Genomic DNA, 72089 nt, shown 5'->3' on the forward strand with positions numbered 1-72089 from the left:
CTCAAACATCTGTGGGTCTGTGAGTTACCACTTCTTCAAATGCTCAGTACCAGTTAAAATGTGCCTTTTTTGGCAGTGATAAATTTAAGATAGGTGAGCAAAAGCTGCGTATGTTCGGTTTGAGGAAACCAAACGAAGAACACGTTTGGCGACACTGTCTCTGGCAGGCTGCTTGAATTTGCACGCACAGCGAGCTGATTGGCTATCTTCAGTATTAATTACGGTAAGCCTGCGAGAGTTGGACCAATGGGTGAGAGAGATCAGTGGCGTATTTCATAAATGTGCCGCTAGAGCAGCTTCCGTTACTTGCGAGGAAGCTTTTTTGCGAACAATGATGATGCAAAAGTGTTGGTGTAATTTTCGTATTAGTTCTAGTAAAAAATCACATCCTCTGTTCTGGCAAGCCGAAAAGTTTTATCGCGCAGTTACATAACTTTAGCATTAATGCTTAGTTTGCGTAATATTGACGCAATTTTTTTTACTGCAAGCTTGACAAATACTTAGGCATGAACCTAACCTAAACTAAATCACCACCGAGTTCGCTACCTGCAGACAGAAGTCGGGATGGTCCATCTTTCCCAGAAAATCGGGAGAGATGGACCACATGTATTAATGTGGGCGATGGACCACAATTCAATTTAGCTTCAAGGCATGTAAAATAATCCCACTGAATATGGTCGCAGTCCCAGGCTATGGTTGTTTGTCACAAGATACGTCTGTGCCAAGAAATGGAAGAGCAGAATTTCACACACAGGCAAACTAACAACTTCAAAGCTTATCAAAAGACGTAGTGACACCAAGCACATCAAAAGAACATTTACCTGCACAAGTGAAATTCCTTCACTGATACAAATTCGGATTCCAGTCATACTAAACCTGAAATTTCCAGAATTACCACTTCAGAGCTCACTACTCCTAAGCCAACATAGACCAAACTTTTGGATACAACTATGAATTATAAGAGAAAGGCAGCAACTATATCCAAAGTGCTAAAATCTGCTGAAAATATTGAAATTTTAAAGGGAAAGAGGGATAACAAAAGAAACGAAACAGAAAAAAAGCACAAAAAGATCACCAAATGAAAGTACTAGTGAAAAGAAAAACAGACCGAAAATGCTAAAAAGGAAAAATACTGCACATAGCTCACTGTGTTCATCAGATACAGAATGCTAGAGCATTGAAGACATTGTATAAGACTACGCAAGTAACTTAGATGAATGGGTTGAAGATTAATGTGTTGGCTGTGGTGAAATCTATTACGAAACTAATAAAGCAGACTATTGGACTTACAAGGGGAGGCCGCCAATTGTGAAATTCAGATTCGATTCATACTGCGCATAATAAAAGCTCATGGCCAGAGGTGTAATGTGACAAAGCACCAAGATGCACTTCTCAGCCGTTGTCGAGAAAAATCGACTGTTAAAAGAAACCGTTGCGGTGAAATACTCTCTACGATTAATGGTTTTCTACAGCGTCACAGAGCAGCGGTAAGCGCTGGGGTTCGTAATCCGAAGGTCGCCGGATCGAATCTCGCGCCATGCAATATTTTTTTATTATTAGTTTTTTGCAATTCAAATATAGGACAGATGTTGAATGGGCCGAAACGAGCCGCCCCATAACAGCGTAGTTGCCTGCTAACTTCGAAAGAAGGTAGATGCGGTCCCTAGCGCTACTTATAACATCGTCGAAAATCAGTGCGGACGGGACAGCTTTGGTACACCCTGTTAAACAAACGGAAAAATGGAGGCGGTACAATTGGAGAGCGATCCGCCTTCACCAACATGCATAAGCAATTCATTAATAGTTTATATATATATAATTAATGAATTGCTTATGCATGTTGGTGAAGGCGGATCGCTCTTCAATTGTACCGCCTCCATTTTTCCGTTTGTTTAACAGGGTGTACCAAAGCTGTCCCGTCCGCACTGATTTTCGACGATGTTATAAGTTGCGCTAGGGACCACATCTACCTTCTTTCGAAGTTAGCAGGCAACTACTATTAATGAATTGCTTATGCATGTTGGTGAAGGCGGATCGCTCTCCAATTGTACCGCCTCCATTTTTCCGTTTGTTTAACAGGGTGTACCAAAGCTGTCCCGTCCGCACTGATTTTCGACGATGTTATAAGTTGCGCTAGGGACCACATCTACCTTCTTTCGAAGTTAGCAGGCAACTACGCTGTTATGGGGCGGCTCGTTTCGGCCCATTCAACATCTGTCCTTCAAGTGTAACGAGCGAGTAACGGAGTTTATATTTCATACCTGCCACAGCAAGTTTGTGTTCGTGGGGTCTCTATTCTAATTCGAACGTTTGACTTACGCTATACGTATTCGTTTCTACGTCTTCCGTTAGCTATACGTGGCGTGATTAACATTATGAAGACAATTAATAACATTTGTGAAATACAACTTCGTTTGCGGAAAACATGATGATGTTCGAAGTCGCCAGTTTTTCCACGACAAACGACTTTCAACAACTTATTATATGCATAATTGTTGCAACTGATTGCCGGGAATTATATATATATATATATATATTTGAATTACAAAAAACAAATATTAAAAAAAAAAGTTGCATGGAGCGAGATTCGATCCGGCGACCTTCGGATTACGAACCCGAGCGCTTACCGCTGCACCACCACGCTGTAGAAAAATTACTCCTCGTAGAGAGTATTTCACCGCAACGGTTTCTTTTAACTGTCGATTTTCTCGAGAACGGCTGAGAAGTGCATCTTGGTGCTTTGCCACATTACACCTCTGGCCATGAGCTTTTATTATGCGCAGTATGAATCGGATCTGAATTTCACAATTGGCGGCCTCCCCTTGTTAGTGTGTTTCCCGTTCACGATGATCACATGAATGTTGTTCAACATTTGGTAGTAAGTGTAATTGCTCTGATGAGAGAGAGATAAGCTAATGCTTGAATAAAAGCAACAACCCATTAAAGAAGCCAATGTTGAATCAAAATTTATAATAAATCGATAAAACTGTTTTGGACTAAAATATTTAATACTATAATTCTGTATTATTTACAACATTTTCCAAATAAAAATATGGAATTTTTTATATTGTCCATCTCTTCCATCTCACTCATACACCTATGAGTGCGCTGGACCACTCTTGTACATGTTGATTTAAACGTAATTCTTGGACTAAGTGGCAGTGCCTCAGTGACATATTGTACTTAAGTTGATATGACCCTCTATGCGAACATGCTGCCAGAAGTTCAGAAAAGTTGAAAAACACATGACGTTTATGCTGAAGAAAAAAAGTGGTCCAACTCTGCCGGACTTAGCCTAAATCGGAAACGCTGCAGCCTATCGAATCTTTTTCTTCACAATTGTTTCTTAGCACAATCTACCCTGCAGCATCCTTACAAGCTTTTCAGGCTGTTTCTGACCATCCTGTAGATGGACGTACGGCTTAACGTGAACTTCTGACGACGGCGCAAGTTGGCGTTTTCAGTTTAACCAATCGTTATCCAACGTGAAAGAAACGATAAGTGACAAAAAAAATTGTAGGACCGACTGTGGATCGAACTCCCGATATTTGACTTCAGCCATCTGTTCACACTAACGAGTATTATAGTATTCTTAAACTCACATTTTTACCATTTGTTGATACCCTTTTAAGGTAATGTAAATATATTTATGGAATTTAAGTGACAACAGTGGTAGTATTTGGAAGAAAGCTTTTTCTTTTTCATCAGGACGGTGAACAAATATTCACCCAGAAGCTAAGCTATGCATTCTTATAAGCATAGTTATTGTAAGCCATCAGTTTTTTGTAATTGGTACTTGCGTACATCATTTGCAGAATGACAAACCATTACGAATTACAGTGTCTCTTTATTATTCTTTAAGAAACCGTTGCGACATCTGATACCGACAAGGGTTTCTGTTATTTCTGTCAGAAAGACAACCTTATTGCCGTTTCGTACAGTCGTCTCAACAGTTCTCCGTCAGACTTGCAAGAGAATTTCCAGGACAAAATACGATGTGATTTTCTTCATAGCCTCTCTGTATCATTTCTGGCGAAAATGGTGAGAGCTCTCGTGGCTATCGGTCCTCAAGGCACAGGCGAGACCTTTGAACACTGTAGCATACTGAAGGTTTATCTGTGAAATTCTGAAAACTCCGCTGTCAATTTTCGTATTCCTACAACGTCCTGGATCGATATGACGTTTCTGCAGATACAAGCCACTTCTATCACTGCTCTGTGACGTTCGTGCTGATGCTGATGAGAACTCGCTCGTGTTTCTAAGATACGTGGCACCGCTTATGCGAGATAGAAATTTCGCTCCTATATAACCACCCTGTTTATGATGGTGGAACTTTTCTTGCTCACTAACATGTCTGCTGATAAAAGAAGGAAGCTTGCAGCTCTGTTTCTTATACCAAACGATGCCAGCCTGTGGAACTGTATCGCTGCCTATCGTCAGCTATAGCCTATTGTTCCCAGTCCGTGTGATAAGCCCCTCAATAAAGGCTGAGAGTAAAAACTTTACGAGGTCGTCGGGCTAGCGCATTCTATACACCTTGAAGAACTAGGCGTTTTTTCTTCTTGTGAACTTCCACTGAGATATTGGATGATTACGTGCTTACATATTCCACTGGCTGTGTGTGCAATAACTTACAACTTCGTAACGTATGCATCATGATAGCTGTTACAAATAGCAGAAACGTTTTGCAGTGATAGCGCAGTTACCGTTTATGTAGCCATACACTCCAATCAGCACACCAGATCAAAAAATTCACCATGTGGCAAGTTGAGGCTATATTTGGATTTCGAGATACTTTTATTGCGCTCCTGCTCTGTGACTCTGCATTTATAGCCCACAGCAAAGCAAGTGGGCAGCTGCCATCATAAACTGACGCAAGAAGCATTAGGGAGGCGTTCTTTCGCAAGAAGCACCAGGCAGGCTGTGCTGACGCAACAATAATCACCAGCGGTGCCTCACAGTGGACCAAGTTACCACATACTGTACAGAACCTCGTTGGTGCTGCCAGGGCTGCAACACCACTGTGACAGAGATAATACGGAGGCCAGGCTGTAGCAATGATGACCTGGATTACCAAACGTTCAAGCTTGGCACCAGGGCACTGCCTTGGTCTACATCGTGAAGAGTGATGGTCTGCCAAAACAATAGTGGATCAAGCCACCATACATACGACCTGTTTCAACTATGCAGTCTCTATAACTGCATGAAGCCAGCTTCGTGAGGTACTGAAGTCGTCGACCCAAAGCGTGTCGTCTAACTGCCGTCACTAGGCGCCACTTCCACTTGCTGCGGATCTATGGTTCGAATGGCTCTGAGCACTATGGCACTTAACTGCTGCGGTCATCAGTCCCATAGAACATAGAACTACTTAAACCTAACTAAGGACATCACACATATCCATGCCCGAGGCAGGATTCGAACCTGCGACCGTAGCGGTCGCGCGGTTCCAGACTGTAGCGCCTATGAGTATCTATGGGCTGCACTTGAGCCATGCTGTCACCAGGTGCTGAATAGGTGGCTTCTAGCTGGGTGTCATCTGCTCGAGCAGACTTCTGCCGACTTCAGGTTGACATCTCAGGGATTAATGGTTCACACATGGGTCTGACCACTCGCTGAACCGCCTCCTGCTCTGTGTGGGCACAATCTACTACTGCAGGCTAAAGTCGCTGTATCCTGCACTGGAATCTTTGGTTCATCACTGACTGCTCAGGTGTTTCCTACAGTGAGCCGCACGTCTACTCCATCCAACGTGACCGACTTCTGTGGGGACTGTGTTACTTGTAACTGTGTGCCAGTCGCCACCATCCTGGAGCCTGACGCTGGACTTTTCAGCTCGCCAGAGTGCTGGCATTGTGTCTCCGCTCCATTGTCACCACTTGCTTTGTGGGGTAAAGTTCTGAGCCAGCTGTGTCGTCCAAGGCCATGTGCTGAGTTCAGAACCCTCTCCTCACTCCAGGGTATCGTCCATCCCTGTCTGCTGACCTCCGCAAGACAACCATACAAGTGCAGCACCCTACACATGGCCTTGATTGTACTGCTTCTATGATTTGTCAGCAGACGTCCACCTGGCTCCAAGAACCTGCTGCCTTGCTAATCAACTCGCCTTGCCATCATGCAGTACCTCTTTGCAGCCACTATCCTGATCCCCAATAGAACTGACGTCAGAAGTATCCACAACAGTTAAGCTACAACAGGAGACAAAAGTTACTTCTGATACCAGTCAGAAGCGGCCATGAGGATTTGGGATGAAGTCGGCAGCCAAAACATACAGCATGAAAAATTCAGTGGGGGAGTACAGTAAATACCCGAAGCAGATACGGTTCATCTTGTAATTAATATTGGAGTGGGCTACGAAGGTGAGAATGCCATAAGGGATACAAGTAATACGATATGTACGTTATGTGCCAGCATAGTTTTAGGGACGGTTTTCTTGGGAAAAAATTATGCGAACCTTAGCTGCAAACAAAAAGTACCAAGCTGAGTATCAAAATAGCGAATGAATAAACCAGCAGATAACCGGAAAGAAAAAGTTTTCCAATATTATTTTGTTAATTTGTTCTCTACCTATTTATGTAATTATTCAATATAGAAATATTTATGAGTGAAAAAAGAGGGAAGTTCGGTGTGTTAAAAGCAACACAGAAAGCATGTATCAGTGCAAAAAATGAAATGAGCGTATGGCATCGTTGGGCAGGAGGCCACCAAGTGCAAGTCTTATTTTAGTCGACGCCACAGTGGGCGACTTGGGCGCCGGTGATGAGGATGAAATGATGATGAGGACAACAGAACACCCATACCCCGAGCGCCCGAGCGGAGAAAATCTCCAACCCGGCTGGGGATCGAACACAGGCCCGCTTGCAAGGGAGGCGAGCACGTTACTACCCAGCTAAGCAGGCGGACTGTATAAGTGCGGAGCAAATCCTTCAGCACGTGGAGCAGTATCATAGTACTCACCACCATAGAGCTGTTGCAATAAGTATTTCAACCTCAGCTACAATCATGGTTCTGATTTTTGTCTGTGAAGCCTATATCTATTAAAGGCAGAGAATTGCCTGCCCACCTGAATGCTCTGCACATCAAATACCGACCGAGTAGTTCACTGTAGTAAATAGTCAGTAATTAAGTACACAGCCAATGAAAGTTGCTGTTCAAGCTGAATTAATATAAGTGAAACTTGAATAGAATTTACATATACGCAAAATTATAATATGTATTATTAAGCTATTTTTAGAGATTTTGTCAGGCTGTGATCCAGTGGACTGGATCGTACAAAGAGAGGAACAGTGTTGCACCAAGCAAGTGGACAGTTGCCACCAAGAACTTACGCAAGAAGCCTTAGGGAGGAAAAGCAGATGGACTCCTGCAAGGCATTCTTCTGGAAGAAGCATCAAGTGGGCTCTGTTAACACAGCAAGAATCACCAGGTGGAACCCACAGCAGAACAAGTTACCACGTGTTCAGCCTTGATACCACTGTCAGGGGTGTAACTCACAGCACAGGTACTGAAGACAGACTACAGCAGTACTGACCTTAATTACTACATGACCTGGCCTGACACTGGGGCACTGGCTTGTTATAAGTGACGTACAGTGATAGCCTGACACAAGAGTGCTGGGTCGAAACATCATAGATACCACCCATTTCAGCTGTGCAGTTTCTGTCACCATCTATAGCCAGCTTCGACAGGTACTCCATAACAGTCGTCGACTGAAATGGATCATCTTCTGCTGTTGCTAGGCGCCACCTCCACTAGCTGCGGAGCTATGGGCTGCACCTTGGCCTGCTGCCGCTGGGGGCTCAATTAGTGCCTTCCAGCCAGGGTACCATCTGCTGGCCGACTCCTGCTGACTTCTGGTTGCCTACTCGAGGGTACATGATTCACACCAGAGTCTGACCACCGACTAAACAGCCACCTATCCTGTGCAGGCATGTTCTAGTATTGCAGACATGCCTCTGCAGGTAGCTGTCCCTGTATTGCACACTGAGGTCTCTGGTAGACTGTTGCATGCTCAGATGCTTCCTGTACTTAGCCTCACGTCTGTCCTAGTCAACGCGACTGACTTCTGTGGAAACTATCATAGCTGTTAGCCTGTTACCTGTCTGGGTCCTGACACTGCACTTCTCTCAGTGCCAGAGCGCTGACACCACGAGTCTGCTCTGTTGCCACCTGCTTGGTTGGGTGATGCTGCAAGCTAGTCTTGTCTTCGAAGGGCATATGCTGAATTCAGCAACCTCTCCTCACTCCATGGCCTGCATCCGCTCCTGGACAATGACTGCAGCAGGACAACAATGCAACCCCTATACTGTACAGACTGGATAAATGGCCTACATTGTACTGCCTCTGTGATTTATCATTTGGCATCCATCTGGCTGTAGGAACGTGCTGCTCTCCAAATAAACTCACCGCACCATCACAAACTGTAGCAGGATGTCTAATTTTACCCACCATCCTAGGAACCGCAACATCAACATGTTGTAAACAATGCTTATGAAGATTAATTTACTGCGAAACATTCAAGTGTCCTCTTTTCGTGCTATCTGTGGCAGACGACTTTTGTTTTCTCATTGCTCTGTACCCCATTCTTCTTAACTCCCTACATACAGTTATTGTACTAGCTGGAAAACTAATAGCGCTTTGTGCCTCATGAGTAATTCCTTCTACTGATTTCATGCAATTTTTAAAACAACCCTCTGCAATGCTCGACGGTCCCTATCTGTCAGTACACGATGTCTGCCTGGTCTTGATTTAGCTGTGGTTGTTCCTTCATATTTCCGCTTCATGAAATCACTATACTAACGGTCGACTTCGGCAGCTACAAAAGGATTGAAATTACCTAGACTGATTTACTACTCAGATGATATCCAATGAACAGTCCACGTTCCAAGTTACAGAGCTGTCCTGACCGACCCATTCTTCAAATGGTTCAAATGTCTCTGAGCACTATGGGACTTAACGTCTGAGGTCATCAGTCCCCTAGAACTTAGAACTACTTACACCTAACTAACCTAAGGACATGACACACACCCATGCCCGAGGCAGGATTCGAACCTGCGACCATAGCGCCGAGAACCACTCGCCACCGCGGCTGGCCGACCCATTCTGCTGTCACTGACCACACAATATTCCCCGCCTCCTTTTGTGCTGGTAGGTGACTTCTAGTGGTCAATATAGCATTACCTGGGGATGCCCGGATACTTTCCATCAGATAGTCTATTCTTGGCTTGAAGACTTCAGTTCCAGTCCTAGCAGATTGTTTCAGGGGAGGAACCGACTGACCTCCCCGACGTTGGGAGTGAGTTGTAGCAATAACGCAATTCCTTTGAATTAAAGCAGGTTTATCACAGACTGTAAACAGCTAAATACAACAAATAACGTACAGGCACAAGCTTTAACGTAGGAACGTCAGATCTTTTACTTTGTTCGTTTTGAAATTGACCCAAAAGCAAAAAAAAAAAAAAAAAAAAACGACACAAGAGCACTTGTCGTCGGCTCGCCCCGCCGACTGATTGCTGATGTTGGCAGCTAGTCGAGGAGAACGCCTCGCTGCCTGAGGATCTCCCCAAGACCTTTGAAGCCGCGGATGCCGACCTTGGCGCCTGCGACCTGGCAGGCGAACCGCAGGCTCTGCTCCAGTGGCCGACCCTTAGCCAGAGCCAGCATAATACCCGCGCAGAACGTGTCCCCCGCCCCCAGCGTGTCCACCACCTTCTCTGGAGGGAAGGCGGGCGAGAAGAACACGCCGCCGGGACTTCGGGCAGCAGCTCCTTCCTCCCCCCACGGTACGACCAGTCTCGCCCTGCAACATACGCCACCGACGATATGAACATTTCCATTTCGAGTTGACAGGAAATTTCTTCTACATGAGGATGGGAATGAAGATAATATATGTGGGTCAGCCCAAAAGAAATGCACGACATTTTTTTCAATCAAACTTTTCTTCTATATCTTTGCTATTCCAGCTTTCGCTTTACATCTTTGCTATTCGCAGAGGTCAGAGAAATATTCCTGCTGGTTGTATTCAAATTTAAGTCACCCTGTTTCCGCAAGTTGCGCTGTTGTAGCATTCAGTCACTAAAGCAGCGATCGTCGAAAGTAGCGTGCTGTTAGAGAGTTACTGTGTTGTGAGAACGAGATGGGGACAAATATAATAATAATAACAGTAATAATAACAACAATAACCATAATAATAATAAGAAGAATAAGAATAATGTGTTTCTCATCATATTTCCAATATTTCAACTTAGTTTTAATCAAATACTGCTATAACTTTATGAAAAGATGAGAAAGATTGTACCGTCGAATGTTCAGAATCAATAATCATCATCGTTTGTCTACATACTGAAGAGTGGCAGGCGAGTCCCCACTCTGTCTGCCCAGTTGCATCACAAGAAGGTGTGAGAGCATTTTTTTCTGGTGAGTATCTAACAGTGCAATTATAAGTAGGGGGACAAGGGCACTGCCAGTGCATTTTGTTTGTGTGGGTTGCCTACATCAGAGGAAGGTGTGCTCTCTGGGGCAAACCTATTGTTCTCCTTTGATTGACAGGTACTTAACCTATTGTTCTATTAAGTGGTTTTCCATGTAACCCCCATTTCCTTTTCATTGACAGGCACATATCCTATTGTCCCTCCGCCCCCTCCACCTCCCCCAACCCCACTCCCCCTCTCGTGCTACCGGTACACATTCAGGTCTGAGTTATTGGAATAGCTCCTCTCACTCTTATCAATTTGATTGACTTCTTAATTAAATTGATCAATTAATTAACTTCTCACCCACTGGTAAAACACCTCCCCTCCCCCCCTCCCCCATAAAATGGCGGGAAGTTCAGGTTCCATCAGGACAATGCAACATACAACAGCTACCTCCACTAACCTAAAAAAATTGCGGGAGAAAGGGCACTTGGGCTACCTCCACTAACCTAAGTCATGCGACTGCCACCTCTTCCCAGGAACTGGCTGGAAAAGGACTCAGACTGTGCTGGATAGGATGGACATAAGTCTTACTTAACCTATTGTTCTGTTAAGTCCCATTTCCTTAAACTATTGTACCACCTTTGATGTCAAATTAAGTAATTAGTTAAGTCCTCCCACCACTTTATGGTACACTTTTCGAATTTCACAGGCTTTTGAATGCCATTTCTGGCGCATTCTTCGTCACCCACCCCTTAAACTATTGTACTGCATTTTACATAAAAATTATGCAAATTAACCAAGTGTTATGCATTTAACCTGCTGTTCTGCTCCATGTCACCCACTCACCCCCCCTCCCCCATAACTATTGTTCATATATGGGGTAGTTTTTTTTAAATTCACAGCATTCTATTGGTCAGTGAAATCGGTGGAATACAGTGTAAGCTACCGTCAGCTGCCGAATGACGCATAGGTGTCAGTTCAGGTCCTGTAAGGATGAGGTGCCGACATCTCTATCATACATGACACCTGTGAAATTCCTGTCGAAACACATATTCACCTAGGTACCATTGCTGGCACAATGATGCATAGTTGCTGGCCGGAGTGGCCATGCAGTTCTAGGCGCTACAGTCTGGAACCGGGCGACTGCTATGGTCGCAGGTTCGAATCCTGCCTCGGGCATGGATGTGTGTGATGTCCTTAGGTTAGTTAGGTTTAATTATTTCTAAGTTTTAGGCGAGTGATGACCTCAGAAGTTAAGTCGCATAGTGCTCAGAGCCATTTGAATCATTTGATGCATAGTTGTGATGCAGGTCTAGCAACGAGATAGATGCCCCAGTGCTTTCCAGAATAGCACAGGATGCATTCTTTCTAGCGATCGTCACTGAATTTACCCGTCAAACTGATGCTGCTGCCAGTGTGGGAGCACCGTATCAAATGACATCAGTGTTTGCTGAAGAGGAGTGCTATTAAGGAGGTGAAGTTTAAGATGGAAGATAACAAAATATATATAATGGTTGTATGGAATTACGCCTATCATGCAGCACGAATTGGATTATGGGAGCAGGAGGCACGTGACCATATCCACTTCCAAAGATATATAGTAGACATGTCTAAAATTATATCTCCTGTAATTGAAGAACACTGTCAGAGCCAGAGCAGGGTTGAGTAAAAACAGAGGTTGTGAGGTAAAAATTCATTTATTTCTGATCCAACATGAAAGTCATTTTACATTTTCTTAAGACTGAAACTCAACGTCTGCAAGGAGGGTTGGAATGCTTAGACAAGTGAATACAGAACTTTCAGAGGTCTAGAAATGGGCAGTAAATAAGTTGAGAGATCCGTGGATAGCTTGTGCAATAAGTGTGATAGTGGGTGTAGTAGCTGACATGAGAAAATAGTTCAGCATAGTGATGCGACACTGCCGGCCGGAGTGGCCGAGCGGTTCTAGGCACTACATTCTGGAACCGCACGACCACTACAGTCGCAGGTTCGAATCCTGCCTCGGGCATGGATGTGTGTGATGTCCTTAGGTTAGTTAGGTTTAAGTAGTTCTAAGTTCTAGGGGACTGATGACCTCAGAAGTTAAGTCCCATAGTGCTCAGAGCCATTTGAACCATTTTTTTTTTTTTGATGAGACACCAACTCCTTATAGTGGTCAGAAAGATGAGAATTTCTTACATTTGAGGGTTGGACAGCTAGGATTCACTACTGTAAATGGTGTGAGACTTTTCGAGAAAGACAGGAAAAGATCAATTTTAGAAATGGTACTCCTTCTCAAGCAGAATGAAGTATCAGTGGGAATCAGTTTTGAGCAAAATTTAGATCTGAGATGAGCAGAGGTGTAAACAGAAATTACTGACCTTTGATCCAGAGGGAAAAAGCCAACCAGTTATCTTTCTGAAGTAACATTCTCAGTAGTTTGGGACTGCAGAAGAATTTTTTTTGTGTGTGTGTTAAGTCATTCTGATGAAAGTACTTTGCTGTGAGGTCTGTTGAATACAGACAGATTTGAGTCTTGTAAGAGACATGAACTAGAATTCTAGTCGAAATTTTGGCCAATAGGCTCACAGAAAAGACTAAGGTTGCAATTGCTGGGATCATGTGTGTACAGAGAGATGTGTGGTAGTTACTGAATTTCGTGGAGTGGTATATCAGTCACGTGAAATACTTAGATGAAGGTACTTATGAACCTCATCTGATTGAAGCGCTTATCAGTACACCGCCAACAGTCGCTATGAAAAATTGCTGGGACAGTGTCCAGAAATTATTAGAATTTCTTGACCAACTTGATTATTTTAAGTTCATCTAGAGACAATTGTAGTAATAAGATTGAACAGAGTAGACAAGAAGAGAGAATAGCAAGGAGGGCTGTACCTGTCAAGGGGGTTATGGATGGATGGTACACAACCAACAGAGTACTAACAAGTATAGGTAATGAAACAATAGGTAATACCCTTATAGAAATAAGGAATATCAAAACAATAGTAAGAACAATAATGGGAAGAGCTATGGAAGAGTCAATGCAACTCCAGGGAGTCAATGAATGTGGCAAGCGCCAAGAGAAAGTAAAATATCTTGGAAAGAGCTAGTTTCTGCAGAATTTATGAGAAATAGTGAGTGGCTGGACCTGAACCAGAAACCAACTCAGCTGCCAATGTCAGACCCAATGAAGTAGTATATGAGACAATTTTCTCAGATTTCACGAAGGAGTAGAGTTAAAAGAAGTATTATTAGTGGAAAAATGGAGACATCAGACTGGTCAAAATCATTCCCAAATGGATTTACACACAGGTACCATATTATTAATGTTGGAAGCAATATATGCTTAGTTTACAGAACATGTTCGAATGTGATTAAGAGGCATGAGGAGGCAGTTACATCACCCATCAAAGGTATAATTTTGTTTGGGGTGACTATAATTCGCCGTAAGACTGTGAAGGAAAAGGTTAACATATAATTTTGTATTGCAGGAATGAATTTCCAGGAGTGGGGTTTCCAGTAGTGGGATTAAGAGTAAAAATTTCGTTGGGAGTGGACTGGCTTAGGAAATACCAAACCAACAGGTTCATTGGGAATTGAAAATGGGAATGTGTTTTGAGGGAAAGAGAAGGTAAGTAAAATTTTTAGGTGGACAAGTGGCACTGAAGGAGAAGGTTTCATAGAAATATGCATATAAGTGGCCAGCATAATGATTTAGTAAACAGGAATGAGAAATTGTGTGTAGATGTGGTAACCCAAGAGAAGAGTTATTACCCACACCACTTGATGAATGTGAAAACCTGGAACCAGTACAGATACAGCAACTAGTAAAAGGTAAGTTTTTTCGATTTTTCGAAAAGGCTTGGAAATGTCCTAGGTATAGATTCTACAGATCTTAAAATCCTATATCTTTGAGTGTTAGAGAGCATGTAAAAGTAGAGATCAATAAAATATTAGTGTGGGATGTTACTGGATGACAAGACAGCTACTTTAATTACCATATTATTCCAGTAAAGAAGGTTAATGATGAGATTAGGTTAGAATTAGAAGTGTGAACACTAAATAGACATACAGAAGTAGAGAAATATTGACTACTAAATATTATGAAGTTACTAGCAAAATTTCCAGGAGTGAGGTGCTTCAGTGCTATAGACCTTACTGGAGGTTATGGGCAACTGTTATTAGTGGTTGAGTCAAGAAAACATACTGCCTTTTTATCAACTAGAAAACAGTTATCAGTTTGAGGTGCCTTTTCACTTAAACATGTTGGCACTGGACCAGGCACTCGAAAGTAGGTTCTAGAAAAATCATGTTATATGTAGATAGTAGTTGCTAGCAAGGTATGGGAAAACATATCAGTATTCCAGATTTAGTGCTTAAGCAATTAGAGGGGAAGAACATCACTATTAAGTTGGAAAAGTCTAATTCTATCTGTGTAAGATTAATGTTTTTCGAACATGTGCTACATAGTACAGGAGTTCAACCAAAACCTAAAAGGATGGAGGCAATTTTCAAGTGCCACCTCGAAAAATGAGAAAAAATTGAAAGCATTTCCAGGACAAGTAAATTTTTAGAGCTCTTTTCCCCAGAGCAGATAATGAATTACGAATGCACAATGTAATTTTTGAAGAAAGATGGACCTTGGGTACAACAAAATGTATCAAAAAATAAAAGAAACATTGTGGAGCTAAAAAATATTAAATTATCCTGACTTGGTGAAAGAATTTCATGTTACAGCCGCTGAGAATTCTTCCAGGTTGTCCATGGAACTCTTCTATCCCTGATGTTTCGTCCAAAGCTACGTTGGACATCTTCAGAGGTGCTCCTTGTTGTGCTGAGTCTTGCTGACTGATGTGTCGGACATCGAAGAATGGCCTAAATGCTGTGGAATGTGGGCTGGTCTGGATTTCACGTGATAGGAGAGATAAACCTTGTCAAGGATAAAATATAACTATCGATCATAGCATGTCAACGATTAAGACTTCTCATCGATTCTGTAGCCCAACTGTCCATATATCGCTGAGTTTCATAGCTTCTTCTTTTCTGTTAAAATTATCCCCATGTTTATATATTTCGATGGCTTCTCTATATAGCTGTGGATAATAGTTTGTCATAGTACATAAAACTTCAGTTTCCGAAAATTTCACTATGTGTTCTGCCATGGCTGACTTGTCTGTTTTCCCTAGTCAGCGAAGACTTTTATGTATGTTCCTTCAACCATGTATTCTCACCTCTCTTAGTAGTTCCAATGTAGACCCTACCACATGTGCATGGATCTTGTATACACCACTTGCAGACAGAGGGGGACATTTATCCTTAACAGAACGAAGTGCTTGGGCTATTTTCTTAGGTGGTCTGAAAATCGGTCGAACATTATGTTTCCTTAAAATCTTGCCAATTTGATCCGTTATTTTTTTTGATGGAGGGTAGAGAATCGATGAGAAGTTTTTATCTTTGATGTACTATGATCGATAGTTATATTTTATCCTTGACAAGGTTTATCAGCCGGCCATTGCGGCTGAACAGTTCTAGGCACTTCAGTCCGGAACCACGTTGCTGCTATGGCCGCTGGTTCGAATCCTGCCTTGGGCATGGATTTGTGTGATGTCCTTAGGTTAGTTAGGTTTAAGCAGTTCTAAGTCTAGGGGACTGATAACTTCAGATGTTAAGTCCCATAGTATTCAGACCCATTCGAACCATTTTTGAACAAGGTTTATCTCTGCTGTCACGTGAAATCGAGACCACGCGCACTTTTCACGGTATTTAGGCCGTTCTTCGACGTCCGGCTCGTCAGTCAGCAAGACTCTGCACAACCAGGAGCACCTCCGAAGATGTCCAACATAGCTTTGGACGAAAGGTCAAGGATAGAACAGTTCCATGCACCACAGCCATGCAACCCGGAAGAATTCTCGGCAGCTGAAACATCCGGTCGTGAAAGCCTTCATTGTATGAATTTCATGTTACTTCTGATGCCTCGAGTAATGGAATATCAGTAGGGGTTCATCAGGTTGAGAACAGACAAAGCTAAACAATCTGAGAAACAACTCGTTGTTGTTGGAGATATTCGATCACAGAGGAAGAAAATATGGGTTCCTATTAGCTGGATAGAAAAATAGTCATACATACCAATCCCAACCATCCTGTTTTTTATGGTATGCAAATGATTTGAGTAGCATTGGTTTTGGATGAGTTTAACCTCAACATTTGCTGAGAGGAAATGAGAATCATATTGATGCACTGTCTGGTTTTCCAGTCAGGATGTGAGAGAATGCCATGTGTGAGATATGTTGTTAGAAAGGTGCATGTTGTGAAGGAATAAAAGATAAGAAAATTAAGGAGAAACAAAGGGAGGGCCCCTGGATTGAAAAGGATATCAGAAGTACATGAAGACATAATTACAAGTGAAAAATTGCACAAAGGGCTGTTCAGGATTCAAGGATCTGGGATCCATTAGTGGAAGCTATGTATCCCAGCTGAAGGAACAGTTTCCTTAACCAAATATCTTCACACTGGATATGGCCGTTCAGTACCATAAACATTTAAATGATTTGAAGAAATGTTGTTACTTTTAGGGGACAAGCAGGAATATTCGAAAAGTTACCCAGTATGTGAAATGTGTTGCAAGGCAAAGTGGAACACTTACAAAACTGAGTATTCCATTGTTCATAGTAGCAGTTGATTTACATGGAGCATTGCTGTAGCTACAAAAAGGAGTACAATATGTTTTGGTAGTATTAGGAGTCTGATCTAAAGTTAAAAAACTATAAGCGAAAATGAGAGTTAATGAAAAAAACAAATATCGCTATCTTGAGAGATGAATATTTTGACATCATGGACAATCCACTGAAACTATTATAAGACGTTGGGTCACAATTCATGGCTCAGATATGGGGTTGGCAAAAAGGAACTGAGCTTCAAAAATATTGACAATAAGACTGAAAGGCGACCTGGAAGATATCCTAACAGAAGAATGGTAAATTCTAAGAAAGATACTCCAGCCCAAAGGAACAGAAGATGTACACAGATTACAATTCCGAAAACAATCGAAAAAGCACCGAATCTTGTGGCAGACATCAGAAAAAGAAGACTGAAAATTCAGAGGTGTATCCACAGACTTTCAACAACAAGATTCTCTCACAAAATTGCAATTACATACAATAACAGAAAACTATACTCTGGATCCAACAAGTCAAAAATTATTTAGAAATGTCTCATGTTAGGCCATCAGACATGTTCAATAGGAAATCATACAACCAAAAATTAGCACAAGGGAATTACTACTAAAGAAGGAGGTCACCACCCTACCAGTGATAAAGTGATCTGAAGAAGGAAAAAGAAGCCACAGAGATAAAATGAGAGCTTCTTGGAAATTCTGAATATTGAAACACAATAACTGTGTGTTACATGATAGTGTCAAAGTGGCCCTAATAATAATAATAATAATAATAATAATAATAATAATTGCCATGGAGGCCCGGGGAAAGAATAGGCCTCCAGTATGTTTTGCCAGTCGTAAAAGGCGACGAAAAGAACAAACCACTAATAGGGCTAACCCTCCTTTTAGTGTGATTAGTTGGTTTAGGACAGAACTAATGAAGCCTTGGACAAGGGCTGTCGGGGATGACGCTTGAACCCTATGCCCGTCCACAATGGTAACGACACTGCTAGCCACACGGAAAATGATTTAAATCCAAATAGAGGTGTTTTGCAGGATATGCTTCCTACAACCACTCTAGAAGGAAAACAAAGGCAGAGGATGAGCTGGTCAGATGAAGTTAACCGACACCTCGTGTTCTGTTATTACCAAGTTACAAACTTAGGAACCAACACAACTGGATACAGATCACAAGTATACACAAAATTTATTACCAGATCCCCAGAATTAAAATTTTTAACAGAACAACGACTAGCTGATCAGATCCGTGTAATAATAAAAAATAACAGGATACCCCAGTTGGAATTAGGAAACATCAAACAACAAGTACAACAAATACTGGAACAAAATAATGTGCAATCAGAAGAAGAACAAAATAAAGTAATGGACTCAAACATCCTAGAACAAACAAACAAAGAACACCATGCATCAATTAAACAATCAGAGGAAAACGAAATCTTAAGACAGCCACCAGAACAAGCACAAATAGAACATGAAGTGACACACATGTCAGATATAGAAGAAAAATTTCAGCTAACATATATAGAATACAAAGACACAAATACAGAAATTAGACCATTCTTGCATAGACCACCAAATAACCCACAAGTCGAAACAACAATAACAACTTTCAACACAATCACACACAACAAAATAAATGAAAATACAACTATGGAAGAGATACAACTACTGGTTTATATAGGAGCACTCACTACACTAAATATACATGCTAGGCAGAGATCAGAACAAACCAACACACAGAAGAAACCCACAAAACCAGCATGGAAACACAGGCTACAGATCAAAATAGAAAAACTGAGAAAAGACATCGGACAGCTGACACAATTTATAAGAAATGAAATATCAGACAAAGAAACGAAAAAGGTTAGTTAAAATCTCACAACAAGAAGCAATTAGATGAAAAGAAGCAGAAATTACAAGCATTAGCCAAACGACTTAGAAGACACAAAAAAAGTGAAAACAGAAGGAAACAAAACCAAACATTCAACACAAACCAAAAGAAATTTTACCTGACAATAGATAACACACACATTAAAATAGACAATCCACCAAACATAACAGACATGGAACACTTCTGGAGCAACATATGATCAAACCCGGTACAACATAATAGGCATGCACAGTGATCCAAGCAGAAACAGACACATACAAGAAGATACCACAAATGCCTGAAGAGATAATTTTGCAACATGAAGTTACCCGAGCAGTTAATTCTTCTCACAATTGGAAAGCCCCTGGAAAAAATAAAATACCAAATTTCTGGCTAAAGAAGTTCATCTCAATACATTCACATCTAAATAAATTATTTAACAGTTACATTGCAGATCCATACACAGTCGCTGATACACTTACACAAGGAATAACTTATCTGAAACCTAAAGATCAAGGAGACACAGCAAACCCAGCAAAATATCTTGCCATAACATGCCTACCAACAATATAAAAAATATTAACTTCAGTCATTACACAGAAATTAATGACACATAGAACACAGAACAAAATTATAAATGAAAACAAAAAGGCTCCCGCAAAGGAGCACAAGGATGTAAAGAGCAACAGATAATAGATGCAGAGGTGACACATCAAGCTAAAACTAAACAAAGGTCGCTACACTACACATACATTGATTACCAAAAAGATTTTGATAGTGTACCCCACTCATGGTTACTACAAATATTGGAAATATACAAAGTAGATCCTAAATTGATACAGTTCCTAAACATAGTAATGAAAAATTGGAAAACCACACTTAATACCCAAACAAATTCAAATAATATCACATCACAGCCAATACAGATTAAGCGTGGAATACACCAAGGAGACTCATTAAGTCCTTTCTGGTTCTGCCTTGCTCTGAACCCACTATCCAACATGCAAAATAATACAAATTATGGATATAATATTACTGGAACATACCAACACAAAATCACACATTTGCTATACATGGATGATCTAAAACTACTGGCAGCAACAAATCAGCAACTCAATCAATTACTAAAGATAACAGAAGTATTCAGCAATGATGTAAATATGGCGTTTGGAAGAGATAAATGTAAGAAAAGTAGCATAGTCAAGGGAAAACACACTAAACAAGAAGATTACATATTGGATAACCACAGCGACTGCATAGAAGCGGTGAAAAAACAGATGCCTATAAATATCTAGGATACGGACAAAAATAGGAATAGATAATAAAAATATTGAAGAAGAACTAAAAGCAAAATATAGACAAAGACTAACAAAAATACTGAAAACAGAATTGACAGCAAGAAACAAGACAAAAACTATAAATACCTATGCTATACCAATATTGACCTACTCATTTGGAGTAGTGAAATGGATTAACACAGACCTAGAAGCAGTCAATACACTTACACGATCACAATGCCACAAATATAGAATACATCACATACATTCAGCAACAGAAAGATTCACATTAAGCAGAAAGGAGGGAGGAAAGGGATTTATCGACATAAAAAACCTACATTATGGGCAGGTAGACAATTTAAGAAAATTCTTTATAGAACAAGCAGAAACTAGCAAAATACACAAAGCATTCTCTCATATAAATACATTGGCTACACCAATGCAATTTCATAACCACTTCTACAACCCTGTACATCACATAACATCAACAGATAGGAAGAAAGTAAATTGGAAAAAGAAAGCACTACATGGCAAGCACCCGTATCATCTAACACAGCCACACATCGATCAAGACGCATCCAACACATGGCTAACAAAAGGCAATATATACAGTGAGAGGGAAGGATTCATGATTGCAATACAGGATCATACAATAAACACCAGATATTACAGCAAGCGTATTATTAAAGATCCCAATACCACAACAGATAAATGCAGACTTTGCAAACAACAAATGGAAACAGTACATCACATTACAAGCAGATGTACAATACTAGCAAATACAGAATACCCCAGAAGACATGACAATGTAGCAAAAATAATACATCAACAACTTGCCATACAACATAAACTAATAAAACAACACGTTCCCACATACAAGTATGCACCACAAAATGTACTGGAGAATGATGAATACAAGTCATACTGGAACAGACCCATTATAACAGATAAAACAACACCACATAACAAACCTGACATCATACTCACCAATAAAAAGAAGAAATTAACACGACTAATCGAATTATCCATACCCAATACAACAAATACACAGAAGAAAACAGGAGAAAAAATTGAAAAACACATCCAACTGGCTGAGGAAGTCAAAGACATGTGGCATCAGGATAAAGTTGACATTATACCAATTACACTATCAACTACAGGAGTCATACCACACAATATCCACCAGTAAATCAACACAATACAGCTACATCCAAACGTATATATACAACTACAGAAATCTGTAATTATTGATACATGTTCAATTACCCAAAAGTTGTTAAATGCAATGTAACATATACTGTACAGTTAAAAGGAAGTCACGCTTGATTAAGGTCTGCGTCACTTTCCATTTTTAACCACACATAACGTCTGAGAAAGGGAAGATAATGAAAATAATAATAATAATAATTTGCAATAAGACTGACATACGATTGACTCTTGAAAAGGAACGCCACAGAAGATGCTGGAAAAGGCTACCATTGACATCAATGCAGTGCTATGCTCAATTTTACGACTTGCATAGCAGCTCTGCCAAAGGCATAATGGCAATAGTATTATCAGTGTACTGCTGTAGTTTTTTCAATGTATGAAAATTATTTTAGTGCACATGAACCTTGAATTTTCTCCACGAATAAAAATCACAAGGAGAGAAACCACATGATCGTGGTGGCCAGGAGATTTCACTGCCTCTACTGAGTGTCCTCTCCTAACACCTCCTGCACTCATGATAATATTATGAAGGCGGTGTATGCCATTGCTCCTTCATGTTGGAGATATCCACAGAGTTGTTTTCCTCTATGTGTTAATCCACATGTAGATTAAACAATTTCTGGGTATACAATGCTCAATTATTATTTTCTTTGTTAGTTTTATTTTTCCAAGCCTGTGTTATTTTAGGAATTCTTACTCCATCAGGGAGTAAACCCATTGTTGATTTCAAAATTCCACCTACAAGGAAACCATCTGAAAAAGTTATATGAGAACAGCAGAGATTATTTCGAAACTACTACAATAACAGTTGCACATTGCTGTAATGGTATTTGAAGACAGATGAAGAAGTATTCTGAATGATCTAACTCTATACAAGTGTAGCAGCTAGAGCAGTCACTGGAGGAGAATCATAACCAGTTTTGAAGGAAATTAATTGGATTACTGAGGAGAATGTAGGCATGAAAGCGATTATTGAGATTTCTAACAACAGTTTAAAATGCACAGCAGAGTTTTATCACTGTAACTAAAATGAAGCATGAGACTTACCAAGCAGCAAAGTAGGAGAAAGTGTTTATGTGAGGACACACAAACAAAGTCACCAAACTGGGAAACAAATCAAATGTTGTTGCACTCATAGAGATGAAGCACTCAAGTGCATTTGTGTTAAAAGATTTGCAGAAAAATTATGAACTGACACAACAAACAAGATTTCTAAAGTGGCGTACCAGCACAAGAAACTGACATTGTGAAATAAGAACTTTATCCATTGCTGGATCAGGAGGAATTTTTGTAGCTAAGATAGCCTAAGAGAGCAAAAGAATTAAACAGTAAGGGAGAACTATGTGCTGGTGTGATTAGAGACATTGATGAGATAAAAGTTGTTTTCATTTTGGATACAGGAAGTACATAGGGTGAGTCTCATTCAGGAACAGCCATGGGGGAAAAACTGAAAATTTGGAGGAGTCAGTAGTCGCAGTGGCTGGTGTCTGTATTAAGGATATCACTGGAAGGATCAAAGTGGAGATCATGAAGTAAGTACTAATGGAATTTTCTATAAAATAATGTGATTTGTGCAATCACCATTAGTTGGTGCCAATATGAGGGTGGAGACTATTTGGAGAATGGATTGGTTAACAAATAATTCAGTAAATTTATGCACTGGTGAAAAAAATATAAGAAATGAGAACCAAAGAGAGAAGAGATTTTTTCCAGAAACAGAAGGAGACATGCCACTGTAAAGTTGAAGATGAAATTTACTTGTAAAATTATGCATACAGTGAGTATGAAGATTATCATTGTACAATACATTGGTTAGTTTTAGTAAAGGGCTATTTCTACTTTTTGCACATTATACAGTGTTGAAGACACATGTTATAAACATTTTAGCATTTTGTATGAATAAATAAATAGGTACAATACAGGTAACCTTATTAGTGAGTAATGCAGAAGATGTGAAAGGGGTTTAGATTACTGAAAGCTTTGAAATGACATAAAAAAGGGGGCAAACGATTTTTGTTTATACATAACAGTAATATTCAAGTGAATGAGATGATTTTGTTTGGGTGTACTTGACAGTGTGGTGTGACTATTATTTGTGTGTGTTGTGAAGACTGTAAAAGGTAAGTGTCATTCTGGGAAAGAACAGATTTATTTATTTATTTATTGTGTGAGTGGTGTAGAATGGATTATTATGCTATAGAGAGAAGAAGAGAGGAATTATTTGTTAATTATCTGAGGAGTCCTGAGAAGGCGATTTGTGTGGTAAAGTTGTAGAGGAATACTGAGAAGACTACTTAATGTTTAATGTCTAATGAAAAGTTTGAAGGACAACACTGAACTATTTGATTCGAAGGAAAGTGGTGTTGACACTTTGCTAAATATGGATGGGAGTTTTAATGTGAACGTGATGTATCACATCTTTTAACTATAGATGACTTTCAAACACCAGTTGTAATCTGCTACATGATATCATTAACTGGAGAAGTGTGCATTAAGAACTCTGAGAATTCATAAATTCTCTTTGACATGTGGACAAACATGCATGTGGTGATGTGATGATAAATGGACCAATAAATGTGATTTAATCAGCTTATACTTTGTACAAAAATTTATGTTTGTGCTTACCAGGTAGAGTAACAACGATAAAAGACGTAAATATGGATTTTTGCACGAAAAGGAGACAATGAATATGTAGCAAAGATTAAACATATTTTTACAATCTGAATATTCCTGAGAGCTTGAAAAATGATATGAAGGATTATACGAATTTCTTTAACATCATGTCTCCTGAAGGAAATATCTGAATCAAAGAGGTGAGTTAAGGAAACATGTTTGGATGTGGGATGATTTTTCTGATGAGGATTTGAGAGCTTAGTCACAATCTGCATGTATTTTTCCGAAAGATATACAGATATCTACTGATCATAGAGTAAACAAATGAAAATTTGATTTAAATGTTTTATTTTATTGGACAGGAATTAAGGGAGTGGAGTTAATTATTGTTTTGCTTTTGTTTTCATGGCACTACAAAAACTGCTGTTGTACTGAGAAAGAGGCAATCCAAGAAAACGACTTCAGTGCTAACTGGCCATGAGTGACGGAAACTTGAATGAAAGAAGAGAAATTCATCAACAGTTTTAATTTAGCGAGGTTATAAAAATGTATGTTTTATCCTATATAAAAATATTCGTTGATATAAATGTATACAGGGATTGTTAGGCGCGGTAAAACCTTTTCTCCTTTGTCACAAATACTGGGAATGAAGTCAAAGAATAATTCACATGCTCTGTAACAAAACAGTTATATATAGTTTTTATGATTGTAAAGAGAGATGGGCGTTGTAGTTAGGGGGAGGGAGATGAAACTCTTATCAACGGTTTTAGTACTTTCTCAGATCTAAGGGAGAACTTCATGTTAGCAGCTTTTGACAAAACTGATCGTTGTTGTTGTTGTTGTTGTTGTTGTGGTCTTCAGTCCAGAGACTGGTTTGATGCAGCTCTCCATGCTACTCTATCCTGTGCAAGGTTCTTCATCTCCCAGTACCTACTGCAACCTACATCCTTCTGAATCTGTTTAGTGTATTCATCTCTTGGTCTCTCTCTACGGTTTTTACCCTCCACGCTGGCCTCCAATACTAAATCGGTGACCCCCTGATGCCTCAGAACATGTCCTACCAACCGATCCCTTCTTCTAGTCAAGTTGTGCCATAAATTCCTCTTCTCCCCAATTCTGTGCAGTACCTCCTCATTAGTTATGTGATCTACCCATCTAATCTTCAGCATTCTTCTGTAACCACATTTCGAAAGCTTCTATTCTCTTCTTGTCTAAACTATTATGGAATGCAACCACCAGCATTAACAAGCAAGAAAAAAATGTGACGACTTGTTTCTAAATTACCTTTTATGTTAACCAGAGATGATCGCATTGTTTACCCAATGACACCAATATCATCACCCTAGGTGCTGGGCCCGTATAAAACTGGCGATTACAATCTGGCAACATTGGTTCTCCTCAGAACCTTCACACTTGAATTTGTCCATCATGATGTTGTACGCAGAACCAGTGTTTGAAAAAGACGATGTTGCGCCACCGGTGTGTTGTTGATGGGAGCACCATTGTAGACGCGCTTCTGTCCGCTGCTGTGTGAAAGGATAACAAGATCACGTCACGTCATCACACTAGCCGTGTGGCTACTTGTCTCGAGGCAAACTAGCCTGTACCCTAACTCAAGGTATGTGACATGGGTTTACGACACTGCACGCCCCAGTGAGAAATACGTATGTCTTTCCTCTTGTGCGCTAATCATATGGGGTCCATTGAGAACCTGCATGACTTACAGTACGGCACTTCTGAACCTATCGATTCCATATACGCATGGCAATCGCGTGATCCCGAGCGAGCGAGCAGGTAAACTGTAGTCCCTATATACCACGATCCTGCCGTTCTCCAGTTCTGACACGAGCTGGTTGGCGTTTATCCTTTTTACACTTGGCATAATACGACCTTCTCACAAACAAATAATTGCGTGCTCTTTTATACAGAGAAGTCGTAACGCCACAGAACTGTGGCGAAGCGTAGGCAGACCTGCACATGGTCGACACTTGTTGCAGGGAGCGGCAATTGACTCTCAACATAAGCAAAAGCAACGTATTGCGAATACATAGATTGTATGATATACATTGTATGATACACGTATGTATTGTATGATATACGACTCCAAAACGATGATCGGAAGCAGTTCTGTCCATAACATATCCACGACTATGTGTACGGAGCGATTTGAAGTGAAACGACCACATGAAATGCCAGTCTGAGATTCATTGGAGAATCCTCAGGAAATGTGGTTCTCCAGCAAAGGAGGCGGCTTATTAAACACTCATTCGAACAATGCTCGAATATTGCTCTTCAGTCTGTGATCCATACCAGATAGGATTCAAAGAGGAAATAGGGGAGACACAAAGAAGAGGAGCACGTTTCGTTGCAAATTCATTTGGTAATCGCAAAAGCGCCACGGAGATGGTCATTTCGTCGCAGACAATGTAAGAGAAGCGTTCTGCATCACAGTGTGGTTTATTATTAAAGCTGTGAGAGCGTACATTCCTAGAAGGGTCAACCAATATATCTCTTCCTCCCATATACAACTTGTGAAAAGATCACGAATATAAAATGAGTGAGATCCGAGATCAAATAGACGTTTACCAGAAACTATTCTTCCCGCCTCCATGCGGCGACTGAAACAGGATAAGGGGCAAGTGACACTGGTACAGAAAGTACCCTCTCTCACACAGCGTAAGGCAGATTAAAGAGTATAGATTCAGATGAAGAAATGGTAGACGTTTTTAAAAAATAGATTACAAACATTCTCGACCGCAATAAAATATTTATCTCAATGGTTACCGGGTTCGGTCGGAATGTGACCACCCTTAGACCCCTTATTGGGAAATATGAACACAGAATGGATATAGAGGGAAGTCTCATAATAGTAGTAACATTTAAAATACATCACATTTAACAAATATTAAAAGAAGAAATAGTGCCCATTATGGTAGGTGGTGGCGATGGACGGAGCAGGTGTCATGACTCCACGAACGTCAGCTGACTACCAGGAGAACAAGGTAATTGTTGCTCAGATGCACGGCGCTTCGTCCTCTGCATACCGAAATACGTCAGCTATAGTCAATCAGGCAGACAAGACGTAAAATAGTTGTTACAATAGGGTGTATACAGAATAGTTACACGGAAGCTAATAACAAATGAAGAAATAGGTACATTACATTATATAAGGTAACTGGTATAGATAATTTAATTCTTAACTATTTTGTGCGGTTACGCTGATATGATAATCAACAGCACATCCAACGGAGTAGTGCTCTTAATAACAGTTTGACGTTTGTTGCATGCCGTTTTCATGGCGTTGCAGTTTTGAAGGCTAGCTGTGTTGTTTTACTATCGACCACGACCCACAGGCTGGAAGTTTTGATAGTATACAGGGTGGTCCAATGATAGTGACCGGGCCAAATACCTCACGAAATAAGCATCGAACGAAAAAACTACAAAGAACGAAACTCGTCCAGCTTGAAGGGGGAAACCAGATGGCGTTATGGTTGGCCCGCTAGATGGCGCTGCCATAGGTCAAACGGATATCAACTGCGTTTCTTTAACTAGGAACCCCCATTTTTTATTACATATTCATGTAGTACGTAAAGAAATATGAATGTTATAGTTGGACCACTTTTTTCGCTTTGTGATAGATCGCGCTGTAATAGTCACAAACGTATAAGTACGTGGTATCACGTAACATTCCGCCAGTGCGGACGGTATTTACTTCGTGATACATTACCCGTGTTAAAATGGACCGTTTACCAATTGCGGAAAAGGTCGATATCGTGTTGTTGTATGGCTATTGTGATCAAAATGCCCAACGGGCGTGTGCTATGTATGGTGCTCGGTATCCTGGACGACATCATCCAAGTGTCCGGACCGTTCGCCGGATAGTTACGTTATTTAAGGAAACAGGAAGTGTTCAACCACATGTGAAACGTCAACCCCGACCTGAAACAAATGATGATGCCCAAGTAGGTGTTTTAGCTGCAGTCGCGCCTAATCCGCACATCAGTAGCAGACAAATTGTGCGAGAATCGGGAATCTCAAAAACGCCGGTGTTGAGAAATCTACATCAACATCGATTGCACCCTTATCATAGGCACGAGTAATTGCATGGCGCGACTTTGAATGTCGTGTACAATTCTGCCACTGGGCACAAGAGAAATTACTCGACGATGACAAATTTTTTGCACGCGTTGTATTTAGCGACGAAGCGTCATTCACCAACAGCGGTAAGGTACACAGGCATAATATGCACTATTGGGCAACGGTAAATCCACGACGGCTGCGACAAGTGGAACATCAGAGACCTCGGCGGGTTAATGTATGGTGCGGCATTATGAGAGGAAGGATAATTGGCCCCCATTTTATCGATGACATTCTAAATGGTGCAATGTATGCTGATTTCCTACGTAATGTTCTACCGATGTTACTACAAGATGTTTCACTGCATGACAGAATGGCGATTTACTTCCAACATGATGGATGTCCGGCACATACCTTGCATGCGGTTGAAGCGGTATTGAATAGCATATTTCATGACAGGTGGATTGGTCGTCGAAGCACCATACCATGTCCCGCACGTTCACCGGACCTGACGTCCCCAGATTTCTTTCTATGGGGAAAGTTGAAGGATATTTGCTGTCGTGATCCACCAACAACGCCTGACAACATGCGCCAGCGCACTGTCAATGTATGTGCGAACATTACGGAAGGCGAACTACACGCTGTTGAGAGGAATGTCGTTACACGTATTGCCAAATGCATTGAGGTTGACGGACATCATTTTGAGCATTTATTGCATTAATGTGGTATTTACAGGTAATCACGCTGTAACAGCATGCGTTCTCAGAAATGATAAGTTCACAAAGGTACATGTATCACATTGGAACAACCGAAATAAAATGTTCAAACGTACCTACGTTTTGTATTTTAATTTAAAAAACCTACCTGTTACCAACTGTTCGTCTAAAATTGCGAGCCATATGTTTGTGACTATTACAGCGCCATCTATCACAAATCGAAAAAAGTGGTCCAACTAAAGCATTCATACTTCTTTACGTACTACACGAATATGTAATAAAAATGGGGGTTCCTATTTAAAAAACGCAGTTGCTATCCGTTTGACCTATGGCAGCGCCATCTAGCGGGCCGACCATAGCGCCATCTGGTTTCTCCCTTCAAGCTAGACGAGTTTCGTTCTTTGTGGTTTTTTCGTTTGACGCTTATTTCCTGAGATATTTGGCCTCGTCACTATCAATGGACCACCGTGTATAAGGTAACTGGTATAGATAATTTTATTCTTGAAACTTCCTGGCAGATTAAAACTGTGTGTCTGACCGAGACTCGAACTCTTGACCTTTGCCTTTCGGGGGCAAGTGCTCTGCCACTGAGCTACCCAAGCACGACTCACGACCCGTCCTCACAGCTTTAATTCCGCCAGTACCTCGTTTCCTACCTTCCAAACTTCACAGAAGCTCTCCTGCAACCTGGACTCCTTCAGCTCCTATCAACTCGGCCTCCTACATTTAGTAACGAACTGAAAACACCCACGTGTTTTGTGTGTCTAAACAGTGAGACACAATAACTAGCACAGGCAAAGTATTGAAAACAGTGCACAGGTACCGTTCGTGGTCAAATACAATAGCGAAAACTGCCCTAGCCTCCGCATTTCTATTCAAGCGTGTATTTCCCACAATGTTTCCATTTTTCTGCCCAAGCCCTGTGCGTACACAAATGGGGTAAAAGCGACGACTTTTATAGAAGAAAGTTGTCGACAAGTGTTAAGATCTCAGCCAGCTTACAAAAGCAATACGGACCACGATTCAATGTAATTAACAGAATATAAGACTTCACGAGTGGGAAGTCGAAGTTAAACCGCATTTGAAATGCAGAGCTATAACCAGTTCCCGCAGCATCTTTCCAACTAGCTTACCCTGGTTTCAGAAGTCCGTAAAATCCATCCAGGGCTGCAGACATCGAGTTATATCCGAGATCTCTTGCAAAATCCTTGCTGACGAAGATTACGTCTCCATAGGACATATATTTCATACAGCGTTTGTCATAATTTTCCATTTCCAGTGATACTGGGACTGGATTGCGCCTCCCAGAGTTCCATTCCGCAATCTTTGGTATTATTTTATCCAGCTCGTCGAAATTTCGCATCTGTATAAAAGAGGCACGTAAGTGTTTGGAGACAAAAATAAATACTTTGAAATAATGCTGACGCAAAAGAATAAATAAACAGTGTACAGAAAAACGAGAGTTGTGTGTCCGCAGACTTACCTCCAAGTGGATCCAGGAGTACTGAGACAAATCTATCTTGAGGAAAGCTTCATACGAAACTTCAGGCCACTCCTCACTGTAATACAAAGACGTGCGCGATCCGTTTTCTTCGTTAATAATGCAGGTTGCTATAGGTACTTCGTAGCCTTCAATGTAGTCACATTTGTCCAGGTTGATGCCAAATGACTCCAAGTGCTCCTTGATTATACTGTATATGAAACACTAAGAGTTATTAGCTGTAGAATACCTTGAGGGATCATTTTAAACTACACAAAAGTATGATGGTTAATCTGTGGTCTTCAGTTTTCAGCTGTTTAATAACTCCCTCGTGTCATGTGCATGTATTAGGCGATTGATGAATGCAAGTATAGTGTTGTGTAATGTTTGTGTGTCGTTAATGATGGTATTGAAAGAAAAGAGAGGGTAAAACTTAATACTAGCATATAGCCTTTTCGTCTTGAATATCACTGTGGGAACAACTGTCATATGACAGACTGCTTACCCTCAAGTGTCACAAAATCTCGCTACATGAGACACAGCGGATGGTTTCGGAATTTAACCCAAGAAATTGCCAAAACCGTCGTGACGAGGAATTTTGTGCCACGCTTCTTCTCGTCTTGCCAGACAAACACTGGTGCCAAAAAAGTCTCTCACCACTAGTATTCGAACCGGCAACGTCCAAGTCGAGCACCACCTCACAAAGCTGATTATAAAGGTAGACTGCATTTTACTTTTAAAGTATTATCTAAACGGCAATAATCTGCCTCATTGTGTAAGGTACCTGCAATTTTTCAGCTTCGACTACCAGTGAAAGTAAATTCGAACATGCACATCATATACAAACTTCTGTCCCATGAAACCAATTTAGGAATCTGGGCTAACTGCAAAGTTAGGTTGTTAACACTTATTTTAGTTGCACAATGATTTATAGCCTGCACAGAATGATGAAAATTGACTTCAAGTGAATATGAGCAACACATCAGATAACTCAAATGGCTCTGAGTACTAAGGGACTTAACCTCTGAAGTCATCAGTCCCCTATAACTTAGAACTACTTAAACCTAACTAACCCAAGGACATCACACACATCCATACCCGAGGATTCGAACCTGCGACCGTAGCGGTCGTGCGGTTCCAGACTGTAGCGCCCAGAATCGCTCGGCCACTCTGGCTGGCCCAGATAACTCATGAAGCATAAAAGTGTTCAAGCAACATGGCTTATAGCTATTTGCAGAGCTATGAGAAAGTGCTCCCGGGTTTTTGTAGTAATACACAAAATACTAGCCCTTACAGCCCGAAGGTTGCATTTTGTGCGGTTTTTTTTTTTTTTTTTTGGAAAATAGTAACTATTGGGATGTAAAAACCAGTTAGTAATTCATTAAAAATGAAAATAAATTTATTTTCAGAAATTTCTAGAAATTTGGCAACCACGTAATTGTACGTGTTGGGACTTTACCCTGACTTTTTTTATGATACATACAATTTAGCTGTGTCATATTTTCATTCTCATTTCTTTATTTGGCACAAACAAAAACAGTTGGCATCTTTTGATAAACAGAGGTACACGTCACACACATAACATTTTGTACTTGTATGCAACAGGATCTTCTCGTGAAATTTCAGTCACCAACTTTCTCCTCCGATTGCGAAAATATTGTAATGGCGTCGACCTACAGCGGGAGAAATGATCAGCATATAAAGTAAGAGAAATCAGAGCTTGTGCAGAAAGACTGAAGTGCTCTGTTTTCCTGCTCGCCGTTCGAGAGTGGAACAGTAGAGAAATACGAGGGTTGCCCAGAAAGTGATGCACTGCATTTTTTTCTTATCTAAAAACAATGCTACGAAAGCGAAACGTTACGTATGTGTTATTTGAAGTCTCCTGAGTGAGCGCGCCAAGTTTCCCTCACTTCCGACAGATAGCGTTGCTGCAGGACAGTTACAAAATGGCGTCTGTAGGTGATGTACGTTACAAGCAATGTGCCTTCATTGAATTTCTCACTGCGGAGAAACAAATTGTGGGGAATATTCACAAATGTTTGTGCAAAGACTATGGAGCATCTGCTGTCGACAGAAGTACAGTTACGCGCTGCGCACGGAGGGTGAGGTCATCAGAAGGAACAATAAAAAGTAAATCTGGATGTAGCCGGCCGGTGTGTCCGAGCGGTTCTTGGCGATTCAGTCTGGAACCGTGCGACCGCTACAGTCGCAGGTTCGAATCCTTCCTCGGGCGTGGATGTGTGTGATGTCATTAGGTTAGTTAGGTTTAAGTAGTTCTAAGTTCTAGGGGACTGATGACCTCAGATGTTAAATCCCATAGTGCTCAGAGCCATTTGAACCATTTGTCTTGTAATTTACGTGCAGTAGTCTTCTGAAGCCACGGAGGTACTTACGAATAATTCTGTATACATTTGTCTGCAATACATCACAGTGCACAGAAGTTAGCATGTGTGCAGGAACACCAGCTTTGTGCAGTTGGTTCATAAGAGTCATGGTGTCCATTGGTACACATTTGTGGCCGGGTGAGAGTGTGTCGAGAATCGTATGGTGTGATTCAACCCGCTTGCCAACATACCACCATTCTGGAAGATGGTGCAGTGGATGTATCCACGGAATTAAATGGGCCTCCTGATACATATATCATTTCTCAATGACGAGCGATACCAGAAAATACATAATGTACATGCGCATCCGCAAGTTAGCGTGCAGCGTCCTGAGACGAAATGTACTTCCAATAAGACAATGCACCAGCCATTTGCTCCCGAACTGTGCAAGAGTCGTTTGTGAAACACGTGTCACATCACTCACCTACACTTTCATTGGGCGAGATGGTGTAGTGGTTAGCACACTGGACTCACATTCGGGAGGATGACGGTTCTAATTCCAGTTCGGCTATCCAGATTTACATTTCGCGTGATTTCCCTAAATGGCTTCAGGCAAATGCCGGGAAGGTTACTTTCAAAAGGGAACGGTTGAGATCCTTCCCCCTCCGCCACCGTGACAAGTATTGGTACCGACAGGATATACACAACCTTGTTTCGCGCAGGAGGAAGACTATAGAACGGGATGGAGATTACATGGAAAAATAAGGTGTCTAGGTAACACACAATTCTTTCATGTGCTTAATTCTCATTATGTTCAATAACAAATTGTTGAAGAAAAAAATGTTGTGCATTACTTTCTGGGTAACCCTCGTAGCTTATAAGTGGTTTGATGACCTTCCGACAGACACTTAGTAGTGAACTACAGAGAAATCATGTAGATGTAAATATGTTATTTTCAAAGTGTAATGTGGCAAATTCTTGCAGGTTTTAAATCATCAATAACAGGATATTGATCAAATTTGTCCAATCCCGTAGCTGTGCGTCGGCCGGGGTGGCCGAGCGGTTCTAGGCGCTACAGTCTGGAATAGCGCGACCGCTACGGTCGCAGGTTCGAATCCTGCCTCGGACATGGATGTGTGTGATGTCTTTAGGTTAGTTAGGTTTAAGTAGTTCTAAGTTCTAGGGGACTGATGACCTCAGAAGTTAAGTCCCATAGTGCTCAGAGCCATTTGAACCAGTCGTAGCTGTGCATGGTGAACATGATGGATTATTTCTTTGGCTTTCAGCTATAATTAAATGTTCTTCTCTTTCATCATGATCTTTAATCCTCGCATGACCTTCCACTTTGTGCTGTGATGAGGTATTCCCTCATGGCCATCCAGAATGCGGGCAGATCACGTACGCCTTTTGTTAGAACTTTATTTGCTTTGCTGTCATTCTTGTACTGAAGCCATGTAAATTTATCTTCAGGGTCCACTTCTTAGTGTTAATGTGTGTACGATATGTCTCCATATGTAGATCACACACGTTCCTTCCATTGATTGATTGCACTTGCATACTTTTGATGTTCACGCTGAAGAAGTTCTTGATTTCCTATGAACTTGTTTCAAGTTGTTGTCCTGTTTTAATCATACAATGAATGTACAGGTTGCAGCTTCTTGGAACAACTATTCATTGAAGTAATTTAGAAGACAAGACGCTGTATTTCTAACTTCGACAACATCCTCAAACAAATGAAATGAACTTTTTTTGAAAAATATTGTGTTGTTGCTGTTGTGGTCTTTAGTGCAGCTCTCCATGCTACTCTATCCTGTGCAAGCTTCATCATCTCCCAGTGCGTACTGCAACCTACAATAGTGTGAATCTGTTTACGCTATTCATCTCTTGGTCTCCCTCTACGATTTTTGCCCTCCTCGCTGCCCTCCAATACTGAATTGGTGACACCTTGATGCCTCAGAACATGTCCTACCAATCGATCTCTTCTTCTAGTCAAGTTGTGCCACAAATTCCTCTGCTCCCCAATTCTGTTCCCTACCTTCTCATTAGTTACATGATCTACCCATCTAATCTTCAGCATTCTTCTGTAGCACCACATTTCGAAAGCTTATCTTTTCTTAATCTATCTTCTAAGGTAATTCGTAGGGTCAGTATTGCCTCACGTGTTCCAAAATTTCTACGGAATTCAAACTGATCTTCCCCGAGGTCGGCTTCTACCAGTTTTTTCATTCGTATGTAAAGAATTCGTGTTACTATTTGGCAGCCATGACTTATTAAACTGATATATCGGTAATTTTCCCACTTCTCAACACCTGCTTTCTTTGAGATTGGAATTACTGTATTCTTTTTGAAGTCTGAGGGTATTCACCTGTCTCATACATTTTGGTCACCAGGTGGTAGAATTTTGTCAGGTCTTTCAGTGCTCTGTCAAATTCTTCATCTTCCATTTCATCTTCATCTGCGTCCTTTTCCATTTCCATAATATTGCCCTCCAGCACATTGCCCTTCTATAGGCCTTCTGTATACTCCTTCCACGTTTCTGCTTTCCCTTCTTGCCCCTAGTGGTATATGCCTCTACATCCTTACATTTGTCCTCTAGCCATCCCTGCTTAGCCATTTTTCACTTCCTAATTTATGAGACGTTTGTATTCCCTTTTGCCTGCTTCATTTACTGCATTTTTATATTTTCTCCTTTGATAAATTAAATTCAATATTTCTTCTGTTACCCAAGGATTTCCACTAGCCCTTGTCCTTTTACCTACTTGATCCTCTGCTGCCTTCACTATTTCATCTCTGAAAGCTATCCATTCTTCTTCTACTGTATTCCTTTCCCCATTATTGTCAATCGTTCTCTAATGCTACTCTGAAACAGGTGCTGAAATTGCACCGATAATTTTATTTTCTTTCTTGATTAATAATAACTATCAGACAGGGTGATATCATAGTAAAGTGAACCGCTACATTAGAGAACCGTTCATTTACGATTATCTTGTAACCTACAGATATTTACTGGGGAATGTAGTGTTCTTTAAGAACAAAACAATTGCAAGTAAATGCAGAAGATCCAACCTTTTGCAGAAAAGCGTCTTATATCCATTCAAAAACGTGAAGTTTTCTTCATTACACATCCAGTCAAATCAATGGATGTGGAACATGGTAAACGTGTATGGAATGCAACCTGTGTTATTTAACGTAGCAGATAAACTACCGCAACTGTAGCTGAAGGGAAAACCAGACTGACCTGATAATAAAAGAATAAAGCCATGAAACTGTTTCCCAACACAGAAGAAACCAATAACACAACTGTTGCGCTCTGAGGCACAAACGGGAAGAATTTTCAACACATTCGCTTTTGAAGTAAAGTAATTAAATTTACTAAAATATTTGTGTATTAGAAAGTCGAGTGAAGTGTAAAACTATGCGAAACACCAGGCTCCCTACAAAGTCGTTATATGTCAAAGAAAGTATCTGTCATAATAAGAAGAGACAACAAAAGAAAGATATTCTTCTCATATGTGTTTATATTCTCTTATTTTCAGCGGAGTAAGCTGCAATTATACACATATTCGAAAGTATATCTTCATCATTAAGCTGTAGCTTATGTCACTGAATCAGGGAGATTCGGCTGTTTTTACATGTATTTTGTGGTCATTCACGTGTCTTGTCCATATCAAACCTACTAACCACCAACAATACCTCCACTTTGACAGCTGCCACCTCTTCCATACCAAGAAGTCCCTTCCGTACAGCCTAGCCACCCGTCGCATCTGCAGTCATGAGCAGTCCCTTTCGAAATATACCGAGGGTCTCACTGAAGCCTTCACAGGCTGTACTATCCTCCCAACCTTGTACAAAAACAAATCTTTCTAGTCTCCCACTACCTCCCAAAGTCTCATCATCTAGTCACAGAGGAGCATTCCCCTCATAATACAGCACTACTCAGCACTGAAGCAATTACATTCTCTGCTAGGGCTTTGTCTACCTTTCGTCAAGCCCTGGAATGAGAAATGTCCTGCCCATTATCCTTCCCGCTCCTCCCACAGTGGTATTTCACCGCCCACCAAACCTGCACAATGTACTCGTCCGTCCCTACACAACCCCTGCTTCCAACCCCTTACCTCATGGCTTATACCCCTGTAATAGACCTATATGCAAGACCTGTTCTATACATCCTCCCACCACCACCTACACCAGTCCGGTCACAAACATCACTTATCAAAGGCAGGGCTACCTGTGAAACCAGTCATGTGATCTACAAGTTACGCTGCAACCACTGTGCTGAATTCTATGCGGACATGACAGCCAACGATCTGTCTGGCCACATGAATGGCCAGCGACAAACTGTGGCCAAGAAACAAGTGGACCACCCTGTTGCTGAGCACGATACCAAACATGATGTCCTTCATTTCAATGACTGCTTCACAGCCTATGCCATATGGATCCTTTCCACCAACACCAGCTTTTCTGAATTGCGCAGGAGAGAACTTTCCCTGCAATATATCCTATGTCCCCATAACCCTCCTGGCCTCAACCTTCGTTAGTCGTTGTCCTCACCCATTAAGCCCCTTCCCTGTTGCCATTTCAGCAGTACACAGCCCTCATTTCACCTTGGCAACCAGTCTTTTTACTTTTCTCCGTTTCACTGCACCCTTCCTACTATCCCTGCCCCTCCCCATCCCAGTCTTCTCCTTACCCCCACCCAGTCGCCACTCCCATCATGCACTGGTACTGCTCGCAGAGTGGCTTCAGATGCCTGAAACTGCAGTCATGTGTGTGTGTGTGTGTGTGTGTGTGTGTGCGATCTAGTTTTGACGAAGGCCTTACTGGCTGAAAGCTTTATTTGTGACAGTCCTTTTGTTGTGCCTATCTGCAACTCCGCATCTCCTCTACATGGTGAGTAGGTACTTCCCTTTCCATAATATTGTTCCATTATATCCTGGATTTCCCATTGATTTCGATCTAAGTTTTGTACATTTGAACAATGTATGACCAACCTAAGCTTTGACAGTAACTCACAAATGTCTGTTTTACTGGTTATACCAAACACTTGAAAACCGCTACATCGCCGAAACTGCACATTAACTTTAAAGACAAAATAAAAGGATATTCTCGTGCAAGTAATGACAGACAGTCCGGCTGTCATTCAGAAAATTTGTTTTGGCTCTAGTTAGCCTTGTTAGAAAAATATTGATTAACCTGTTGTTGGATGCACCAAGATATTTCAGCTCCATCAATTTCGCTGATCTGTGTTGTAAACTAAGTGTTGCAGAAAACTGTCAACGTAAATTATTCAAACTAAAATGTAATGAGCCCCTGTGTCGCTACGAAGTACTCCCGTTACAAGGAACAGCGACTTGGCGATTTCCGTGTTTTCTCGCTTCTACCAACAGTGGCGACCCTATACGTAACTTTGCTGCTTCACTTAGTGACAATGTTCGAGTGAGATCATCGTGCCTAGTAGTATACATGAACATCAGCCAAATAATTTCACGATATTATAAGAGCAGCAGTAGCAGTTAAGCAGTCTACATGGCAGAGACTCCCAAAACGGCACGTACACAAGTTAGAAAACTGTAACCTCTGAGGCAGATGTAAGCTTTGCAGTCAGTGCCATGGACACTATTGTTGAATGCTTATTTTGGGTGGCTCTTTGACCTTCGGCGAACACTTCCTGTGTCTCGGAATCTTGGTATCACACACTTTCTAGTGTTCCTGGCATTCAATGACTCCTGGAAAATGAGTAAGTAGTCTGATGTAGCAAATAATCCACATAAATCACCGAAAAAGCCGAACACCTACTGTGAATGTTCTACAGTATTTATTTGTAGGATAGATCAGTTTTGGTGTTACTGGTCAGACCATAGAGATGAAATGATTGTGTTAGGCAGCTACAGAGGAATCCATTAGTATGCTAAAGCTTTTCCCCGTCTCCAAGAACAAGTCCGTTATGTTAAGGATCTGTTAGCGAATTAGCCAGCCATCTACCCGATCCATTTCCAAGAACAAGTCTAGGTTCTTTAATAAGGTAGCCATCCACCCATGCACCAACAAATGATTTGTTGTTTGCCTTATTCTACTTTAGACTGGTGCAACAGTATCCATCGAAATGTGAATATCATCTCTCTTTCGTCACTGCTCTTTTGCCCCCGCCTGCACACCCTTCCACTCTTCCCCCCCCCCCCCCCCCCCCACACACACACAAAAATCGCTTCTTAATAGCCTATGCATGACAATGTTTCTATCGTGCATGTCAGTGTCAAACTATACACCTTCGGAGGTGTGTCATTTAGAAAAAACAGTGTTCAGGGTTCTATGTTCGTTTGAACCATTTTTGTTCTAGGTTATGGAACTACATTTCCGACATTTGCCTGATACTGCTAGCTCAAAAAATTGTAATATTAAGGTAAAAGAAGTGTTCATAACTTTTGATGTCACTGTCAGCATCAGTAAAAGAAGTAAAATTGTGTGTCACTTACCGACCAGATGTGCAGTTGATATTAAGTGATCCAAGTAAATCGCATTTAGCGTTCAGCTCCGATAGCACTTTACAGTTATTGCCGGCGTTGCCTCCTGGTCGCAGCCTCCGCTCAAGAACTCTGTTGGAAAAGTTTCCGGTAGGAATTATTAACAATCTAAAAGTGTTTAAACAGTTACGTATTATCTAAAACCTCACTGTTTTAAAAGGCAGTACCTGTATTAGCTGATTATCCTGTCACTTCTTGGTAGAACAGCGTCATAATTGTAGGTGAAAAGCACTAAATTGTGACGTTGTACAAAAAAATGTTGAAATGTGTTCACACACATTTCAACATTTTTTTGTATGGGACTTAACTGCTAAGGTCATCAGTCCCTAAGCTTACACACTACTTAACCTAAATTATCCTAAGGCCAACCTACACACCCATGCCCGAGGGAGGACTCGAACCTCCGCCGGGACCAGCCGCACACTCCCTGACCGCAGCGCCCCAGGCCGCTCGGCTAATCCCGCGCGGCGACGTTGTACACTATTAATTTATTTTGTTAGTCGCTTTTCGCCTTACAAGGCCATCATCAGACTTTAACTGATTAACATCGTCAATGAGGATACAGCACTGATGCACAAAATTTCACAATATTGCAAAAATACTACACGAGGAGAGTGAAGTGCGAAATCAGAGTAAGTTTCATCTTTGGCAGTGCAGAGTTAACATAACGAAATTAGACAGTAAATACATATAAAGCAAACTAGCCAGAAAAATATTAAGACTAAACATAAAATATAATCTGTTTGCGTGTGTCTGTGTACGTGTTAAGATGAGATGGAAGAGAAGGAGGACAACATTAGCAAAGAAATACACTCAACAGGAGTGAAGATATGAATATAGTGAAACAACCTAGTAGGCTTGTAAAAATTATAATGGCTCTGAGCACTATGGGACTTAACGTCTGTGGTCATCAGTCCCCTAGAACTTAGAATTACTTAAACCTAACTAACCTAAGGACATCACACACATCCATGCCCGAGCATGATTCGAACCTGCGACCGTAGCAGTCCCGCGGTTCCGGACTGCGCGCCTAGAACCACTAGACCACCGCGGCCGGCTAAAAATTATTATAAAATTACAACCATAATAAAAAAAAATTAATACACTCCAAGAGAACTGGAGAATAAACTGAATAGATATTGCCCATAGAAGGTGATGCAGATATAGTGTAAAAGATAGAACTGACAAACGTAATGTGAAATACCCCAAATAAGTTATATGTCAATTGAGCCGTACGCAGCTCGCGGTCATGCCGTTTATTGCTCGTCATCTTGTTTAGGTGGTTCTGTCGCCTCGTTTTTCTTTTAATTCGATTTACTGGCGTCACTAGGTTGCTGGTTTGCTTGCCCGTGAGTGGCAGCAGCAGCGCTTATCGATAAGAGCACTGTCGTACTACTTCTGGAGCGATCGCTAGTATTCCGGCTCGTCGTGTGTCGGGAGTTCAGTCGGGGACAGAGCGCCAGTGAGGCGCTGACAGCCAGTACTTGTCGACCGCTGGCCACACACATGTACAGTCTGACGGAAGGAGACTTGAGCAGGAACGACTGTTGGTTGGTCGTTCAGTTGGTCGACTAATTGGGCGGCGTGTATTTGGTCTTTTGATCGTTCCTGGGCCGCGTCAGTTTTTCATCCTGCCGGCCGTACGTCGGTTCCTTCCTCGTGCAGAGATGTCATGGCCAATGGGCAACTGTTCCCTCTGCATGGGTCTCCGAGCTCTGAACGGACATCGAGTTGAGTCGGGTTGGAACTGCAGTGAGCTCCGGACAGCCAAGACTCGCCCGACCGTTGCCGACACTCATAACTTGGGACGACCTTGGTTGGTCGTTCGGTCGGTCGTCTCATCGGACGACGCGTATTTCGTCGCCGACCTCTTATGGAAGCTCTGTGTGTGTGTGATTTGTCAGCTCTCCTTGTTGTTCCATGGTGACTGGTTTTAGGATTGTCGGAGTTCTTGGTGCAAATGTTTACGTGGAACTGTGTGTAGCTTCTGTGATTTCCGCTGAGCAGATGAATGCTGTCTGCGTACTGGAGTAGCCAGTCGGTCGGTTGCGACAGAGGGAATTGATTAGATTGTTGGTTGGTTTGTCAGCCGTCCGTACGTCGTGCTGCAACCCGCTTGTTCAGTGTTACATTTGGCTGCCTGTCTCACCTAAACTGTGGTTACAGTTTCCTCCCCAGGCCGACCCTTGGAACACTTCTGATCACCACTGTTTACTGTTTGTGATTGTCATTTTATTTGGTCGCAGGTACTGTGTCAGGCCTTCAGCCGTGTATTAATATTGTCTGTTTTATGTTTAGTATATGGCCTTCAGCTGAACTTCATAACAACTTTAAAATTAGGCCTTTGGCCGTGTTTAATTTAAAATTCTTGTTAAGTTGTATGTGTTCTTGTGTAACTAACAGTAATTGACCTTGTCCCCTTTCCACAATCTGATCTGCTCTCTCCTGCGAAACCAGATTTCATCAGTGATATGAAGAATTATAATTTACTGTACGAGAACTATACATATAGTAAAACAACAGAATATATGGAATACAAAGACAATCACAATAAAACAATAAAATACAAAGAAAAATGGAGGTATAGAATGGGACAGACAATGTGGGAATAATTAGGGAGATTCGGGACTGGAATGAAGTTTCGGAAAGGAGAAGTAATGAGAGTGTTTGGTCAGTTAATATTAAATGTGGACTGGGATCTAAATCATTAATGATTTCCAAGGTGCTGAAAGACTGCGTTTTAGGCTTTTCTTTGCCAACTGTAGAACATGGGACTGCGGCTGGTCCTCACTTAGCACATGATCAGAAAATGTGGAGTCAAAGTTCTGCAATATCCAGATGCTTTCATATTCAGGCGATGTATTTGCTATGTCTTTGTCTGACGGAAGTTGTATGGTACCAGTGCAACCTGATGCTTTTCAAAAGCACTGATTAGCAACAGACTTAGAGACACTTGGCTAGCAGCGTGTAGAATCCTCTTTTTACGGAGGCTACATATCGTGGTATGTACTCCAGGAGACACAGATAGTACTGTGGTGTCATCCTGATCCGTAACCTGTCAGTTGTCGTTCACAGATCGCAGACATAAGGCCAGGTTAAATAAACCAATAAATAAAAATAAATAAATAAAATAAGGCGTACCTGTGTCCACGGCGAAATTTCTCGCTCTTCGGCGTTCCGCATTTGCTCAGTACAATGACATCAGGTTTCCACGAGGGCCACACAAGCACCCCCATATCTATGCACTCTTTCTCAAACTGTCACGATTCAATCTGTCGGCGATCACCTGCACTGAACACCGGTTTGATACCGTGATAAAGGAATTAAGGCTCCTATTTCATCCCACGTAAAGATCCCCCACACCTTATTACCTTTAGGACATGCCTGAACGGTGGTCTATTGACAAGTACAGACTTCACCTCACACAGTTTTCGGTATACTCATTCTCCCTTCTGTCGGCAGGTATGAAAATGTGCAACGACTCATCAGTCCAGAAAACATTTTTCCAATGCTTCCAGTGATGACATTCCGGTGCACACATACACTCCTGGAAATTGAAATAAGAACACCGTGAATTCATTGTCCCAGGAAGGGGAAACTTTATTGACACATTCCTGGGGTCAGATACATCACATGATCACACTGACAGAACCACAGGCACATAGACACAGGCAACAGAGCATGCACAATGTCGGCACTAGTACAGTGTATATCCACCTTTCGCAGCAATGCAGGCTGCTATTCTCCCATGGAGACGATCGTAGAGATGCTGGATGTAGTCCTGTGGAACGGCTTGCCATGCCATTTCCACCTGGCGCCTCAGTTGGACCAGCGTTCGTGCTGGACGTGCAGACCGCGTGAGACGACGCTTCATCCAGTCCCAAACATGCTCAATGGGGGACAGATCCGGAGATCTTGCTGGCCAGGGTAGTTGACTTACACCTTCTAGAGCACGTTGGGTGGCACGGGATACATGCGGACGTGCATTGTCCTGTTGGAACAGCAAGTTCCCTTGCCGGTCTAGGAATGGTAGAACGATGGGTTCGATGACGGTTTGGATATACCGTGCACTATTCAGTGTCCCTTCGACGATCACCAGTGGTGTACGGCCAGTGTAGGAGATCGCTCCCCACACCATGATGCCGGGTGTTGGCCCTGTGTGCCTCGGTCGTATGCAGTCCTGATTGTGGCGCTCACCTGCACGGCGCCAAACACGCATACGACCATCATTGGCACCAAGGCAGAAGCGACTCTCATCGCTGAAGACGACACGTCTCCATTCGTCCCTCCATTCACGCCTGTCACGACACCACTGGAGGCGGGCTGCACGATGTTGGGGCGTGAGCGGAAGACGGCCTAACGGTGTGCGGGACCGTAGCCCAGCTTCATGGAGACGGTTGCGAATGGTCCTCGCCGATACCCCAGGAGCAACAGTGTCCCTAATTTGCTGGGAAGTAGCGGTGCGGTCCCCTACGGCACTGCGTAGGATTCTACGGTCTTGGCGTGCATCCGTGCGTCGCTGCGGTCCGGTCCCAGGTCGACGGGCACGTGCACCTTCCGCCGACCACTGGCGACAACATCGATGTACTGTGGAGACCTCACGCCCCACGTGTTGAGCAATTCGGCGGTACGTCCACCCGGCCTCCCGCATGCCCACTATACGCCCTCGCTCAAAGTCTCTCAGCTGCACATACGGTTCACGTCCACGCTGTCGCGGCACGCTACCAGTGTTAAAGACTGCGATGGAGCTCCGTATGCCACGGCAAACTGGCTGACACTGACGGCGGCGGTGCACAAATGCTGCGCAGCTAGCGCCATTCGACGGCCAACACCGCGGTTCCTGGTGTGTCCGCTGTGCCGTGCGTGTGATCATTGCTTGTACAGCCCTCTCGCAGTGTCCGGAGCACGTATGGTGGGTCTGACACACCGGTGTCAATGTGTTCTTTTTTCCATTTCCAGGAGTGTATCTGTGCACTGTGATGTGTGAAAACTAGAGATAGATACACTGAAGTGACAAAAGTTATTGGATAGACGTACACATATAAGCAGATGGCAGTAGTATCGTGTACACAGGGTATAAAAGGGCAGTGCATTGTCGGAGCTGTCATTTGCAGTCAGATGATTCATGTGAAAAGATTTCCCACATGCTTATAGCCGCACGACGGGAATTAACATATTTTGAACCGGAACAGTACTTGGAGCAAGACACATGGGACATTCCGTTTCGGAAATCGTTAGTGAATTCAATATTCATAGATCCATAGAGTCAAGAGTGTGCTGAGAATTGCGGGCATTACCTCTCACCACGGACAACATAGTGGCTGACGGTCTTCACTTAATGACCGAGAGCAGCAGCGTTTCCGTAGAGTTATCAGTGCTAACAGACAAGAAACACTGGGTGAAAAAAAAAAAAAAACAGCAAACATCAATGTCAGGCGTACGACGAACGTATCTGCTAGGAAAGTGCACCGAAATTTGGCGTCAACGGGTATGTCAGCAAACGACCGGCGCGAGCGCCTATGCTAAGAACACGACATCGCATGCGGCACCTCTCCTGTGCTCGTGACCATATCGGTTGGACCCTATGCGACTGAAAAATCGTGGCCTGGTCAAATGAGTCCCGCTTTCAATTAGTAAAAGCTGGTGGTGGGGTTGGAGTGTGGCGTAGCCCCCATGAAGCCATCGACCTAAGTTGTCAACAAGCTACTGTGCACACTGATGGTACAGACAGTGTTTACATGGAATGGGTCGGGTACTCTGGCCAAAATGAACCAATTGGTGACTGGCAATGGTTACTTTAAGCAACTTGGAGACTATTTGCAGCCATTCATGGACTTCATATTTCCAAATAACGATGGAATTTTCACGGATGACAATGCACAATGTCTTGGGGCCACAAATGTGTGCGACTGGTTTGAAGAACATTCTGGACAATTCTAGCGAATGATTTGACCACGCATCGAACATTTATAGCACATAATCGAGAGATCAGTTCCTGCAAAAAGTACTGCACCAGCAACACTTTCGCAATTATGGAATGCTGCAGCATGGCTCAATATTTCTTCTGGAGACTTCCAACGACTTGTTGAATTCATGTCACGTCGAGTCGCTGCACTACTTCGAAGAAAAGAAGCTCCGGCACGATATCAGGAGATATCACATGACTTTTTGTCCTCAGAGGATGTGGGGCTGTGACTTCCGTACTCACAGACAGGAAGTGATTCTCGATTTCACTGTTGCTAACTGGCTTTTGTCCAGTTGGAATTGTCATTATTTTCTGCTATAAGGTGATGGATAGCTGGTGTGCTTGGGGGCCTATATGACCAATCGGCCGTGGTGCTGAGGGTACAAATCAGCAGGCGCCCAGAGGGGCGCATTCCTATGTTGTTTTTCGCTAAAACGTCCGTAGCGACAATGGCGAGACATTCCGTAGACCTGCTATCCCTCGAAAGAAGAATTTTACAATGGTCACACGAAACTGTGAGAACAGCCCCTGGCGAGGAAATCGCTAATTATTAATGGGAAAGAGACATGACTTGTAGTGGGGTATACGGCGGTCGCCCATTGGTTCATTTAGAGTTCAAGGCAATAGGAACGGCAGCCTGTAAATAACAGCGAGTCAGAAGCTCACTCTGAAAGGAATCTTGAAAGCTGTCGGACGTGCCCCAGAGCGGTCCACAACATCCTAAATACACTGACGGAAGAAAATTGCACCACCAAGAAGGAGTTGTGCGACATAAACGAAAGCTGGTAGGCACGTTTCTGCATCGTAAAGATGATGACTCTTCATGTGTCGCGCCAATCGTATAAGAGAGGCGCTAGTAGGACCACTATGAGGATGGAAATCGGTTTTCTTTCAAAACATGCTGTGACGATCGTGAGTGTTAATTACCTTTGAGACAGGACATGGTGAGTTGGTGTTAGGCAAGAATGCCTTTAAGACGACATAAGACGCCACAGCAACACCTCATTGAGGTCGAATGAGGCCTTGCAATAGGACAATGAGAAGCTGGATGTTCCTGCTGTGATATTTCAGAAAGACTTGGCAGGAATGTAGCCAGTGTACAAGACTGCTGGCAGCGGCGGTCATGAGAACGTACGGTCGCGAGAGGACGGGGTTCCGGACGGCCACGTGGCACTCACAATTGGGAGGACCATCGTGTTCAACGTATGGCTCTGGCGCCTCGTACTGCATCTGCAACAGCAGGTTGAGCAACAGTTGGCATCACAGTAACAAAACGAACTGTTACAAATTGGTTCCTTCAAGGACAGCTTCGAACCTGAGGACCTGTAGCGTGAATTTCACTAACCCCAAATCACCGCCATTTGCGACTACAGTGGTATCAAGCGAGAGCTAGTTTGAGGGCAGGACAGAGGACTGTTGCGTTTTCTGATGAAAGCTGGTTATGTCTAGGTGCCAGTGATAGCCGTGTGTTGGTTAGAAGTAGGCCTGTTGAGGGCCTAAAACAACCTGTCTACATGGAGTTGAAGTTATGGTCAGGGATGTGATTACGTATGACAGCAGGAGCACTCACGTGGTTATCCTGCGTACCCCGACTGCAAATCTGTATGTCAGTCTGGTGATTTGACATCATGTGCCTCCATTCATCAACTACAATCCATGAATGTTTTCCAATAGGATAACGCTCGCCCACATGCCGCTGTTGTAACCCAACATGCTCTACCGAGTGTCGACATGTTGCCTTCGCCTGCTCGATCACCAGGTCTTCCTCCAATCGAGCACATATGGGCCATCATCGGACGACAACTCCAATGGCATCCACAAATAGCGTTAACCGTCGCTGTATTACTGACCATGTGCAACAGGCATGAGACTCCATCCTACAGCGTGACACCTGCACCTGTGCGATACAATGCAACGGCGATTCGGCATGGATTCCTCAGAGTGGTTGGTGGGTCACGTCGTCCATAAACAGCCCTTTTTAATCTATCCCAGGCATGTTCGATAGGGTTCATGTTTGTGCTGGCCACTCTAGTCGATCGATGTCGTTATTCTAAAGAAAGTCATTCACAAGATGTGCACGATGGTGGCGCGAATGCCTCGCCAATATGCTGCCGATATGGTTGAACTATCGGTCGGAGGATGGCATTCACGTATGGTACAGCCGTTACGACGCCTTCCATGACCATCAGCGGCGTACGTCGGCCCCACATAATGCCACACCAAAACAGCGGGGACATCTCTGAACAGTCAAAGGGACTTTGTCTGTGAAACAACATACAATATCCACAGTCAACGTCTATCTTCATGAGTTCTGGGAACCGGGGTGATGCAAAACTTTTTTTGATGTGTGTATTTCGTAAAGACTGAGCAATGTTTGGCTTCGTAAAGGCAACAGTTAAATTTAGTGTTGACGTACAAAGTCCGACCATAAACAAACGAGACTGTTCGGTTTACAAACGAAATGCAATTCATGGCGTAATACAGTGCACTTTTTTGTTACCTTTAACTGTATCCCCATTCTGTGACACGTTTCGCTGAAACTGATAAACTCGGTGATTTTGGAGGAGTACCTTACTATCCACGTATCCTTAGGCTTCATCAAGAAGTGTCTTGTACGAGAACTGGGGAAAAAAGTAAATGTTGTTGTTGTTGTTGTGGTCTTCAGTCCTGAGACTGGTTTGATGCAGCTCTCCATGCTACTCTATCCTGTGCAAGCTTCTTCATCTCCCAGTACCTTCTGCAACCTACATCCTTCTGAATCTGCTTAGTGTATTCATCTCTTGGTCTCCCCCTACGATTTTTACCCTCCACACTGCCCTCCAATACTAAATTGGTGATCCCTTGATGCCTCAGAACATGTCCTACTAACCGATCCCTTCTTCTGGTCAAGTTGTGCCACAAACTTCTCTTCTCCCCAATCCTATTCAATACCTCCTCATTAGTTACGTGATCTACCCACCTTATCTTCAGCATTCTTCTGTAGCACCACATTTCGAAAGCTTCTATTCTCTTCTTGTCCAAACTATTTATCGTCCATGTTTCACATCCATACATGGCTACACTCCATACAAATACTTTCAGAAATGACTTCCTGACACTTAATTCTATACTCGATGTTAACAAATTTCTCTTCTTCAGAAACGCTTTCCTTGCCATTGCCAGTCTACATTTTATATCCTCTCTACTTCGACCATCATCAGTTATTTTGCTCCCCAAATAGCAAAACTCCTTTACTACTTTAAGTGTCTCATTTCCTAATCTAATACCCTCAACATCACCCGACTTAATTCGACTACATTCCATTATCCTCGTTTTGCTTTTGTTGATGTTCATCTTATATCCTTCCTTCAAGACACCATCCATTCCGTTCAACTGCTCTTGCAAGTCCTTTGCTGTCTCTGACAGAATTACAATGTCATCGGCAAACCTCAAAGTTTTTATTTCTTCTCCATGGATTTTAATACCTACTCCGAACTTTTCTTTTGTTTCCTTTACTGCTTGCTCAATATACAGATTGAATAACATCGGGGAGAGGCTACAACCCTGTCTTACTCCCTTCCCAACCACTGCTTCCCTTTCATGTCCCTCGACTCTTATAACTGCCATCTGCTTTCTGTACAAATTGTAAATAGCATTTCGCTCCCTGTATTTTACCCCTGCCCCCTTTAGAATTTGAAAGAGAGTATTCCAGTTAACATTGTCAAAAGCTTTATCTAAGTCTGCAAATGCTAGAAACGTAGGTTTGCGTTTTCTTAATCTTTCTTCTAAGATAAGTCGTAAGGTTAGTATTGCCTCACGTGTTCCAGTATTTCTACGGAATCCAAACTGATCTTCCCCGAGGTCGGCTTCTACTAGTTTTTCCATTCGTCTGTAAAGAATTCGCGTTAGTATTTTGCAGCTGTGGCTTATTAAACTGATTGTTCGGTAATTTTCACATCTGTCAACACCTGCTTTCTTTGGGATTGGAATTATTATATTCTTCTTGAAGTCTGAGGGTATTTCGCCTGTTTCATACATCTTGCTCACCAGATGGTAGAGTTTTGTCAGGACTGGCTCTCCCAAGGCCGTCAGTAGTTCCAATGGAATGTTGTCTACTCCGGGGGCCTTGTTTCGACTCAGGTCTTTCCGTGCTCTGTCAAACTCTTCACGCAGTATCGTATCTCCCATTTCATCTTCATCTACATCCTGTTCCATTTTCATAATATTATCCTCAAGTACATCGCTCTTGTATAGAGCCTCTATATACTCCTTCCACCTTTCTGCTTTCCCTTCTTTGCTTAGAACTGGGTTTCCATCTGAGCTCTTGATATTCATGCAAGTGGTTCTCTTTTCTCCAAAGGTCTCTTTAATTTTCCTGTAGGCAGTATCTATCTTACCTGTAGTGAGATAAGCCTCTACATCCTTACATTTGTCCTCTAGCCATCCCTGCTTAGCCATTTTGTACTTCCTGTCGATCTCATTTTTGAGACGTTTGTATTTCTTTTTGCCTGCTTCATTTACTGCATTTTTATTTTTTCTCCTTTCATCAATTAAATTCAATAGTTCTTCCGTTACCCAAGGATTTCTACTAGCCCTCGTCTTTTTACCTACTTGATCCTCTGCTGCCTTCACTACTTCATCCCTCAAAGCTACCCATTCTTCTTCTACTGTTTTTCTTTCCCCCATTCCTGTCAATTGTTCCCTTATGCTCTCCCTGAAACTCTGTACAACCTCTGGTTCTTTCAGTTTATCCAGGTCCCATCTCCTTAAACTCCCACCTTTTTGCAGTTTCTTCAGTTTTAATCTACAGGTCATAACCAATAGATTGTGGTCAGAGTCCACATCCGCCCCTGGAAATGTCTTACAATTTAAAACCTGGTTCCTAAATCTCTGTCTTACCATTATATAATCTATCTGATACCTTTTAGTATCTCCAGGGTTCTTCCATGTATACAACCTTCTATCATGATTCTTAAACCAAGTGTTAGCTATGATTAAGTTGTGCTCTGTGCAAAATTCTACCAGGCGGCTTCCTCTTTCATTTCTTAGCCCCAATCCATATTCACCTACTACGTTTCCTTCTCTCCCTTTTCCTCTACTCGAATTCCAGTCACCCATGACTATTAAATTCTCGTCTCCCTTCACTATCTGAATAATTTCTTTTATTTCATCATACATTTCTTCAATTTCTTCCTCATCTGCAGAGCTAGTTGGCATATAAACTTGAACTACTGTAGTAGGTGTGGGCTTCGTATCTACACTCCTGGAAATTGAAATAAGAACACCGTGAATTCATTGTCCCAGGAAGGGGAAACTTTATTGACACATCCCTGGGGTCAGATACATCACATGATCACACTGACAGAACCACAGGCACATAGACACAGGCAACAGAGCATGCACAATGTCGGCACTAGTACAGTGTATATCCACCTTTCGCAGCAATGCAGGCTGCTATTCTCCCATGGAGACGATCGTAGAGATGCTGGATGTAGTCCTGTGGAACGGCTTGCCATGCCATTTCCACCTGGCGCCTCAGTTGGACCAGCGTTCGTGCTGGACGTGCAGACCGCGTGAGACGACGCCTCATCCAGTCCCAAACATGCTCAATGGGGGGCAGATCCGGAGATCTTGCTGGCCAGGGTAGTTGACTTACACCTTCTAGAGCACGTTGGGTGGCACGGGATACATGCGGACGTGCATTGTCCTGTTGGAACAGCAAGTTCCCTTGCCGGTCTAGGAATGGTAGAACGATGGGTTCGATGACGGTTTGGATGTACCGTGCACTATTCAGTGTCCCCTCGACGATCACCAGTGGTGTACGGCCAGTGTAGGAGATCGCTCCCCACACCATGATGCCGGGTGTTGGCCCTGTGTGCCTCGGTCGTATGCAGTCCTGATTGTGGCGCTCACCTGCACGGCGCCAAACACGCATACGACCATCATTGGCACCAAGGCAGAAGCGACTCTCATCGCTGAAGACGACACGTCTCCATTCGTCCCTCCATTCACGCCTGTCGCGACACCACTGGAGGCGGGCTGCACGATGTTGGGGCGTGAGCGGAAGACGACCTAACAGTGTGCGGGACCGTAGCCCAGCTTCATGGAGACGGTTGCGAATGGTCCTCGCCGATACCCCAGGAGCAACAGTGTCCCTAATTTGCTGGGAAGTGGCGGTGCGGTCCCTTACGGCACTTCGTAGGATCCTACGGTCTTGGCGTGCATCCGTGCGTCGCTGCGGTCCGGTCCCAGGTCGACGGGCACGTGCACCTTCCGCCGACCACTGGCGACAACATCGATGTACTGTGGAGACCTCACGCCCCACGTGTTGAGCAATTCGGCGGTACGTCCACCCGGCCTCCCGCATGCCCACTATACGCCCTCGCTCAAAGTCCGTCAACTGCACATACGGTTCACGTCCACGCTGTCGCGGCATGCTACCAGTGTTAAAGACTGCGATGGAGCTCCGTATGCCACGGCAAACTGGCTGACACTGACGGTGGCGGTGCACAAATGCTGCGCAGCTAGCGCCATTCGACGGCCAACACCGCGGTTCCTGGTGTGTCCGCTGTGCCGTGCGTGTGATCATTGCTTGTACAGCCCTCTCGCGGTGTCCGGAGCAAGTATGGTGGGTCTGACACACCGGTGTCAATGTGTTCTTTTTTCCATTTCCAGGAGTGTATCTTGGCCACAATAATGCGTTCACTATGCTGTTTGTAGTAGCTTACCCGCATTCCTATTTTCCTATTCATTATTAAACCGAGGTGGCGGATAGGGGAATGCTCACCAGATATGGTGGGTACCGGGGAAATATAAAACCCGGGGTGGACCAAAACTAGCAAACTAGGGCACGACGGTTCCACATGTCAGTGGCGGTTTCCCGACAGCGTCTGTTCCACATGTTAGTGGCGGCTGATTTGTGTTTCAAGGCTCCACAACCTTGATCCTACCAACTGGCACATGTCAGACCAAAATACAATTACAAGTAAAATCATGGTTCGTGTATGTAATAACAAAAGTACCCCAGGTGGTGAAATCCACCCACCTAGCAGAAAGGTGGCAACCGGTCTATCGGATTCTGGGGAGACCGGACCTACACGACTTGTGAGTGGATCGGAGCACTCTGGAAAACTTCCCAAAAATGAAGATTACATTGGAACAGTAAACATACGGACACTAATACAAACCGGAAAATTATACACATTAACAGAAGAATTAAAGAAGCTGAAAATCCAAATCCTAGCAGTACAAGAGACCAGATTTCCTGATAATCAAATCACTGACTACAATGGCTTCAGAATTTTCAAAAGTGGAACGGACAGAAAAATTGGTAAAGGGGCAAACATGCTTGGTATGGCCTTTATGGTCGAAAAATCCTCAGTTAAATTTGTAAAATCTGTAAAAACTATTAGCAATAGACTAATGTTTCTTAGGTTGAAACACAAGAATAAATATTACACCCTAATTAATGTTCACGCACCCTGCAACGTTGACAATAGAAAGGACCTAGACAATGTGGATAAATTTTGGGAACGATTAGAACTTGAAATGTCAAAGATACCGAGGAATGATGTCAAAATACTTCTTGGAGATTTCAATGCACAGATTGGCAGAGAAAAGAAATACAGGAAGACGGTTGGGCTATACCCAGCACACAAATTGACCAACAAAAATGGCATGCGACTAATCCAACTTTGTCAACAATTCAACATGAAAATCAGCTCAACGTCGTTCAATAAGAAACCAAGAAAACAGAAGACCTGGAGATCCCCTATAAGCCAATTGGGAGAATTTCAAATTGACCATGTGGCCATCTCATATAACTTCCAAAAAGACATCAGAGATATCCAGGTTAGGAGAGGTGCAAATATTGACTCAGATCATTATCTCACAAGAGTTCGGGTCCAATTCACCCCAAGAAGGAAAACACCAAGAATTCCACCAGCAATCCCAAAATTTGACCTACAAAAGCTAACAGAATCAGAAACAATTAAAAAATGGGAAAATTCTCCCGCAAACAACTGGGAAACATTCAAGGAAAAAATCACAAAAATAGCGAAGGAGCAAATACCACTGAAGAAGAAGCACAAACATCCATGGTGGAATATGGAATGCGAAAAGGCAATTCAAGTTCGTACAGAAGCCTTTGCGAAGTACAGTTCAAATAAAAATGAGAAAACTCTTCAAAACTTTTTAGAAACACGGAAACTTTCAAATAAACTTATTAGACAAGAGAAGAGAAAGTATGTAACTCAGCAACTGGAATCAATAGAAGCAGATTTTAAAAATTATAATACGCATGGATTCTACAAAACTTTTGCAAACCAAATTAAAGGGTATATCCCTCAAAATGTCTGTTTTCGGAAATCAGATGGGAATCTGGCACTAAGCGACGAAGAAAACTGTGAAGAATTAGCCAAATATTTTGAAACGTTACTAAACTGTCCAGAACCAACAGAAGCTCTTCCAATATCCAGCACTAAAGCCCCGCAACAGCAAGACTCTGTACCGCCAACTGAAGAAGAAATTATCAAACACATAAACAAACTCAAAAATAACAAAGCATCAGGAGAAGATGGAATTGTAGCCGAATTTCTCAAAAGTCTAGGGTCTAACTCAAGAAATGAGCTAGTTAAAATTATTCAAAACATATGGGTTACTGAAGAAATACCAGAAGATTGGAAATGTGCCCTAATACATCCGTTACATAAAAAAGGGGATAAATCGGATGTGAACAACTATAGAGGAATCTCCTTACTTGCCGTCACATACAAGATATTATCAGCTTGTCTTCTTGAAAGAACACAAAAACTGCTAGAACCCAAAATCTCAGATTTCCAAGCTGGTTTCAGACCAAACAGATCATGTCCAGAACAAATTTTAAACTTGAAATTGATTACAAGGATGAGACAAATGCGAAGGAAGCCTACAGTATATGTCTTTGTCGACTTTAAAAAGGCATATGATTCAATTCACAGACCCACACTATTTAAAATTCTTGAAGAACAAGGACTGGATAAGAAGACACGGAACATCATAGAGCAGACATTAACAAATACAAAATGCAAAGTGAAATTCATGGGAAAACTTTCAAAATCATTTGAGATAAAAACTGGGGTTAGACAAGGTGATGGATTATCACCTCTGTTATTTAACTTAGTTCTGGATAGAGTCATGGCAGAATGGGAAAAAGAACTCAAAAAAGAAAAGTACTGGAAACCAATATCACTGGGAACCAAAAAAGGTGACCTACAAATCCCCTACTTAGCCTACGCAGACGATCTTGCAATAATGGCAGATTCTAGTGAAATGGCAGTCAAACAGATAGAAACCTTAAAAGAGTATGCAGGAAAAGTTGGCCTACAAATATCTTTTGAGAAAACGGTGTTTACAACAACAAATCTAGAAATTTCTAAGTTACAAACCAAATATGGAGAAATTAAGAGGGTACCATACTTTAAATATTTAGGAGAGATAATTTCTGAAAAATACTCACAACAAGAAAGAATATTAAAAGCTCGTAGGGGTCTAGGGCTGGTCCAAAACATTTACAATAAAAAATGCCTATCTATAAATACAAAAATTAAACATTATAAGTCGGTAATTAAACCAATAATGCTATATGCCAGCGAAACCTTGACACTTAAAAGGAAAACAGATATGGAAAACCTGAAGAAAGAGGAAAGGAAAATCATTAGGAAAATTCTGGGACCAAGATGGACCAAAGAGGGGTATAGATTACAGAAAAATTCTAAAATTGAAGAATATTCTAACATAGAGATAGACATGAGGAAGAGGCGTCTAAAATTCTATGGCCACATAATGAGACTTCCCGATCACAGACTTACAAAAAAAATAGTAAGATACGTAGCATCCCTTGTTAATGGAGGAGAATGGATCAAAAATGTAAAGAAAGATCTGGAATTAGCCAACATTACTACTGAAGACATGAACAAAAGAAACAATTTCAAACTTAAAGTTGACAAATGGGAGGTCAAACCAGAGACAAAAGCGCCGAGAACTGGAACAAAATGGAGCGAAGAAAGAAAAGCTGAATTCTCGCAAAGAATGAAGACCTGGTGGGCAAACAAGAAGAATAAGAAGCCCCAGAAGTGAACCATCTTTACTTAGCGTCTTCCATGTTGGGAGCTTTACGACTAATAATAATAATAATAATTAAACTTACTCCTGCATTACCCCTATTTGACTTTGTGTTTATAACCCTGTAGTCACCTGACCAGAAGTCTTGTTCCTCCTGCCACCGAACTTCACTAATTCTCACTATATCTAACTTTAACCTTTCCATTTCCCTTTTTAAATTTTCTAACCTACCTGCCCGATTAAGGGATCTGACATTCCCCGAACCGATCCGTAGAACGCCAGTTTTCTTTCTCCTGATAACGACATCCTCTTGAGTAGTCCCCGCCCGGAGATCCGAATGGGGGACTATTTTACCTCCGGGATATTTTACCCAAGAGGATGCCATCATCATTTAATCATACAGTAAAGTAAAGTAAATATACTGATGGAAAAAAAATCGCAAAACCAAAAACTAATTGACATAGAGTAATGAAATTTCTGGAATACATTTGTCTAGATTACATATTTAAGTGACTAACATTCAAAGATCACGGTTGATGCAAGCGGAGATAAGCTATTGCAAACTTGAGGTCTGGTGCTTTAATAAACGGTGTAACCTCCAGGCTACTGAATGCAAGCATGCTAGTTGCATACATTGTATTGGGGATGGGCAGGATGTCAGTTTGTGGGATGGAGTTCCATGCCTGTTGCATTTGGTCGGCCAGTACAGGGACTGTTTGTAGATGACGCTGAAGTTGTCGTCTGATGATGTACTATGTGTGTTCAATTGGAGATAGATCTGGTGATTGAGTAGGCCAAGGCAACGTGTCGACACTCTGTAGAGCGTGATGGGTTAAAACAGCGGTATGTGGGGGAGCGTTATCCTGTTGGAAAACACCCCTGGAATGCTGTTAATGAATGGCAGCACGACATCTCGAATCACCAGAGTGACGTACAATTTTGCAGTGAGGGTGCGTGGGATAACCACGAGAGTGCCATACGAAATCACACTCTAGACCCTAAATCCAGGTATAGGTCCAGTGTGTCTTAGCACGCAGACAGGTTAGTTGCTGGCTCTCAACTGGCCGCCTTCTTACCAGCACATGGCCATCACTGACAACGAGGCACAATCAGCATTCGTCAGAAAATAGACCTTCACTGTGCCCTCCAACGAGCTCTCGCTTGACGTCATTGAAGATGCAAATGGCGGTGGTTTGGGGTCAGTGGAATGCTCACTACAGGGCGTGTGGCTTGAAATTCTCTCTGAAGCTACAGATTTGTAACAGTTCGTTGTGTCACTGTGGTGCCAACTGCAGCTTAAACTGCTGCTGCTGCAGATGCAGTACGATGCACCAGAGCCTTACGCCGAAAACGGTGGTCTTCCCTCTCGTCAGCGCCATGTGGCCGACTGGAGCCCTGTCTTTTGTGACCGTCCATTCTCGCTGCCAGCAACCAAGTACAGTTTCTACATTCCTGCCAAGTATTTCTGCAATATCACAGAAGAATCATCCAGCTTATCGTAGCCCTTTTACACGATCTCGTTCGAACTCATTGAGGTGTTGATAATGGCGTCTTTGTCGACTTAAAAACATTCTTGACTAACATTAACTCAGTACGTCCAATTTCAAAGGTAGCTAACGCTCACGACCATTACAGCGTGTATTTAAAGGAAACCTGATTTGGGTCCTCATAATGGCACTGCTAGCGCCACTCATGTAACTGGTGCGAAATTCGTGCTGCAATTTGCGTTCATACAGGTATGTTCGACTAGTATTGGCCACATTCAAAGTAGAACTCATTTCAGTCGATATATACTTCCGTTCGTTTTCCTGCTGCTCAAAACGTTTCCGCAAGTCATTTTCCGTGAGACCACACGGGAGTCCCGCAAGAGCTCGTCAGTAGTGAACTGCTCCACTCTCACTGAGTTTGACGATTTTGGTGAGACATCGTGATGCAACTGTGTAGAACTCACCACTTATTAACAACCAAAGACCGACTGCAGGGAATCGTTCGACATCTGATCGACTGCTTTTGACTGAAGTTCCTTGTTCCTTTTAACCCAAATTTTCGCGTATTATAAGTTAGTTCTGATGTAACGCAACACACACTTTCGGTTGAAAAATAAAATCGCCTCAATTATCCGTCTCTTTTCAAACCACAAACTTGACTTCCATTTACTCAGTTGGTTATCATCGTGTAATTCAAGCTTTCAGGTTTTGTAAAACAATGTGTAACGTTGCTTTTACTGAAATTAGTGCCACTTTCTGTTCGCATTGAGATAAAATATTTTATGAGAGACAGAATCAATGAGACAATCCTACCAAACCTGGTAACTATAATCTATGGCAAATCCCTCAGACAAAAAACCGTGCCCAGTTGTTGGAAGAAAGCACAGGACGCACCCGTTTACAGGAAGGGTGGCAGAACTGATCCAGGTAACTACCGTCCAAGATCCTTGACCTGTACAATCTTCTGAGCTCGACATAATGGGGTATCTCGAACAGAATGACTTAGTCCGTGCTAATCAGCATTGATTTGAAAACACCTAACACGTGAACTCAACTCGCTCTTTTCTTACAGGACATACTGAAAGCCACGGAGAAAAGCAGCAGGGTTTCCGAAAAGCGTTTTACTCAGTGCTGCACCTACGCTTTACTGCCAAACGTTCAGTCGTATGGGGTATAAGCGAAATTTGTGACTGAATTGAAGATTTATTGCTAGGAAGGACGCAGCAAGTTATTTTGGATGGAGTGTCACCGACAGATTTAGAGGTAAATTCGGGTGTACCTGAGGGAAGTCTGTTCGGTCTCTCGCTATTTATATTATAATCTTGCCTGCAGTGTTAATGGGAGCCTCAGATGTGCGCGGACGATGCCATTATCTGTAACGAAGTACCGTCAGAAAGAAAATGCACAAAGATTCAGTCAGTTCTTGATAAGTTTTCAAATTGGTGCAGTTTGGCAAGTTGCTTTAAATGTTCAGAAATGTGAACTTGTCTGTCAGAAAACGAAAAAAAGTAGTATCCTATGACTGTACTATCAGTCAGTCACAACTGGAATCGATAAACTCGTAAAATTCCTGGGTGTAACACTTTGTGTGTGAACATGAGATGGGAAGACCACATAGGCTCATTCGTCGGTAAACCAGGTTGCAGACTTCGTTTTATTGGTAGAATTCCAGTGAAATGCAATCAGTCTACAAATACCACACATCAGCAATAGCTACCCACCTACATGAAACAAAACACCATGTTAACAACACAAGTATTAGCATCCTACACATCCAACCAAAAGGCAGAAAACTAGACATCCTTCAAACACTCCAAATATACAAACACCAAATGAAACAACCAGAATCCATCTTAAATGACAAAAATGACAATATTTACAATAGTATCATCTCTGTTTACAGCAACTGCCTACACTCTTAAAATACACACACACACACACACACACACACACACACACACACACACACGTGCACATATCTTAATATTTACCATAAATATTGACAGCCGCCAAGAGTACAAGAGATTGACCTCATTCACAGATAATTCATCACACTAACAGCTTGTACCCCCTGTCAGCTTAAAACTGTATGTACATCATCTACTGGCACAAATGTATATCTATCTGCATATTTTATAACATTAACCAGTGTATTTACCCGCCAAAGCTAAACACTATGTAGATCCCAACGTGTCACGTAAGGTTTCAGTTCACGGTCGAAAAACAATCGCGGGTTAGTAACGAATGAAAAGCAATTCCTTAGTAGAGCGAACAATAACGTATTTTTTTTTTAATCAGCTCTCGGACGTTTTCTGGATAACGCCGCCCGCATACCTACAAGATAATTTTGCCCCTATTGAGCTTCTGCGAAAGAGCATCGGCTTAACAGTAATATACAAACAAAACAATAGTTAGTGTCAGGCACTGCGCATGTTGATTGTCACTTTATCATTAACGGTAGTATTAATTTTTGTTTTAAATCTCGAAATTAAGATGATGATGTTGTGTAGCGAATTATTGATATTATAGACTGTTATTAAATTCAATGTGTCAAACGCAAAGGAATGTACGTTGGGATGGTGAAACCTTCTGGAGGCTTACAGAACCGAATAAAAGGAGATATGATGCGGAATATTGCTGGAGTTGTGAATGAAGAGCGTTACTTGAATGACAGATGCATGACCCTAGATAGAGTTCATTGATGAATACGCTGTAGCACGTAACCTATGTTGCTTTAACTACATTCATCACAGCATTAAAATAGTTGACCAGTTCGTTCAATTTTCTTAAGAACTGGGAGAAAATAATTAATTAGTTTACTTTTGTACTTGAATTTATATCATGCGAAATAAATTGAATTAACTATTTCTGAAGTATATTACTACTAATTACCTTTGAAGGCAATCTTCTATCGGATAATATTTGCAGTATAACAGTTCATCCAGACACACCATACCAATACACAGGAACTTGAGGTCGTTCCCAGCCATTTGTGTATGTCTCTGATTGTGTAAACTAGTTTTGACGGCAATACCCAATGGCGGGAATATACGGCGCACTTAATACTTCTATGAAAGATATCATGGTGTTTTAGAAACACGAGCACGCACATGAACTACGAGGAAGCATAATATTAAGTTCATGATTTCAAAAACTTACCTTGTAACATTTACACCATATGCAAAAGGAACGCGTTCTAAAGCTACTGCTTAGCATGAAAATGAGTGAGAGAACATTGCACTCGGCCTTGCTGCCGACTACTGGTGACATAACGGGCGGGAGCAGTAATAGCCGCGGTTATCAACGGAACACGGGTCAAAGACAGAGGCGAAAAGTCTTTCTACGTAGGAAGCTGAGAATTTGCTTCATGAGTCTCGTAAACGACTGCAGGGGCGACATTGCAGCGTGACTGTCGCACGTGTGCAATGGCAGTGAAATGTCTGAGTGAGTACCAAAGGTACAATATAAGCCTCAAGAATTGATTTATGAGTCTCGTAAACGAATACGAAAGAATACTCGCCTTTTGGCTTTCGAACATGAAAACCTCAAATTTCGTCTGTGTATAGATCCTGTTCCGCAGTTACTAGAACAAGTCAATACCAACACTTACGATAAATGGCTTTACAGACCTGTTGCGTCAGTCAGAGAGCGTGTCTGTCACCATGGTGAAAGGAACAGTTAGACGTGACGCGTGACTGTGTTGTCGTCAGAGTTTATACTGACTGTTAGCGAAATTGCAGTGCACCGGATAGGTACATGGTGACAATTATTAAACTATATGAAATAAAATCGTCATAACTTCTGAACGGTCTGCGCTAGAACGTTCAAACTGCACGGTTGCCCGCGGGGCATGATGGGAACTAGTATGCGTATGTATGGTTTGGTTTAGCGTCGAAGCCCACTTTCATTTGGATGGGTTCGTCAATAAGCAATATTGGCGCATTTGAAGGAGTGAGAATCCCGATTTCGGGATAGAGAAGTCTCTTCACCCTCAACAGGTGACTGTGTTGTGGTGCAATGTCCAGTCACAGAATAATCGGTGCGATATTCCTTGGTGGCACAGTGACTACCGGATGACACGCAAAGGTTTTGGAAGATGATTTCATTATCCAAAGCGACCCTGATTTCGATAAGATGTGTTTCATGCAAGACGGACTCGCCAGGTTAGCCGAGAGCGCTAATGCGCTGCTTCCTGGACTCGGGAAGGCGCGCCGGCCCCGGATCGAATCCGCCCGGCGGTTTAACGACGAGGGCCGATGTGCTGGCCAGCCTGGATGTGGTTCTTAGGCGGTTTTCCACATCCCCCTAGGTGAATACCGTGCTGGTCTCCACATCCCGCCTCAGTTACACGGCTCGCAGACATTTGAACACTTTCCATGGATTACACTAGTCGCAAACAGTTGGGGTACACTAATTCGGTCCTGGGGGGTACGGGGTGGCGGCAGGAAGGACATCCGGCCATCCCTTCTACTAACATTGCCAAATCCGATTAACATTGCCGACCCTGCCTAACTGCAGGAAAAGGCACAAGCAAAAGAAAGAAAGAAAGAAAGTTGCTCATGCAAGACGGAACTCGACCCCATCGAAGCAGGAGAGTGTTGTCCTGGAACAGCTCTTGGGGAACCGCTTTCTGGCTCTGTGGTACCCATACCCCATTGGCATGGGCCTTGAATGGCCGCCATAGTCTCTAAATCTGAACACATGCGACTCCTTTTTGTGGAGCTATATTAAAAACAAGGCATACAGTTATAAACCCAAAACCATCGTTGAGCTGAAAACAGTCATTCAGGAGGTCATCGACAGTATCTATGTTCCGATATTTCAGCGGGTCATGCAGGATATCGCTATTCATCTGCGCCACGTCATCGCCAATGATGGTAGACGTATCGAACATGTCATAACCTAAATCCGAATATCTGTAGTGGCGTTTAGATGTTGAATAAAGTGTGTGCACACCGTAGTTTGTAACTAATTAACGTTTTTTTTCATGTAGTTCAATAACTGAAGATGGCCATGCCATGTGTGGACAAGCATTGTCCTACTGAAAAATGGCACCACAATACTATTGCTTGAGATGTAACACACGAGACACAGGGTGCCCGTGGTGTGCCGTCGTGCTGGCAGAATACCTCACTCACTACCAACAGTGACCTGAAGTTATACCCCATGCCCCCCCCCCCCCCACACCACAATGCCAGAAGTAATACCGCTATGCCTCTCCAAAACATTAGAAGGATGGAATCTCTCCTCAGGTCGCCGCCATACTCACCGACGATTGACATCCAATACAGTGCAGAACTGTGCTTCATTGCTGAACCAAAGTGACATCAGTCATCAGCAGTCCGTGCTTCCCGGTGACAGCATCACTTCAAACGCAGACCTTTGTGTAGTGGTGTTAATGGAACCCTTCGCATGGGACTGTATTTCTCTCATCCAGTTGCTGCTAGTCTCCTACCAACAGTATGGATGACACAAAATGATGCGGGAAATTCATTACTTGTCCTCGAGTGATAGGCGCAGATGTGAAAGGGTTGGATGCACTTGGTGCACAAAATGATGACCTATCCTCGTGGTGGTCAGTCACGAACCTTGACGACGAGTACATGTATCCTCATGTGCCGATGCAGTCGAACATCGAGCCCCTGGCACATCCGAATGCCCCACAAATCTATATGCCGAACGATTCGACCAACCGGACTAACGAAGACCCAATATGAGGCCTCTTTCAAACTCCATCAGGAGCTGATAACGCTGTTTCACAACGGGCGCGGCATCTTCGTGTCCTTCACAGTGATAACTAAATATGTGACGCTGTTCGCGTCCCTTATATACCCTCCCAGGTCTGGTAACTACACTAATCACGAATAACCATACTGGACTTTTGTGCCTGTTCTACCTGTCACTGAAAATTACAACCCTAATCAGTTTTGGAGGCGTGAAGCATTCCTGATGACCGAAGAAAAGCACAGACATTCCTGTTATCAAGAAGGCTTGTCGAATAAATACACAAAATAATAGGACTATATCTCTGACGTCGGTCAGTTGTGGAATTCTGGAATACGTTTTATGCTCACATATAATTACATTGCTCTAGGCGAAAAAACTCCTGTGTAGGAACTAACATAGATTCCGAACACAATGTTAAAGTGACACACAGCTCGCTCTCTTAGTCCACAATATCCAAAAAGCAGTAGATACCGGCACCAGGATAAATGGCCTGTCCCTTGACTTCCGGAAGGTGTTTGATACAGTTCCGCACTGCCGCCTGCTGAACAAACTACTAGCGTACGAAAATAAGACCAACTGTGTGATTGACCTGAAGAATTTCTAGCAAAAACAGGACACATCACTTCATTCTGAACGGAGAGAAGTCTTCAGACGTAATATACACATCAAAAATGTTTTGCATCACCTCGGTTCCGAGAGTTCTGGAACCTGTACAGAAAGTTGGAATATAGATCAACATAAACATCATTTCCGCCATTTTTATTGCTCATGAAAACCACACGTTGCATGTTGTACCACCATACAGCGAGACATTCAGAGGTGGTGGTCCAGATTGTTGTACACACCGGTACCTCTCATACCCAGTAGCAAGTCCTCTTGCATTGATGAATGCCTGTATTCGTCCTGGCATACTATCCACAACTTCATAAAGGCACTGTTAGTCCAGATTGACCCACTCCTCAACGGCGACTCGGCGTAGATTCCTCCGAGTGGTTGGTGGGTCACCGTCGTCCATAAAGAGCCCTTTTCAATCTATCCAACGCATTTTCGATAGGGTTCATGTCTAGAGAACATTATGGCCACTCTAGTCGAGCGATGTCGTTATCCTGAAGGAAATTCACAAGATGTGCACGACGAGGGCGCGAACTGTCGTCCATGAAGACGAATACCTCGCCAATATGCTGCCAATATGGTTGCACTATCGGTTGGAGGATGGCATTCACGTATCGTACAGCCATAAAGCCGCCTACCATGACCACCAGCGGAGTACCTCGGTGCCATATAATGCCGCCCCGAAACAGCAGGGAACCTCCACCTTGATGCACTCACTGGACGGTGTGTCTAAGGCGTTCAGCCTGACCGGGTTGCCTCAAAACACATCTCAGAAGATTGTCTGGTTGAAGGCATATGCGACACTCATCGGTGAAGAGAACGTGATGCTAATCCTGAGTGGTCCATTCGTCATGTTGCCGGGCTCGTCTGTACTGCGCTGCATGGTGTCGTGGTTGCAAAGATGGACCTCGGCATGGACGTCGGGGGTGAAGTTGGGCATCATGCAGCCTATGGCGCACAGTTTGAGTCGAAACACGACGTCCTGTGGCTGCATGAAAAGCATTATTCAACATGGTGGCGTTGTTGTCAGGATCCCTCCGTAGGTAGGGTCATCCACTGCAGTATTAGCCCTTGGTCGCCCTGAACGAGGCATGTCATCGACAGTTCCTGTCCCTCTGTATCTCCTCCATGTCTGAACAATATCACTTTGGTTCACTCCGAGACGCCTGGACACTTCCCTTGTTGAGAGCCCTTCCTGGCACAAAGTAACAATGCGGACGTGATCGAACTGCGGTATTGACCGTCTAGGCATCCTTGAACTGACAAGACGAGCCGTGTACCTCCTTCCCGGTGGAATGACTGGAAGTGATCGGGTGTCGAACCCTCTCCGTCTAATAAGCGCTGCTCATGCATGGTTGTTTACATCTTTCGTCGGGTTTAGTGACATCTCTGAACAGCCAAAGGGACTGTAATACAATATCCACAGTCAACGTCTATCTTTTGGAGTTCTGGGAACCAGGGTGATGCAAAACCTTTTTCGCTGTGTGTAGTAATTTCGGGCGTGTCCCATGTGAGTACTATAGAACCATTACTTTTCCCAATATATGTAAATGACGTTGTAGGTAACGTCGAAAGTTCCATGAGGCGATGTACGTTTCCAGAAAGTGCAACAAATATATTGTTTCCTACTACGTGTATCTCACGAAAAGACCATGAATATATAATTAAAAATATTCGAGCCCACACGGAAACTTACCAGCAATAGTTCTTTCCTCGTAAGATATGCGGTAGGATCAGAAGAGGCGGTAGGTTACATTGATACACTAAGTGTACACCCCTCTCCCCCATAAACCGTAAGGTGGCTGGTAAATGAAATGTCGTGTGGCTAGGGCCTCCCGTCGAGTAGACCGTTCGCCTGGTACAGGTCTTTCGATTTGACGCCACTTCGGCGACCTGCGCGTCGATGAGGATGAAATAATGATGGTTAGGACAACACAACACCCAGTCCCTGAGCGGAGAAAATCTCCGACCCAGCCGGGAATTGAACCCGGGCTCTGTGGATTGACAGTCTGTCACGCTGACCACTCAGCTACCGGGGGCGGACAGGTGGCTGATGAAGTACAGATATAGACATATAAATGCGATTTGCCGTTGAGAAATCCCTGCGTAACATTTCCTTTCGTGCAGAATGTAGATGGTGTTATTGTTATCACATCTTGACCAACCCAAATAATTTTATTGTCTAGGAAAAAAACGTTGCTTAGCTACTAGGGGAACATTAACCAGCATGACTGTCTTCCGTGTAACTTTGTTTATTACGTACATGTTTACAGCAGTACGCCTATTTTTAAACAAAACCCAATTCACAATTGTAATCTAGTTGTGAATAAAACTTAGGGTGTGTGCCTCACACAATGGCAAGATTATTAAAGAGTTTTTGTAGCTGTGTATTGCACTCTATTTTGTGCCAAGGTAAGATCACTACAGGGTTCAAATGGTTCAAATGGCTCTGAGCACTATGCGACTTAACTTCTGAGGTCACCAGTCGCCTTGAACTTATAACTACTTAAACCTAACTAACCTAAGGACATCACACACATCCATACCCGAGGCAGGATTCGAACCTGCGACCATAGCGGTCGCGCGGTTCCAGACTGAAGCGCCTAGAGCTGCTCGGCCACAACGGCCGGCTCTGACAATTTTAAACGTGGTCGGCTCATTGTTCGTCTGCAATGCGGGTTGCATTTTCTCAGAGCCTTGCAAGAATCAGAAAGTCTAAGAAAGACACCTACTGCTATACAGAAATAGCCAAAGGATCTTTAACGCATCCCAGTTTTGGAAAGGAAAGACCTTTTTTGCGGTAACAGAGACCAGACTCTGATTGACGAATTTCTTACTTTTTAACTGCTTATTCATTGGCGTAACCATGCAAATTTTCACAGAAATTATCGATTTCGGTTGTCATCAGTCATCTTTAGGTCATACAGAAAGAGAAGCATTTTATGTTTATTTAAATTGATGAATACAGAAAAGCACTGCTTGCCGGCAAATGAATTTCAGGTTATGTGCAGACATGTGCTTAGGTACTAATGTATTTTGGGTGTTACGCACACTTTTTTGGCTTATCTATCCAGTTTGATCACTTGATAACAATCGCGGTATGCAGAATCAGATGTACGAGATGGAATAATAAAAACAGCCTAATTACGGAAAAATTATGTCGCTTAATAAGGTAAATATTTAATCCCAAAGAATACTGACTCTGTTGTTATAATTAGAATGGATAATACATTTTTTTAAACTGTGACTTAAGAATTTTTTAAATTCTAAACTTTTGTAAGAGATATGTGGTCTGAAGTGTGTAGTCGTAATGAAATTTTTCTACGAGCTTCTGTCGAATATTCAAGTAAAATGAAAGTACTTGTGGTGAATATGTATTCAATTCGTGCGGCTAACACAACTCACTCTTTTGCGACTGTCACACTCTTCTGCAGGAAATTAATTATTTGTTAGTAAAGTAAGATTTAATTTGAACATTCCGAGTTCACCTAAAGAGCCACACTTTGTGTGTGTGTGTGTGTGTGTGTGTGTGTGTGTGTGTGTTTTTTTTTTTTTTCCTGTCTCATCCATGACCCTATCAGCAGTTCTTCAGACTACGAATAATGTTCCAATTTATATAACTATATCCAAATGGCAAGAGGCCACGGAACTTACAGTTTTCGTTTATGTCGCCCAATTACTTAAATAAACGAGTTGTGGATAACGTGGCTGGGTGGTTGAGGGAATAAGTACTGGGACTAGAAGTCCAAACGCCTGGATTTCAAATCTCAGTTGGTTCTAAAATTTTTAAACTCTTGGCTACTTTGATCTCTGACAGTAAAAAAGGAAGGAATGGAAATATGGGTTTAATATACTGTCGACGATGTTGTCGTTAGAGACGGAACACAAGCTTGTACTACGGGAAGAAAATCGGCCATGTCCTTTTCAAAGGAACTGTGGCGGAATTTGCCTTAAAACGATTTGTGGAACCAGGGAAAATCTAAATCCTGATGACCGGACAGGGAGCCAGCGCGCGAGCCGTTGCACCACCTCCTTCGGTATCTCCGCCAGTGAGAAGTGCGGTTTGCCCATTTCTAATTATGACCTATTTTTACCTAAGAGTGCGGTTTTACCTAAGAGTGCGGATAAATTTAATCGTATCGCGTAGTTCATACATGATATTGCCTGAGAATGTCCGAGGAGGTGAAATTAGCTAATCGCAAAAGAAACGAAGTGTTCATGTCATACTGAAAACAATCTCATGCAAGAAAATTACATGTTTCGAGAAAGTTCAGATTCTGGCACCAGTCGGAAATTCAGTATGTGTTAATCAGAATGTTATTCACGGAAAATGCAATATATTCAACACTTTTTTGTAAGATCAGAATTTTATGCTCAAGACGCTGCACAGAAAACAAAGTGATTTACTTTATGAATCGTCCTGAACTTACTCGTGAATACAATTAAAAAATTATACTTTCAAAAAGAAACCAATTCTCTTCATTTTTCTAATAATCTTTGTTATCGAATCTCAGTTTCTTGTACCACAACTGGACGATAACTAATTGTCACAATCACAGATAAAATAAGCGAAAGACAGACAAATTTATTAACAAATACAGAAATTATGAAAGTTACAAACAGAAACCGGGTGCAGCTTGTAGATTTTGTATAAAAAAGTTATATATTTCTAAAGACAAAGCTGATTTTATATTTGTAACGGACTACATGTCTCGTAAAAACACAAATGAAAATTTTGATTAGCCGAGAGAGAAAACGTAACTATTTCAAACGAAACTGGAATTTTGCGCTGTGCGCTTAGTGACATCTAATGTTTCCACAAATTCTATATTCCACCAAGAGTTTTGAAAACCAACAAGAGTATGGCATAAATTCACACGTTAATTTGAAATCAAATCGATTACTCATTAAAATTAATAAAACTCGTGTCCCTGGAGCGACGTTTGTTTGTTTAGAGAGGCAGCTGAAATATACACACATGATAGACTTATCACAAACAGAAAAACGACCATTTAGAGAGTTCTCATGTTTTTATCGGTACGTCACGCGTTTCTTTACAGCAGCTTGTAATAGAGATGACAATAATTCAGCTGGAAGCTTATTATGCCCCTTCAAGTGCGATAATAGTATGCAGCAAACAATAGATGGCGGAAAATATTTAAGCTCGAGGAAAATAAAAGAAAGTTCTTTGAAGAAAAAACCTAGAAAAAAAGAGTACCTTAAGCATGATTATGGATGATATATTGCTGACATTCGAATGTCCTTACTTAGCAGGTACGTTACCATACGGAAGCTATTCAATGAAAGTGTCGTATGCCATTTATTTACTTGCAGCCAGGAATTAAACCCAGCTGGAAACTGGTTGTTACAGCACAATAAGAGTTTGGCAATTTGGAGCAACTTCGTAAGCAATGGGTAAACAATGTAACACATGTAGAATACCTTGCTGAAAACACTAGCTCACTGATATTTATGTTGAAATATCATTCTTTTTATTGGACTACACTAGTAAATGAGCTGAGTACTGTTGCCATTTACTTCCACATTGTGAGATGAGGCATTGGTAAAAGCGCTGAAATCCCATTACGAAGGAACAGGGTTCGAATACCATCCGGTCATACAGATTGAAGTTTTCCACGCTCTCCATGAATCGGTTAATACTAACGTCGGGATGGTTCTTTTGTACGAAAGTATTACTAGTTTTAGATGTACATAATATTTACTCTGAGATACATTACAGGTCCATAACAAAAAATTATTTTTACCATTCTGCACATGTACTCCGCTATGCATTGAGCTCACTTTGTGTGAACAGTTATTAGTATAATGCTTCATTTACTGCAGGCCCTGTACACAGGGCACTGAGCAATATTCATAGATTCTGGACTGAAAACCGATTCTTGGAATTTGCTAAACGTGATTTTGTCAAGGATGTAGCGTCTGTCTCTTAAGATTGCTCAGCATTTCTGTTAAACTCCACCGCCAGTTAAACAAGTCTGTAGTCATTCGCGTCCTCTTCTTCGTGCTCAGTCTGTTAGTTATATGTATTTCGGATTCCTTGCATTTGACTTGTATACCAGTCTGCACCCAAATAATGTATTGCAAACAATCGTCATCACACTGCAGCTACCTCGTATCTAACTATTATATGTTTGCCGTGCACTTCACAGTCTTTCGCAGAGTATAGATGTGGACGTAGACGAGATAAAATAAGTTATTCGATTTACCTGCAACGTTCCACTTCGTCTCCCCACATATTGTTACCCCCTGGTATCTGTATCACATGAGGGACTCCAATTATTTCTCACTTATCCTATAGTTCAAAGTTATTAAGTCTTTAAATTTCATGGCGCGCCCAGTTTTACGTTAGGATGTACTGGGTCAGAGAGAAAAAAACCAGATAAGTCATTTTTTTCTTCAAGATTGAGTGATTACTGCATTTCGATTCAGACTGATCACAGGCACCAGCGGAGAGGGTAAAACTGAAAAAAGGAAAAAAAAAAAAACAAGCAAGCGAGCTCAGAGATGTTATCATTCATAGTTTTTCTCTCAGGGAAAAGTAACAGGTAAGCTAATTTTTCAGGGGAAACTAGCAAGCATGACAGTGGTGACTCACCCAGGGCAGAGCAAAAAGAACTCTGATACAATCTCTCTCCCAGTATGATTTTTATGTTTATCATGAATGCACTGCAAAAAAGTGCGCAAATGAAATGCATTATTCCTTTTCCACTTCATCACTCATACCTTGGATGATGATATTAAAGAGCTCTATACATTTTGTGAGGCTTCTGGTTGTCAAATAAAGAACTTCACCGTCATCCGCTTCATTAATTGTGTAACTCTCAGACAAATTAGTAGCCTGAAAACACAAAATCACATTCTTTGTAGGTGGCCAATAGTACTTATAGTGCGATAAAATGTTGGATTGTGGAACCCAAGGGAACTGATGGAAACAACTGAACATCTAAAATAAATAATCGAAGCGTCCAGATGTTAATGAAGAAATGGTGCTAGGCTAGAAAACACTAGTGTCAAAGGACATTTGTAAATGCCCTTTCAAAATGCAATCTATTAAGATAATATCATCTGAAATCAGGTATTGCCCGTATTTTGAAATATCAAGTGACTTATCAGGGAGGAATGCAGACTGGCATCATAAGAGCATCACGACAATGTCAACCAACAGATGGCCTGTTTCAGCTGCCCATACCTGTTTATTAAGATAGTTTAACTTCAGAACACCTTACTTGTCTAATGTACCATAGCTTTGCACTTATCTTCTGTTCGCTGTAATCTAATTTTTTTAAAAAAATCCGCTCCTTGTACTAGATCTGTTTCCAGTTTCCAGACTAAAATATAAAGATTTGCTAAGCCCCTCATCCTTATTTTGTATTAAGAGATAGTTGCCAGTCTGCGAAACATATGATACTTTGTTAAGAAATATCTATTACTACATTTTATGTTGGATAATATTTTCTTAGAGGTAACTACTCATCTGCAAAAAAATCTAATAGTCCAAATAATACTATACACTGTTTTATGTGTTGCATAATTAGGAATGGTACCAAATACCCGTCAGGCACTTCAGGTATTCAGAATGAGATTTTCACTGTGCAGCGGAGTGTGCACTGATATGAAACTTCCTGACAGATTAAAACTGTGTGCCGGACCGAGACTCGAACTCGGGACCTTTTCCTTTCGCGGGCAAGTGCTCTACCAACTGAGCTACCCGAACACGACTCACGACCTCCCCCTCACAGCTTCAATTCTGCCAGTATCTCGTCTCCTACCTTAGAGCACTTGCCCGCGAAAGGCAAAGGTCCCGAGTTCGAGTCTCGGTCTGGCACACTGTTTTAATCTGTCAGGAATTTTCACTTCAGGTATTAATTGTGTGTCCGCACCTCACTCAAGGATCGGCATAACAAACTGAATTTTTCCTGTAAAAAAGACCGCTATCACTCTGGATCGAAAGCTTTTGTAAGGCCAGAGTCACTGCACTCACGTAGAGTAATTACCTGTTTCTGTTTCTGTTACGGTGTCATGTGCGAAGTGTTCGAGTTTGGTTTGAAATTATCGGTGTTTTCGGAATTCATGGCGGTGCGGTGAGATGCCATTTCGATAAAGCGTGCATCAAATCGTCGGAATTCAGAGTACTTTCTTGAACTCCGCTACGGCAGTTCTGTGACTCAGCGAACGGGTGTTACCCGTGTTGGTTTAAAATTGGTGGGAATAGTTCTCTACGCAACAGATCAGTCAGAATATATTTAAAGTGGAACTAATAGCCTGAAAAGTGTGTGTAGAACATGTTTTCCATGGGCATCTCCTGCAGTATAAATTAATAATTATTATTGTTATTTTCATCAAAGCTTACATCGATTAAAGCGTATTTTTCACCATACGCATTTCGTTTTTAATTATAAAGCATCATCTGTGGTCATTCTGGAGATACGATACACATAATATCTCTCTGCATTTTGGTATTTATAGTTTAACACTCAGCGTGGGCCTGAGTTGATATTACAGCGTTTGCAGGAAATGGGAATATGCGGCGGACGCAATATTACGTCACACTAGTTATGACTGGGGCCCACTAGAAATACGGGCCCTGCAACGAACTTGTGACGTCACACTAGTCGGCTTGTCCGCCACACTTGGTGAACGCTCAACTCCTTGCTGTTCACCCTCGGTACCTGAGTGGTCATCGTGACAGAATGTCAATCGTAAGGGTCCGGGTTCGATTCTCGGCTGGGTCGGAGATATTCTCCGCTCTGGGACTGGGTGTTGTGTTGTCCTAATCATCATCATTTCATCCCCATCGACGTGCAGGTCGCCGAAGTGGCGTCAACTCGAAAGACCTGCACCAGGCGAACGGTCTACCCGACGGGAGGCCCTAGCCACACGACATTATTATTAGCTCCTTGCAGGGCCCACGGGAAATCGGTATGTAATTGAAAAGGTACCCACTAAAGTGCTTAACTAAGCAGTCTGCTATCGAGGGCTTGCATGCATTTAAAAGCGCAGTCAAGAGTTATTAAACTCGTCTGAAATGGTTACTCGCTATCTA

The 72089-nt window shown here is 42.3% G+C and overlaps 1 protein-coding gene across 1 annotated transcript; it reads right to left on the reverse strand.

Moving 5' to 3' along the window:
• Positions 1-9318: 9318 nt before the first annotated feature.
• On the reverse strand, positions 9319-59960 carry LOC124789410 (ketohexokinase-like). Its single transcript, XM_047256754.1, has 6 exons — positions 59846-59960; positions 59579-59754; positions 39107-39226; positions 30313-30520; positions 29963-30192; positions 9319-9796 (listed from the first exon to the last, which is right to left on the reverse strand). Exons 2-6 carry the CDS (start codon positions 59674-59676, stop codon positions 9523-9525), a joined length of 930 nt encoding a protein of 309 aa, XP_047112710.1. The 5' UTR covers positions 59677-59754; positions 59846-59960; the 3' UTR covers positions 9319-9522.
• Between the last annotated feature and the right edge of the window lie 12129 nt (positions 59961-72089).

This window comes from Schistocerca piceifrons, chromosome 3, assembly GCF_021461385.2.
Source record: "Schistocerca piceifrons isolate TAMUIC-IGC-003096 chromosome 3, iqSchPice1.1, whole genome shotgun sequence".
Taxonomy (NCBI): domain Eukaryota; kingdom Metazoa; phylum Arthropoda; class Insecta; order Orthoptera; family Acrididae; genus Schistocerca; species Schistocerca piceifrons.

What these genes read in the sequence shown, in the direction of transcription:
- LOC124789410 (XM_047256754.1), bottom strand. Translation starts at nt 59,676, where the DNA reads ATGGCTGGGAACGACCTCAAGTTCCTGTGTATTGGTATGGTGTGTCTG. An exon ending in ATAGAAGATTGCCTTCAAAG is followed by an intron (nt 39,227 to 59,578) that starts GTAATTAGTAGT and finishes CTTTTCCAACAG; the next exon opens with AGTTCTTGAGCGGAGGCTGC. An exon ending in TACGGACTTCTGAAACCAGG is followed by an intron (nt 9,797 to 29,962) that starts GTAAGCTAGTTG and finishes CGTATGTTGCAG; the next exon opens with GGCGAGACTGGTCGTACCGT.